The sequence below is a fragment of the Harpia harpyja genome, chromosome 13 (genome assembly GCF_026419915.1).
Source record: "Harpia harpyja isolate bHarHar1 chromosome 13, bHarHar1 primary haplotype, whole genome shotgun sequence".
NCBI classification, from domain to species: Eukaryota; Metazoa; Chordata; class Aves; order Accipitriformes; family Accipitridae; genus Harpia; species Harpia harpyja.
The window spans coordinates 40,059,605-40,131,693 of record NC_068952.1 but is presented as its reverse complement, the minus strand read 5'-3'; the positions used below and the strand labels follow the sequence as shown (position 1 = coordinate 40,131,693).

At 40.9% G+C, this 72,089-nt stretch overlaps 1 protein-coding gene across 1 annotated transcript; it reads left to right on the top strand.

Annotated features, from left to right (window-relative positions):
• Positions 1-12,027: 12,027 nt before the first annotated feature.
• On the top strand, positions 12,028-65,509 carry KCNU1 (potassium calcium-activated channel subfamily U member 1). Its single transcript, XM_052805455.1, has 28 exons — positions 12,028-12,192; positions 14,013-14,129; positions 15,035-15,096; positions 17,081-17,171; positions 17,954-18,065; positions 18,682-18,757; positions 19,210-19,285; positions 19,636-19,806; positions 20,243-20,334; positions 20,989-21,099; positions 22,612-22,717; positions 24,558-24,640; positions 25,504-25,573; positions 26,004-26,159; positions 28,106-28,218; positions 28,323-28,391; positions 30,258-30,347; positions 30,479-30,579; positions 34,517-34,613; positions 47,682-47,781; positions 50,230-50,454; positions 50,922-51,099; positions 56,039-56,116; positions 60,004-60,143; positions 63,445-63,642; positions 63,981-64,084; positions 64,764-64,899; positions 65,461-65,509. Exons 1-27 carry the CDS (start codon positions 12,028-12,030, stop codon positions 64,861-64,863), a joined length of 3,081 nt encoding a protein of 1,026 aa, XP_052661415.1. The 3' UTR covers positions 64,864-64,899; positions 65,461-65,509.
• The last annotated feature ends 6,580 nt before the right edge of the window (positions 65,510-72,089 follow it).

The window sequence follows — 72,089 nt, the reverse complement described above, 5'->3', positions numbered from 1 at the left end:
CTTCCTGCCTGGAGGCAAGGTGGGACAGAGTCTATTTTGCTCCTACTAGTTTAATGCAGAGGTTGCCCAAGGCTGCAGAGCACTGTACCAGTGAAGGATACTACTGCCTTTAGTGGAAAGCTGCCTCTTCCTCACAGCAGTGCTCTTTAGGCATTCTTGAACAAAAGAGCTGGTTTGTTTTAATAGTAGATCTGTCTGACCTGTTGCAATTGGAACAGAAACAGATCAGAATGTTCTGATAATACATCTGAAGAGATGGTAACCCCTAGCAAGAGAGAAGAGATGGGAAGTCAAGGAATGGTAGATAAAGTAACTTCTCCAGATGTGGTAGCTACCTGTCCAGACTGGGAAAGGAACGTATGTAGGCACCATGGGTAGCAAAGAATGTTATGTAGTGCATTGTGGGGTTTTTATCTTTCTAGATACAAAAAATTATGTCCTTCAGAGTGATTACTTGTCTTGGTGAAAGCTGCCAGTTGGGGGAAAGAGCCTTCTGCCTTTTACTAACTGACTGATTTCTGTGTCTGGGGCACAGTCGCAAAAGATGTGTTGCTTCTTTTATTCTGAATTACTGGTATTCATGCGCAAAAAGTATACATGCCATGTTACAGGGAAACCACAGCAGTGCAACCTGATGATGTTCAAACAGATTCTGAAAGTATTTCATATGAATTTCAAAGGGCTTTGGATCCAGTCTTCTGTGAACCGCATAAAAAATGAGTTTGGGCCAGTAATGTTTACATTTTTTCATAATGTTTATATTGAATTATTGCACATTCACTGTCACTTTGCTGTCAGTTAAGAGACGGGAGTTGGAGCTTGGGAATGCCCATGCACTTTTCATTTTGCTGTGCAGAGTTATCACACCAATTCTCTGAGTGATCAAAAGGGGAACAAAGTGCACGTGGTTAATAGTGTCCTAAAGTTATTTTGAGCCTCTAATTACTAAATATAGTCTGGACAATTTGATTCAGTTTTTACTCATGAGAAGGTCATTTGGCTCAAAATTGGGAACTTCTAGTTTCTAATCTTGCAAATAGCCAAATTTGTAGACTATAACTGCGTTTACAAATCTGTAAGACAGAGATCTAAAAACAAAGTTCCGTGGTAGAGTCAAGGATGTACAGGTCTTCAGCCCCTCCCTGTGTCGTATTCAAGTGGCAACAGACTTCCCCTCTCCTTTTTTTTTTTGGTTTTACAATATAAATGAAATAAAAAGATTAATTAGTAATTAGGGTTATTGAAAAGAAGATAAATGGTGAACAATAGGAAGCATACCCACTTGCTAATGTAAATCAATGCTATCAAATTAGGTTGAGGTGTGAGGGGCAGGTGTCAGCTGAGCTGCAACTAATAAGGGCCTGTAAAAGAGATTAGCTGGCTACCTGTGGGCCTCTCCTTGTTCTTGCCAGCGATGCTTTGTGTGGCAAAGTGAAGCAATTGTGGAAAGGATGCTGGAATCACTTTGGTGAGTCCTTGTGGGCTGCAACAGTTCCAGATGTTTTTTGTCTTCTTTAGAAACCTTTCTTTTCTTGATCTTTGCTGGGCTCCTACTGTTGGAGCACATTATATATGTTATGTATATTGTGTGTACACTGCATATGTAAAATTAATATATGTTTCTGTCTTATCTTTGTTCCTTAAGGGATAGATCACAAGTTTGATACCAGGATATCATTCAGATCAAATATATGCAAAGCATTCAAGAAACATTTGGTTGAAAACTTAAAGCTATAAAAATCCTACGAGAATAAGTTTGTAGTTTACTATTGTACTTTTTATGGCATATATTCTTGTCGTGCACTGAGGGTGTGAATCACGAAAGCAACTGGCACATCGAACCCCATTGGATGTTTTGGCTTTCAGTCCTGGCTGAAAACAGAAGAATAGATATGATTGCTGGTACTCTTAATGAAAATAGCCAGTTTCTTGATAGGACTGACAGACAACGATCCTTTTAGAAGGTTTGGGATGAAATGCAATAAGCAATAGAATTTACCAAAGTCTATTTTAATCAGTAAAACTCTTGATGAGAAGCCCAACAGAAGCAGATGTACAAAGAACTGTGACTCTCCTTTCTTTTCTGCTAAGTTCTCACATTCATGAGGTTAACTGGTTTTGTATCAATATGAGCTGTGATTCAGAGTTTTTCTTAACCACCATATTAAGAACAATGTGTTAGTTAAGCTTCCGTTCCAGCTTTGCTGATTCTGAAAGGCCATGTTTCTGAAAAGAACTCTGAACTAGTGATCCTTGAACTAACATACACTCTTGAGATTTTGGTTTTAGGGGCACACCAGCAAAATAATCATGGAGGGAGGCATGAGGTGCAATATCAGGGCATTATTTTGTAGAATTCTAAATAATTATGTCCAGAATATATATCTGGTAGGCAGCCATAGTAAGGACTCGTAATGTATTTTGAGAGAATTGCAGAGAAAAGGAAACGTTACCCTTTGTAGATGCATTCAGAAGAGTTACAGTCACTTTTAACAACTTGATGGAATCACACTGGTACAGAGCTCAAAGGTCTACATCTGTGTTTCCTTGTGGTAGCCACAAACCTCTGGCTGTGGGATCTCATCAGTATTCCTGCTGTAAGACTTGGTGCCGATATGGTCTTTGTTCCCTGAGCTTAAAAACCAGCCTGTTTTCACTGCTGACAGCTTTATGGAAGCAGCTATAAAGTTTTGCCAGTGCTCCCTCTGCTTGCACCAGTGAATCTACATTTCCCACTACAGAAGGATTGATAGTAGACTGTTTTTGTATTCTGAGCCAGATTTATGCATTCTGCGGAATCATATGAAGCTAACCACATAATACACGCACGTATCAGTGAATGTGCAAAAAGTTATGCCAACTCTTCCTGAATGTATCTCTGCATATCACTAATATTGCAAAAGAGGACTTTTGGAAGGCAAATAATGTGGCAATTTTAATTCTTTTTTTCTTAGAGGTGGTTGGTCTACATAGAGGGGAAAACTTGGATGTATGCAGAAAGGTGTGAGAAGAAACATTAAGCTAAATCAGAAGGACTGAGTTCCAGTTGTCAGGCAGCCCCGAGTCAGGGGCAATACTGCCCCTGAGGGCTCAGCGTCAAATGAAAATTCCCTTGGCTCTGACAATGCTGATACTTTGACAGATCCTATAGTTGAGTTGGAAATCTTCCAACAGAACAAAATGGATGAAGAAATAGAGGGAGAATGACAAAACATTTTTTGTTTTCTGAGCTACTTTCCCACAGTCTGATTTCCAAAGAGATCTGTTGACATAAGTGCAGCAGCTGGAGATGAGAGGTTTTTAAAACAACCTTCAGTGATATACAGTTTATACTGGTAAAATAATTATTCTTCAAAGATTTCTGAAAAATAGTGTTTAAGGTGTTTAATGATTAAAAAGCTGATGTCCTTGAATAGAAAAGTTAGATAAAAGAACTGCCAGAGACCTTAATGCAGCTGAAATGATAAACATAAAGGGAGCAATAATGATCAAGCCTGAGGTGATTACATGCTCTAATTAGAACACATGTATCATTTAGGCATGTTAATCTTTGTCTGTCTAATGTACTTTGGTTAGACTAACCTATATCCAGTGCAAACTACTTTGATTATAACATCAGCACATGTAGCAAGAAGAACCATTACATGTGTCCTCAGTCCTCTAAGAAAACATTGAAACTCCCCATAGCATTATGGTTCACCTTTGGAAATACACCTGAGTGGGCTAAGAGCCCAGTTCCCACTGACGTGTTATTGTGAGCATCTTGCTGTATTAGACCCCTCTGAATATCTGCACCAGTATCTCGGGAGCAGAGAAGAGATGTTTAAAATAAGGACTGACCCAAGCAGTAAGCTTGATGTCAAACACCTGCTCTTTAGCATTCTAGATGAAAAAAATCTATTAATGAAGTTATATAGCTGCAATCTCTGCTGCTGGGTCAGTTTGTCTCCATACCTGTGACTCTCAAAATTAACTGAATTATACATCTTTGTGCTTGCTGAGGATCTGGAACATGGATCTTGGTTCCCAGGCTGAAGTATTTAAGAAGCTTGACAAAAAAAATTAAAAAAAAATCAGTGCTATCTTAATGCCCCTTGGAGGTGTCCTCTGCAGTAATCAGCAGATGTGATTGTGCTCAAGCAAGTCTGTGTGAATGTGTATCACAGCCATTGTCTCTAAAAGCCTCTGTACTTTTCCTGATTCCTCTGCACAAGCAATAGAAGGGTATGCACAGGAAAAGCAGCGGGGCTGGCTGCTAAATCTGCAGTTACTGATGGATTTTGCAATCCCAAGACTTGTAGAGTATTGTTACTTAATAAGCTGCTTCTTGGCCAGGTGGGGTCAAAGAGGAACATGGGTGAAATAATAGGGGTTACAATATAATGTTTTGTGGCACTGTTTTTCAGACTTCCATGTACATGTGGATTGAGATCTGATTCTGAATGTGACTGCCCTTCTGCCCTTTCCCACTCCACTCCATCTTGGTGATGATGATGCTCATTCTGTTAACTTTGATTGCTGAGAGGTTTCAATGGGAGTAATTTACTCTAAACTGGAGATACTTAAACACAGAAGCATCTTAATCTGCAGGAGATTTTTTTAAACAGGAAGGAACTGATGGCTGTGCAGCCCTTGCCCTTCTTGTTGTGCTTGCAGCTACCCCTTCCTCCAACTTCTCCCTGAAGGGACAACTGGCCTATATTTGAAGAAGGGCTTGTCTGATTCCAGGTTATTGGTTGAATTGGAGCTTTCTTTACTAGAGCTGAAATGGAGGACAAGCAAGTACTGCATGGTGCCTGCTTTTGTGAGACATGAATCTCTCTGTGGGTCATAATCAGTATGTGATACTGAGGGCATGGTTTAGGGGGCATGGTTAATGGTTGGACTCCATGATCTCAAAGGTCTTTTCCAACCGAAATGATTCTATGATTCTATGTGTTACATTGGGTCTTTTATGGCCAGGAGGTGTCCTTGGTTTGTGTGATACAAAAGCATGTTTGCATCCAGCAATAGAGTCGGCTGTGACAAATCATGTGACTTATAATGAAGACAAGTCATTATGTTCTGACCCTTCCTGAATCTGCACATGTAGGTGGACCTTTATATGTGATGAGTGAACATGTACTTGCTTGGTCATGGTACCTGTCAGGAGCATTCCTTATTTTCAGGGCTTAGGATCCATAGCAGCAGGTTTCTAGTCACCCATGCTTACACCACCTCAGTAAATGCAGTTCTTGACAGTGAAGGAGTAAATGATGATGATGCTTACAAGGCAATGGGTGTCAGTAGTTCTGGCTTCCATTCCTGTATTTGCCAGTAGTGAATAGACGTAGAAGAATCTCCAGCTGCTTGCAGTTCAGTTTTTGTTCAATAAAACAGAAATACTGTCAGAATTCTTCATCAGTATAAATAGTGGGTTTTACTCCTGGCAGTAACAAAACTAGTATTTAATCAGAGAAATCTTGAGATGCTTGTTTTCTTTTATCTCTGTATTTGCTGGTGCTGTAAATATTGGAATGTTCTAAAACTTTTATATTTTAAATTAAGCTGGCAGTATTTGGTCTCCAAATGTGGGCTAGACGGTCATGAGGAGACACAGGAAGGGAGAGTACTCCATGGAGACCTCAGAGTTTTAATCTGCACCTACATCACCATTGAAATTAGCTTCAGTGGATGTGTGGAGTGTAATCATACCTCTTAGTGTACATTGGTACCTTGTAATGAAGTGAGCAAGGATCAGGCCTCAAACTGATACTAGAAGTAGGAACCCCCTAAAAAAAAGTCTTTGGTAAAAAGAGATACGTTGAGATGCCATCAGCCTAGCTGAGATTTCTGCAAGGCAAGTTTGATTGCAGAGCAGTTTGTCACTGCTAGTAAAGATGGCTGAAAGACCGGTAAGCTTAGGAGATAAGAGTTTCAATTCCATTCACTTGCAGACCTCCTGCCTGACTTTGGGGAGGAACAGAAAAATCACGTGCTACTCCTTTTGTTTCACCTCCCTGTTTGGAAAATGGGGATGTGCAGTTTCCCTCCCACACAGGCATGCTGTGAAGAGAACTCTGCAAATGACTGATATGCTCTTGTACTGTGGAGATAAGGACCAGACAAACAGCAAGGGCCCAATTTATCCCTGTACAACCCATTTCAGACTTCTCAGTTGCATCCTCCATCCTAACTCCCATATTATACATTAGATGATCAGTAGCCCCATGAGGTTTGTTAAATCTGGGAATTACCCTGGAGTAGATCCAGTCCTGCTATGTCCTTGATTTCTCTTGAATGCTTGTGTGTGTGGATACTCCCCCACAGAGGGAGAATTGTGAAGGACAGTTGATTCTGCTTTAAGCTGAGAGTAACTCACTGTAAAGCTTTTGTGCACAACTGCCAGAAAATAGTTGCAGCACAGTGGTGAATTTACCTCCGAACAGGAATCACAGAACAGCTCTGCACATGAAGGAGAGCTAGTGAAAGTGTCCTGTTTAGTACACAGATGAACTCTTGGTTGTGCTGCATGGTGCATGTTAGCAGCTTGGGGAGTAGAATCTGGGAATGGGCTGCCTTGAAAAGATAGTATCTGCTGAGGTGCTTCCTACACTGCAAGAACCATGTGGCTAGATACAGAGGTGTCTTGAAGGACATTTTGGGATTCCCTAGGGCATTCTGGCTACTAGCAAATAGGTAAGACTTTTCTGTGCACCTGCCTTTATAGAACAGCTTGTCCCAGGCTTTGAGAGGTGTCCCTCGGGGCATGGCCTGTGAAGTGCTCTGGTGCCAAACTGTCACTGTCCCCTTGGCACATGGTCTTTTCTCCCAGCATATTTTTTTGTACTCTGGTCAGACATGAGAGGCCCCATAAGGTACAACATGACTTCCAAGTCAGCATGATTGAGACACTCAAACTGGTTGCATAAGGTTGTTAAAAGAATTCTTCATTAACCTCAAGTATCCCTCAGTAATGAATGCTGTGGATGAGAAAGCTTTTGATGGCCAATAGCAAGCAGAACTTCGAGACTGATGGGCTGTATTTGAAAGCAGTGTGTGGGGAGGGAGAATGAGAGACAAACAGGTGCTTGAGACAGGCATCTGAGAATGCGGACAAAATGCAGAAGTCAAAGGGACGAACAAGTCCAAGAGCAAGCTCTTGTCCCCCGATGCTTGCTCCATCACCAATGGGTCTGAATTTTGTCATACTGAAGTTCATTTTCTGATTTCTTTTTTTAATTTTTTCTTCCCCTTATTGTGACCCTAAGGTGTGGCCATAACCACTCTGTGGATATGGAATGTGATTTCAACAAATAAAGGTGGAGTCCTATTTGAAGTTTGATAAGGCTCAAGTGACCTTACATGTACTAATGTAGAATTTTATGGCATGAGATACGTCTGGCTGTGTCAAAAACACTGCATGTACTGGCTGAGCTCAAAGACCATCCTTTAGAGACTGACAAATGGCAAATTCCATGCAAGGACTGTGATACTCCTTGAGTGCTTAACTGTCTCTGAAGACCAAGGAAGGCTGCACACAGCCCCTTGGGTATTCAGGCATGCAGAATTAGCTGGTGAGGGGTTCCATCTCACCCTGAAGTATATTTTTGTTTTTTGCTTGTATGCAAAGTTGTCATCCTGGGCCTTTGGAGAGCTCTACAGTTAAGTGTCAGAAGTCTCAATACTGTTGTGATCTTGCCACAACTAGACAAGGACATATAGGAGAGCAATTCTAATCCCTCCTAAAAGGGGACTTTAAAAACTTTCTAGGTCTCAGCAGTGTTAGCATACCCTGGCCTGAAAGCTCTGAGTTAGGAAAGCAGCTGCATTTCAGATGTAGATGCAGGCATGTCTGGTCATCCAGCCTGATGGTGCCTATAAAGCTGCTCAGGGTCTGGCTGTAGCAGAGGAAAGCACTGCAGGAGGCATGAGAGATTATTATCCTCATCATGAGAAAATGAGAAGTGATCTTACTAATAAAATACATGCATTATATAAATAAAGAGAATTCTTATGCCATTTATTCTCTTCATGGACATGTTTGATTCTATGTCACATGGAGTGTGTGTATGTGCATTCATATTAGGCAGAATAATGGCCTTTCTGAAAAGATGTTAGTGGATTATTTTACTCTTGCTGCAGGTGGCATTAAGATGAGAGGACTTGGCTATTTTGCTGTCAATTTGTTTAATGATTATTAGAGGAGCAGGTGATTTCTATTAAAGGGAAGTGACAGACTGTCCATTAGATATAGATGCATGTTTATTAAATTGGAAGCCTGGAGCAAGCAGCCTGGCTCATTTCCTTCCAAATTCCAGACCAATCTGTTTTATTTTGCACCTGGAAGGTTCAGAGCACAGTAAAAGAGGGAACTATTTACCAAGCAGGCATAAGAGGACACTTGCATTCATGCACATATATTCACTTCCATCCCAAATACAGATTGCAGTGGGAAGGAGGCTGGGAGAATGCAGGTTGTAATACATGTTTCTTAGTTTAATTTGTTAGCCTTCTCACCTAGATAGGTTTGGAAGCAGAGAGAAATGACATAAGGATTTAATCTTTAAGTGCAAACCCTTTGTCTCTTCAATCTGTGTGTGTGTGTCTCCACATAATAGAAAGATTGGCGATCTCCTCTAGCCCCATTTATCCCAGTGTTCTGGGTCTGCTGGTAGCCAGCTGCTTCAGTGGAGATGTAAGCTCTCTCCACAGTGAACAATTACAGAAGAATCTACCCAAAGGAGGCATTTATTTGTAGTCCCCACCAGCTATTGGTTTATGCTCTGAAGCAGCAGAATTTATCTTTCTCTTTAATCCGGTTTAATGTGACTGTGGATGTTCTCATTACCCAGACAGAAGTTTAATCCTTTCAGGAAATGTCTCCCCAATTCAATGCCTCTGTTATCCTTCTTTCCTCTGAGTCAAACTGGTGCACATTAAAATCAAATCTTTCTTTTCACAGATCTAGTGTAATAAGCTTACCACTCCATCCACCCCCATTTACCAGATCTTCACTGGGATAGTGATTCTGGGTCTGGTGTCTGCAGATCAAAGAAGATACTGAAAAATTGGAAGGGTTCATAAAAGAGCCATATAAATGATTCAGAGTCTGGGAAACATCTTTCTAGTGAAAGATGTAAGAAGCTTGATCTATTTAGGCTATCAAAGAGGAAATAAAGAGGAGACTCCATCACAATGTGCAAGCACAAATACAGGGAAGATGACTTCTTAGGATAGATGGCTCCACTAGCCAGCAGAAAAATATGCAGTGGAATTTGGCTGGAAGGTCAGGATTCAGCTTTCATTGGAAGCTGGAGCTAGCACAAGAGTTGGAAAAAAGTACATATGTTTTCAGGGTAAGATAATTAGCCATTGGAAGAATTTACCATCAGAGTAACAAATAGGAAAATCCAGAACACGAGCCTAATTTAGGAGATCCGTAATGCTCTCTGATGAAAAGCATTATTTTATTCTACTGATTAGAGACTAAACTATAAATGATGTGTCACAGTGGACACTTGAATGTTCTTCTTAGAGACAGCAGCTGAGCATTGTGCTGCCACCTTGCAGCAGTGTGGCTGCAGAAGGGGAGCAGCTTAAAACACAGACTTCTCTGCCAGGAAATTATGAAATCAGGTTCCTGGTATCCTCCTGAATTCCTCTGGGGCCTTAGTTTTTCTCATTCAGTTTTCCTACCTGTAAATATTGATAGCACTGAGCTATTTCCTGTCAGGAGACACGTGTGGACACCCTCATGTTCATAAAGCATTCCGAGTATATGTAATGCTATTTTTGCACCAGAAATGAGCAGTACGTGATGCCTCCTGGTGGATTTCCACTCTGTATTTAATTCCAAATGTATGCATCAGTGCAGCCTAAACTACAATTTACTCAAACTAAAGAAAACAGAAGTCTGCTCTGTTGCATGCTCCCTTTCCTGGTTTATGTATCTGTCACTGCAAAGACAGGGATGTGTGCTACTGCATGCTAATAAATCGCTTTCTTTTTGCAGCTCTGTACTCATGGTGAGTGGCTGTGATTTGTAAATGACCTGTTTCTGCTCTGGGGACAGCTGGACTGAGAAATCAACTGGGAGTTACAGTGAGCCGATTTGCTTCCAGTCTTGGCTCAACAACAATGAATGGGCAAAGACTGCCACCTTCAGTCAAAACCTCCTTACAGCAGCGGAGGGGAGAAATTCAGAGAAGAGCTTGCATCACAGGAAGATTTGAGATGGAGCAGGGACCAGGTGGAAGAAATGTGTTAAGGAAGCATGAGATGCGGAGCATAAATTGCACTGACTGGTGTCACATCCCTTTGTCATCTGGGTGAATTCCTGTCCCCAGACTAAGGTCCTGCAGGTAAACACTTCATTACTGAAATGGGGGTATTTGCAGAGTGAGGGAGATATTACCGCTGTCCTTAGTTCACAGGGGGAATGAACCTTCTTTTCTCCCCCCCCCCCCCCCCTCCCACCCCTTCTCCCTTTGGGAACTTACTTAAAATTCTTTCTGTCCTTGGCTCAGGCACCCTGGAGCCCTAGATGAGCTGATTGCAATTTTGTCATATTAGTCTCCATGAAAACAGAAGTAATGACTCTTGTCAGCTGACAGGCTGTCCCTGGTACCACCCTCACCATTCAAAACACCCTACTGGTTCCAATCGCTCATAGTCCCCTCTGATGCTCAGTAAGGGAGGAAAGGGGAGGGCAGACGTTAAATATTGCTGTATTTAAAGGCTACAATAACATATTCTTTGCCTCCCCTCCAACTATTTGCTGGGCTGTTACATCACCATTCTTTTTCTGTTTTTCTTCTTTTTTTTCCTGGGCACATGTTTTTCCCAATTCAGGCAAAATCACTACTTCTATACTCAGCTGTCCTGATTGCATGAAGAAGAGTCTGATTGCATTATTCATCTGCGATGCTCATAAAAGACTTCAAAACTCTTGACTAGACCTAAAGCTTTTGATGACATTCTGTTTCAATAGAAAGGGGAAAAAATACTGTGTGAACCGGTGGCATCTGATCACATTGCAACCCCACCAGCTGTGAATGGGACAGCTAGGCCTGCATGGTACAATATGAGCTGTTGCTTTTACTGGGCAGTTTCTGGGAGATGGCTTGCTGGGCTGTTCTGCTTTGTTTTTCTCTGTGTCCAAGGCTGCAGTGATGCTGGGGAGCAAATTGATTTTACATACTGGTATGCAAAGGTAGCCTAACTCCAAGGAAATGCTGCCACCTGTGGGCATGTGAGCACGTTTATCCCAGCTTGGTTATTTTCGTATCATTAGAAACTCTGACTTAGCTTGTTAAAATTCTTCTGATTGAAAAGTTTAGTAAACTAGAAAAAGAAAGAGGGTGATCCAGTGAAATGAAGACAGCAGGGGAAAGGTCACGCTGTATTTCACCACTGACAACTGAGTAATTACAGGGACAAAATACCAGGCTAAGTGTGTCTTTGGTCTGACTGATCTGACCAGTCTTATTTTACTTATTCTATTGTATCACTATTGCAGCTCTTATCATCACATCTACTCTTTCAGTGCCAGGGCATCTTGCTTGTGTTTGGTTTTGAGCAGTAGAAGGACTCAATCCAAAAGCTGAGTAGAGATTCCCAAGGGGGTACTGCAGTATGTGCCTGTTGCAGCTCTTGAAAGGAAGCATGAAATGGGATCTGAATGGATGAGTCTTGAGTATTGTGTGTGAGACTTCACAGGTCTGTATTAAGCAACTTAGGTTTATACAGTGACTCTGTATACAGTGAGAGCCAGCTTTATAAACTTAGGTATTCCAGAGAGAAAGTACCTTGGTAATGTCACTAAAAAGGTATAGTTCTAAATCAGAACCCCCATTCAAATCCTTCCATTGCAGAGGGAGTCCCTCTCAGTATCCCAGCCTGTCAGTCTGACTAGTGCTGACATGATGCATAGCACTGGCACTGAGGTCACTGCAATGTCACAAGAGCAATGAGTATTCTAGAAGGTCAGGACCAAGCAGTTAAGGAAGCTGAGGAGGAATAAGGCAGAACAAAGTGATTCCTAATATGGCAGGGAAATTTAACCTCACCTGTGCACTGTCTTTTCAGTTGGCTTTTATTATACCATCTTTGTTTGTTTTCTTGGGGGGCCTGTTTACCATATTGGCTTTCAGGCTGGCTAGGTATGCTTATGGTTTCAGCATAGAGAAGATCTGGATGAAAAAGGTAAGGGCAAAATCTTTCTGAAATGGCTCGTATTTTGCGTGTTGATGTGAGAATGCAAGAATTAGATTCAGTATGGAAGGAGTACTAAGAAAGTACCTTCTGTTGTAGCGCACTGAACATGGCATGTTCAGGGAAAGTTTGGTTTACTTTTATCTTTGAGTTGATTACTTTAGCAGGTTAGTGCTTTTGGATGTTCCTGTCTTTCCCTTTCTAAGAGGAGGGGACAAGATAGTTTTTACCCATGTAGATATTACTAGCTGCACAAACGCATGCATACTGAAACCTCAGCACCTACATATGCATGTAAACACAGATGCACGTAAGAGCACTGTAATGCTTGCTTTTCAAGCCACATTTGCATACAACCTCTGCTTCTTAAACATACAAGCTAATATGTGCAAACACACAGTATCTCATACACACAAATATTTAAACACCAAGGCAGAATTCATAACAGAAATGAGGAATACATGTACATGGTCAGGCTGTCTCTCAAGACCATAAGCTCCCCACTCTGTAAACTGCAACTATTGGAAAAATTGTCTTAGGTTGTTTTTCACTATTTTAGAATAGCCTTTTTCACATGGTCCGAACAGACTGGACAAGGGTGGGATTAAGCGTGCTGAAAACAAATCCACCACCAAAAGATCTATGATCTTTTGACTCTGGTCCTCCCTGTGTGCATTGTGGAATTTTTGAGAAGGTATTAGTAGCTCCCAAGGGTATCACGCAGGATGATTCTTATGACATATCCAGGTCACTTATGTACCTGGTTACAATGTCATTTGCAGGACTTAAGAGCTCTTTCCTTGTGTCGCTTCATGTTGCCTCCAACACCTGTTGCAGGCCGTTTCACTCTATCACTTCCGAGGGAGGGCTTGACATTCTTATCAGCTTACCTGGGTTGTGTGGTCAGAAAATGAAGGGAACACCTGTGCTGCTGGCAAACTGTAGGCATCTCTGTTTGCCAAAATGTTAAATTAATCTGATTGTCTGCTGTTCTTTTGACTGCTGAGTAGAGGTGGGGTTTTGTTCTTAAGTGTTACTCTTTACAGATTCTGGTGCTTGGGAAACTGAGTGTAAAAGAAGAGAGGCCAGCACAGTATCTCACATTACAAGCAGCATTGGTCTGGTTTTTGTTTGTTTTTTTTTTTTTCCTGGTAGGTGTTTACAGGTTTTCTGTCATTGAATAATCTGTGTTACTTATTTGTTACAGTTATTAATAACTGTAGCTGCAAGAAGGACAGAATCCTACCTCATTGCAAAAGCTAATCAGACTTAGCTGAAGCTGTACGGTAAATCTAAGTCTTACCTGGGGCTGTTACTGGCATACATTAAAAGAGGTAACAGGCCATGTTAAAACAGAACACTGGAACCGAGCTATTCCAGGGTATATGCTAGGGAAAGTTTTACATGGTCAAAACTAAGAAAATGAATTCACACCTGGCATAAGATGGGAAAGGGTGGGGAGACTAGTAGAGAGGTGTTATTAGCAACAGAACACACTCTTCCTTTCAGACTCAGGTTATGAGGCAATCACTTTAAGGTGATGTGAATCAACATTCATTGGTGTAACCAGTAGGGAAGAAATGAGACTGCATCTGTGTATCACACTATGTGTCTGCACAGCATGCCCTCAGCGAATTCCAGGAAGATAAGGCTTTCTGAAGCTTTTAGTAGCTTAGCTGAAGGAAAATATATTCCACCCCTCTCTTACTTTCAATCCCCATTCAGATTTGGTGGTGGCTGGATGTGTTGGCTTTAGCTGTCTTGGGAAACAGTGTCTGGCAAAGCCAAGGTTAACAATCTATTTGCTTCTCTGTCAGGACAAAGATGTCCAGTGGCCACCCAAAAGGAAACAAAGTTCAGTCTACTGGATAAGAGTCTTCTCTACGCAGGTAGAAATGATGCTATCAGCTCAAACATCTATGGGGTGTGTACTGGTAAGTAGATTGGTTAGCACAGGTTTCCTCTTCTAACGCAGGTGGTGAGGCGTATCTGTTCTTTTGAGGACATCAAGTGAAAACACAAGCATGTCTTACATATATAAAACAAGTATATATGAGTTTTGCAGTTGATACGATCTAGGTCATGCTTTTTCCTGATATAAATGTTTGGCCTCAGAAGATGATTTGGAAAGTTCCTAAGCAGGAAAAGTTATATAAAATGACTGAAACTTACCATCTGATGTTTCCCTAGATCTGGCTGTAGGCAGACTGCTGCATCTGGCTACACAATCTCTGTCTTCTGGGTAACTGAATCACTTCTGAGTGATTCAGCCCTGATGGCTTGCTTGGTGGCTTACTCTTTCAATGGGAACTGATTATAACAGTATTGGTGGTAATCATTTTTGCTATTTTAAATGCACGTCCAAAGGATTGAGAGAGCTGTCTTTATCTACCAAAAGGATATGCCAATGACACATCTCAATGGAACTTAACTGGCTTTTTTTTTTTAATCTGAGCATTCTTTTGTATATTAGATTTTGGTGGCTGGAAGTGAATGAACAACTAGTCACATGGGTTCGATTCCCTGGCCTTTCACAATGACAACCAGGGAACTGGAGTTATGTGGTCAGCTGCATCAAGCTCTCATCAGTAGTAAATAAACATGACAGCGTTGACTTACATTGGTTGTGATTTTGGTTCATTGTGCATATGCCTAACTAAAATCTCTATCTTGGGATTGCTGCAGAGCATAGGTAACTGAATTTTGTTCCTTCCGCCTCTCCTGTAAGTCATAGAAAAACAGAAAAAGTGATGTTTTAGATGTGTGCTTGTTATAGATGGAAGCTGTGTTACTACCACAGTAAACCTCATAACATCCTCTTTGATGCCTATGTTTTCAGGTGATACTCGTGTTTCTTCTGAATATTGGTGCTCTTATCATTTATTTTGTCAATCTTGCTGAGTAAGTAGATTACTGATGTTTATCCAAAAAGCTTGTTTAAACAAACTGTAGAAACAAATTGCCAAGCTGATGTGTTTTCTAAGAGCTATTTTGTGGCCACAGATATGAGCCAGAGGAGCCTATGGGCACTGATATGTGACAGGCCCCTTTGAGCTCCATGGGTTGTCGTCAGGTACATACTCCCCCCTTCCTTTAAGATGCCAATACTTTACAGGGACTACAGATGCCAGAAGAGCATACCTTGGGCATAACTGCATGATAGCAGCAGCCTGAGTAGTGCGTGGAACTACACAATGCAGCCAGAAAGGAAAAATTGTGGTTTCTATCTTTCTGTTATAGCTGTTGAAGTTTCACTGTATGTAAGGTTTTTGTGTGTATACCTTCAAGGGTGGATTTTCAGAAGAACTGAGGGACAGATGTCCAAATCCTACAGCTTTTGAAAAGGGTCTGGCACCCATTTTGGTACAGACATTTTCAAAAGCATTTAAAGCCCGGCTGTTGCTATTGCAATGTTTAGAGAATGCTAGACCACCCACTACCCAAAGCTCTTTTGAAAGTCTGGGCATTTATTTTTGGTACCTAAATGGGAATGGGGCTCTTCTATAAAATCCAGCTTTTGGTAAACAATTCGATGGGAATAAAATAATGAGACTGAGTAGGAAAGCACACTGTATCCTCTACCAGTCTTCACCTGAATACATATATTTTGTAGAATGTGCTTGGGGTAAAAAAGATATTAATATGTAAACCCCTTTGATTTAATCCACGAGAGAATTGTTCTCAGTTCTTTGCTTGGACTGGTGCACAGCACTGGAAAAATAAAATGGAATTATAAAATGAAATAAATAGAATATAAAAGCTGTTGGAACACTCTGAACTGAATTCAGTCAGCAGAAGTAAACCTGAGAAGCAGAATTACACATCAAGAGCAATCCAATATTATGTTTAATCCCAAGACATTTTAAATCTGACAGACATCTAGGAATAGCTTCAGAAGGGAAAGAGTAGTTTTTTTAAGGAATATACAGGCAGTTAATCCTATTTATACAGAGTTCTTTCCATGAATAGTGTTACACCTGTAGGTGAGAGTAGATGTTCACCTGGGCTGACCTATGGGACTAGTTCACTTTGTTGTGTTTCTGCTTTCAAAGTATCCCCTGCATGGGTGGGGGAAGAGGTGCCTTACATGGCTCATAATTGATGTACCTAACTTGCTGTCAGCCTGGTGTAGGCAATATGTCAGCAAGCAAGTGTGTGAATGTGGCCTATAATCTCTTCAGGTGCAGTCAAACATCTGTTGTTGGACCAGGTGGTACCAGTGGGAAAAGCTTATTCCCACAGCTTTCTGCTGCCAGATTTTACCACTTGCATCAGTCTGCACTGTTACACTTTGTTTGAGCGCTCTGTAAGCTTATTTCATGCAAGGTCAGTGAGGCTGGCCTAGAAAATTTAAATTGGTGTTGTAAGCTAACCTGGCAGACTTTGATGGAAACTACTCAGTGCTTCAACTACTCCCTTGGCAGTTAGAAGGCCATGTTCAGAAAGGGTTCAGTAAGAAACAGCTGCAGGAGCTCTCTCTTCTGCTGACTAAGCTGAATACAGAAGAGTATACTTACACTGGTCCACAAGAGAAGGGTGAAACCGTTTTCCTGAAGAAGTCAACAGAAAGATTTGCATAAGCACTCTATAAATATATGAAACCCAATCTTTCCAGTATATTTGCATGATAGATAAATAACATCATGTTTTAACATGCTTGCTAATGCTAATGATAACCTGCTATTAGCAGTGATTTATTCTGCCTAACTCACTGAGGAAGTAGAGATTTAAATTACACAAAATTGTGAATACATTTAAATTTTGGTTTAGTGATTATTTTATAATAAAAACCCAAACCAAATGTCACTTTATAGCCACTCTGTTGTTTTTTGTTTTCTTTTTTTGCCCTTCCCTCCACTGGCTGTGATGCCTATTTCCCATTTAGAGCAGAGGAATTCAAGATCTCCTTTCCAGACAGCATCCTCTATGTAGATACAGGCTTCAATGCTTTCTTCCTCCTTTACTTTGGATTACGGGTAAGGGCACTTTATGGGAAAGTTGAGTTAAAAATGAACTATATTTGGGAGTAGTTTACCTGTGTGGATAGCAGGTGCTCTGTAGTATAATGTTTGATTGCCTTAGCTTAACTCTGAGCCACTCTGGTTTTTCAACTTTTCTTGTAATTACCTTATTTTCTCCTTTTGGAATCTGGTTATTTCCAGCATTTCTGCAACATTTCCCAGCTCACACGTTAGCCTTGTCTGTCTTTCTCCATGTCTTTAAACCACTGAATGAATTAGTCAGGTCTCTCTTCAGCTTCTCTTGAACAAACTGTATAGCTGTGTGCCATCTGTTGTTAAAATGACATTAGTTGCACTGGTGTGAAATACATTTTGATTGTAGCTTTTGACATTAGAATTTTTGTCTAAGTAATTAGAAAACAGGATATTCCCTGTTACAGATTGATGGAATGAGGATGGGGTCTTGTCCGCCCTTTGGTTTTATAATTCATTATTACTGATACTGCAGTACCACAGAGAAAGACACCCTAGAAAAAAGATGAAAGGGGCAGGTGAGAAAGAGGGAGAGAAAAAGAGCATGGTTATACCTTTGGGTCCAGCCCATTTGGGGTTTTTTGGGGCTTCAGCCCAAGCCTTTCTGAAACAAACCAGGAATGTTAAGGGGGTGTCTGCAGAAGCCAAAGCAATAGAGAAGGAAGTAGACTGCAAAAATGGGTCTCCTCAGAGAGCTGCCTTCTTGCTCTGATGAGACCCGTGATCACACAGCACTGATACTTTTTGATGTTATTCATCTTTAGTTTGTGGCAGCAGATGACAAGCTGAGGTTCTGGCTTGAGCTGAATTCTCTTGTGGATTTCTTCACGATCCCTCCGGTTTTTGTTTCCTATTATTTAAAGAGGAATTGGCTTGGTAAGTAAGACTTGGAGATCTTGCTTTCCATCCATGTTGTCCTGCATCTTACATCAAGACTCCCTTCAAGTTTATTTTGATTTGCAGAGGCTTTGACCATCAGTATGAAAACCATTCTTTGGGAGCAAAATTATTTATTGTTGGCAAAAACTCCTTTAATTCTGAGGCGCTTGTAATTTACCCAGGTCTGTCTCCATTCTCTTTATCTGTCTGTCTGGCTTTTAGTATCTCAACAATCACTGTACTTGACCAACTGGATGAGGAGTTACCCAGCAGGGAAGCAAAGATGGTACCGTGTTTTTTGTGAATGGCTTTCTTGCATGCTCTGGGGTCTATAGTCTAGGGGACCTGTATGTCACTTAAGCCTTCAGGTTACGGCTCAAAGGAATTGCAGTTCTTATTTTGTCTCATAATTCAAGGCCTCCTTTGAGCACATAGGTGGAAATCCAGTGACATAAAGGCTCTGAATATTGAGCAGTGTCGCCAGGTTTGAGGTAGGATCCACTATAAATATGTGGAAAACAAAGCATGCATATTTAAACATACCTGAATATGTGGAAACACTCCACTTCTAGACAGACTTTTTCTTCTCCTCTGACTTCTCATGTTTCTGCAGGTTTGCGTTTTTTGAGAGCACTTAGGTTGTTAGAACTTCCACGAATACTGCAGTTCCTCAGGATCACAAAGAACAAGTAAGTTAATGCCTTGCTGAGTACACCTGGAAGCCTAACATTCTCCCTGATGTGTGTGTTTTGGCTGACTCAAGTAATAAAGGAAAATACTAGTGTTGCACATGGAAAAAAATTACTATCAATAATGTTGCGCTGGAAATTACAAAAAATTTTATAACTATCAGCTCAGTGAAACTCTGGTGGTGGGGAAATGAGTGGAAATCATAAATGCAAGAAATCTTAAAAGGTTTTAGAGATTAATAAATGTCAAAAATGGGATTATTTGACATGTTGCCTATGACAGAAAGGGCTGGATGTAGGAAGATTTTTCTAATCCTAAATCCTTTGTATGTAATCTTACACTCACTAGACAAGAGTTTTGTTGAGCGGAGTGGGGTCGTGTAGGAAATTTTAACTCTGGCAAAGAACGTTACGTTTTAAATGTCCTGCGAATTTTCCCTTTCTATCTCCAGTTACTCAATCAAGCTCTCCAAGCTCTTTGCTATATTTATCAGCACGTGGCTCACAGCTGCAGGATTTATTCACCTGGTATGTATCATCAGCTACACATCCTTCCTTGTCACCTTAAACCGGTATTGTCATGTGAGCTTTGGGTATATGTTTTTTCCTAACAAATGCAGCATTCTCTTGGGAGAGGATGAGTTTGTTGTACCAGGACAAAGCATGACTCAAGTCAGTGTATTTTACTTGTGTATGTTATCAGATGTGGTTGCATTGATGCAATACCTTCCTGCTCCGCCCTCCCCAGTAATGAATCACTTCTGCAATAAGTAAAATAGGGCTAATTTTTTAATGAAATAATTGTGAATTGGAGATGGACTGAAACCAAAACCAATTTAACCTTCTTTCTTCTTTTCTCTTTTCCTGCCCCTCGGCAGGTAGAAAACCATGGAGATCCTTGGGTTCAGCCTGCAAATTCCCAGTCCCTCAGCTATTTCAAATGCATGTACCTAGTAATGATGACTATGTCCACTGTTGGTTATGGTGATGTAGTGGTTCAAACAACGTTGGGTCGAACCTTCATTATTTTCTTCATTATTGGTGGTTTGGTAAGAAACCTATATTTCTTTTCTGAAAATGGCAGCTGGGGACGGACAGTGAACAGCAGTGTCACCAAAAATTTGATCTTAGCAGGGATGCAGTAGGGATTAAACATCTATGAGCAAAGAGAGTTTTGACATTAATTATTTACTGGCATTGCTATAGAGTAATTTTCTAAGAGCTGGCAGGGCTTCTAGTGTTTCTTCCTGCAGCTGCAAATACTGGCTAGAGCCAAAATACTGGACAAAATTAATCCAAGGTATCAATGGCATAAATCCATTGTCACTACATCATACAGTTGTACATTCCTGCCAATGATTTTAGGAATCGGAAGTAAATTTCTTATTGTTGTTCCACATAATTTAAATTCTCACAAATTAATTTTATCATGGTTAGGAGAGACAGAATTGGCTCTGAGAAAGATGATTTTTCTTGATGTCTTAGGTACTGTTTGCAAACTTTATCCCTGAAGTTGTGGAAATCGTTGAAAGCCATAAAAATTACAAATCCTCCTATGAAGTGGTGAGTGGGAAAAAGTAAGTATCGTTGCTGTTTGTCTTTGGAAAATAAAAATCAGGTCAGTGACTAGGCTGGGAACCAGCTCAGAAGAAATAAGAAGCTAAATAAAGCTTCCTGTAGTAATTTAAATGATACCCTGAAACTTACTCTTGTTTGATCCTTACCTCAAGACTGTCTGAATAAACCTTGTCGACAGCACTATTCAGCATGGGCTTTATTTTCAAAGGAAGAGAAGCTAGCTGACATGATAGCCTAACTTAGAGATTGAAGAGACCTATTTCATTGGTGGGGGGTGGTGTGGTTTTTTGTTTTTTGTAGGTGTGGTTTGGTTTTGTAGGGGTTTCGGGTTGGGGCGGGGGGGGTTGCCACTCACAGGACTGGGCAGGTACAGCTTTAACCAGGTCTTACAAAGTTCCTTCTATGACTCTGTTTTTGGAATGTCTACAATTCACTGCTTCTAACACTTACAGTTCCTCTTCCTTTCCAAAATAACTCCCGAAGTACATAGTCACGATGGATGAAATTTCCATCAGACCAAAGACACAAGCTATCTTCTGCATTATTGTGATTAATATACTACAAGCGGGTGTGTAGTTTCATACAATGTCAGCTTTGCAACAACCATTCTACTATTTTCAAAGTGATAAATCTTGCTTGATCTCTTCCTGTAGCTATATTGTTGTCTGTGGTAATATCACTCTGGAGAGTGTCACTACATTCCTACGAGACTTTTTGCTTCGGGACAAGGGAAATATTTGCACAGAAATCCTTTTTCTGGGAGAGTAAGTATCCTTATTTCTCTGAGATATTTGACTTTGATTCCCTGAACACTTAGGAGAAATGTAGGAGATTTGAAATTAAAGGAAAGCAATGCTGTGTAACTAATTAACAGGAGTTACAAACCAAATTGTGGCAATGAAGCTTTTATGCTGGAATGTTCATGATAAAATGTTCTCCGTTGTGATCAACTGGGGAAAAAAAAAAGTTTCCCTGTAAGTTCCATAGTAAGCTAGCTTTGCCAGATATACCTGACTTTAAGTCTTGCCACGTCTGGCAATCAAATAATTGTCAGCTGTCTCAATTTCTTATACATTTTTTCATGCTGGGGAGAAAACTTGTAACTTCCACTTGGTCATGCTGGCATATGGCAAAGGGAGGAAAGTGAAGCCACTTTAATGTGCCAAAAATAGGCATTTCAACTGTCCTGTCAGATCCCCTCCTTCTGCCTAGCTGAAGTTATTAGACATGTTTCTGAAAGCAGAACCTTCAGAGAGAGGTGATTGCTGGGAGCACAAACACGATTTTACCTTGGAATGCAGTGGAAGTGGGGCAAGAGGTGAGCAGAATATTATAAGCATCTCTTTTGAAATACCATGACATTTTGAGAGAGCTGTTCAATTGAGGATGAATGGAAATGAGGTACAGAAACGGTTCAAAGACAGGAAAAAGTGCTTTAGAGGAAGAGATGTAGAGTTCAGTCTGTTTAGCATAACATGAAGAGGATAGGGAGTTTGGCTCAATTAAAGTGCCTAAGTAGCTTCACAACCAGTTTAAAAATCTTCTTTAATCTGGAAAATATAGGCATAACAAAAGCTAATAACTAAAGCGTAAAGTCAAGCAAACTCAAGTAAGAAGTAAGGCATGCATTTTTTGAAAGTGAGAAGTGATTAATAATCACTGAAACAAACTGCTCAGGGAATGGGTGGATTTTCCAACTCCTGTCTTTAAATCAAGATTGGATACCTTCCTACAGGGCATGCTTCATTACTGGGATCAATGTAGGAATATCATGATAATGTATTGTACAGCTCATGTAGAAGAGAATGTTACAGAAGTTCCTGGGTAGATACAGTTTGCATAAATTGAATAGGAAAATAACACTTGAGTTGGAGAGAAAGTTGAAGTTCAGCAGTTTCATTTGAAAAGAGAATACAGAATCAAGCCCTAGGAAGTATCATTTCCTGACTCTTGTGGAGTAACAGTGAGCTGTAAAATTAGAGTTGCATGGATGGCTGTGGAATGATACTCATGAAAAATTAATGACAATAGCAGAAGACAGGAAAAATCCAGGAAACATTTCCATGACTGTTAAGTTTTATAAAAGCTTGTTTTCATTAAAATCTAAACTATGTACTTTAACTGAGCTGCCAAAATCCCTGTAGCTTTTTTTAAACAGCAAGTAGTTACGGCAAATAGCTTCTCTGAGAAATGGAGACTTGCAGAGAATGTAATTATGAGAGATTGATGGATTACCCCCCGCCCCCCCCCGCCCTGTTGTTGTTTGTATTGAATAGGTCTCTTCCTAGTCTGGAGCTGGAAGCTGTGTTCAAATGCTATTCAGCCTACACGACTTTCTTTTATGGCTCTGCACTAAACTCTGAAGATCTGAAGAGAGTTGGAGTAAGAACTTCATCATTTGCGCTTTCTTGTAGATAAGCCAACCTCATGAAAATCTTGTCCCTTATGAAAGGATGCTTGAGCTGCATTTACTCAATTCATGTTGAGATTTACACTTCAAGGAGCTCCACTTATTTTAGTGGTACCTTTTGCATGCCAACATATTGCTCATGGGAACTGAGAATGCAGGAGTCAGGCATAACAGAATTTTCAGGCTATAAATTTTTCAAGCATTGAAACAGGAAAAGTAAAGGGGAAAGCCAAACTGTGATCGTCTGGTTTTGAAAGAGGAATATTATGGAGTGCAGCATTTCTGGAAATTGTATTTAAATAATTGGAATAACCCTTAGTTAGCTCATCTTTAGAGTGTGCATCATATTTGGGTCTCATTCATGGATGTCCAGAAAAGAAGAGACCTTGTGTTTTGAAATATTGAAGACTCAGCAAAATATTCCAATAGAAGCAGAAGGAATGGACCTGGATTAAAGGAAAAAAAAACCAAACCAGCACTACCAACAAACAAAAAACCGCCACTGGCTTTAACTTTAGTGTGGTTTCTATTTGTTAGTATCCTATTTGAAATACAGTGGTAGATGTTCACCCAGTTCCCAGCAAATTATAAAACCTCCACCGTAAATGAAACATTTGGTTGTGGTTGTTAATGACTTTATTACACAGCCCTAATATTGATTAGATGACTGAGACAGAGGTCTTCTGACCTGCCCAAATTTTGACCCTTGAAGTGCTTTGGCTGGACTTCGCTGGGAAAGAATATAGCAATGTTGCGTATTTTGTAACCTCTTCTAGGAAGATGTTAGCACTAGAAACTTAAAAATTTCACATGTTCAGCACTTTTGAAAATAGAAATATGCATTGCATACTGTATGTTTGACTGGAGCTGCGTCACTGTTGAAACATTCAGGCATGTGCACAACTCCAAGTAATAGGATCATGGTGATCTTGAGGTTCAACAAGGCCAAGTGCCAGGTCCTGCACTTCGGTCACAACAACCCCATGCAGCGCTACAGGCTTGGAGAAGAGTGGCTGGAAAGCTGCCTGGCAGAAAAAGACCTGGGGGTGCTGGTCGACAGCCGGCTGAACATGAGCCAGCGGTGTGCCCAGGTGGCCAAGAAGGCCAACGGCATCCTGGCCTGTATCAGAAATAGTGTGGCCAGCAGGAGCAGGGAAGTGATTGTTCCCTTGTACTCGGCACTGGTGAGGCCGCACCTCAAGTACTGTGTTCGTTTTGGGCCCCTCACTACAGGAAAGGCATTGAGGTGCTGGAGCATGTCCAGAGAAGGGCAACCAAGCTGGTGATCGGCCTGGAGCACAAGTCTTATGAAAGCGGCTGAGGGAACTGGGGTTGTTTAGTCTGGAGAAAAGGAGGCTGAGGGAAGACCTTATTGCTCTCTACAACTACCTGAAAGGAGGTTGTAGTGGGGTGGGTGCTGGTCTCTTCTGTCAGGTGGCTGGAGATAGGACGAGAGGAAATGGCCTCAAGTTGTGGCAGGGGAGGTTTAGATTGGATATTAGGAAAAATTTCTTTACTGAAAGGGTTGTCAAGCATTGGAACAGGCTGCCCAGGAAAGTGATTGAGTCACCATCCCTGAAGGTATTCAAAAAGCGCATAGACAAGGCACATCAGGACATGGTTTAGTGAGCATGGTTGACAGTTGGACTCAATGATCTTGGAGGTCTTTTCCAACCTAAATGATTCTATGATTCTATGATCTTACACAATTTTTAACTAAAGACTTGTGCCACCAAATCATCTTGCTGTCGGAGATTGTTGTACTTCATATGGGGTTAAACCCTGATTTACCTTTTCTCTCCTGGGTTACAGATGGAATCTGCGAATGCTTGTCTCATTCTAGCAGATGTTTGCTCTCCACAACCTTATACTGAAGATACCTCCAATATCATGAGGTAGGATGAGATACTCCAGTGCTTTCATCTCTATCTGATTGATATTAACAGTGACACAGATAGTGCTGCTGGCAGGGGAACATATTTGTCCTGTCACGGTTTTTTTCTGCCTGAGAACTCTGAAAGCCAACTGACTGCTTTCTGCTATGATTTTGTCAGATGTGTTGAGGGATTGAGACAGCTGTGCAGCCTTGTAACCCCATACAGAATATAATGTTACTAAATATGGTGTAATTACCTTCTTCAATACCCTGAATATTAGCAGTTGAGGAGTCTGGATCCTTTACACTGGAGAGAGTTGCACACTACTGGCTGGTGCAGCTCTGCTGTCAGGTCTGCTAATTCTACACATCTTCGTACTGGGCAGACTTAAATTGGGGACTCCCTTAGTACTGCTGGGTTGTGTGAATCTGGTGGCATAATTAGCACATCCCCAAAACAGTCCAGAAGTCCAAGTTCCAAATTGGATTACCTTTATTTTCTACTTGTGAGTCATCTACTAAAGTGGAGATACTAGTTTATGAATGAAATCTACGGGTGGAATTGGCAAAGCAAATAATATTCATTATTGTTGCTTCTCTAAACTCTAGACTTCTAGTGGGATACAAGTATGATTCTTCACCCTGTGTCCAAGCCACGCACCAGTATCTTAAAATCTTTTGATGGTGATTACCTTCCTCTCCACATAGTGGACTTGGATATGCTTAAAGTGTAGAGGTCCCAGATACGGGTATTGGGTCATATGGTGTTCTTTGTCACGACTCTCCAATCACTGTCTGCTAGAGTAAACTAGTCTGACTTGAAAAATGAGAGACCCTAGCGAGAACCAAGCATATTAATCAGATATTATATCTTTTGTACAGAGTGCTGTCTATCAAGAATCACTACCCGAACACAAGAGTAATTTTACAGATAATTCAGTCTCATAACAAGGTATCACAATTGTCTTGTCTGTCATGAGAGTTGTCACGGTTGAAATTCTGGCCTTTATGAAATCAAAAATCTCTGCCTTTTATAAAAATAGGATCTTTGTCCAGTTCCTCTTACTCATCCAGTTACTAACCTATCTAGAATATCTTTTAACATTACCAAAAATAAAGAATAACTCTGTGTTTGTTTTTGTTGGTTTTGTCAAAGTTGTCAGCAAATCCACATTTAATGTTTAAAAAAAGAAAACTAAAAAAACAAACCCACCCAAAGAACCTCAGAAGTCCATTTAGCTATCTGCTAGCATATTCCAGCACAGATTTTAAAAAAATAATAATTTTGAAGGCAAGACAGACAAGAATTGTCATTTTACAGAAACATTGTGGCCTTGCCTATCTCTATGGTGATCTGTAATCACTTTTGTACTCTGAAACAGGTATACCTGCCAAACATCCCCAGCTGGGACTGGAGGACAGGTGACAGCATTATCTGTTTCGCTGAACTGAAGCTAGGCTTCATAGCACAAAGCTGCCTTGTTCCTGGTTTGTCTACCCTCCTAACCAATTTGTTCATTGTGAAAGAGGATACTGAGGTACGTCCTTCACTTGTCTAAGTAATGTGAATGCAGCCCAGTGGAATCTTCTCTGAAGTATGTGCCAGACTTCTGAGTAGAAGCTGCAGCCAGGTCTTTCGAAGCTTATCTTGGTCATGCTGGGATTAAGATTGGCACAGAAGACAGGAAAACCTAACAGACTATTTCTAATTTAATACTTGAATTCAGTGCAAGAGGTGAAAAGAGTGCTCTAGAGCATGCTGAAGCAAAAGAACCTGAGGATGCATTTTACAGTAGTGTGCAAGGAGGTACCAAAGCAAAGGATGGCCCATAGCAAGCTATGTTGCTGCATTTAGCTGATACATGGAAACACCTTGTCTGTTGCTGTAGGTTCAAAAGCAATAATGTGATGCTGGTGCTCCACTGCCTCTGAGAGAACACAGTAAATCAGTTTTGGTTACTGCACAGTATGGACCCTGTTAGCTTCTCTGCATCTGTGTTTGATTCCATTCTGTCTGGCATTCACAATTTGAATCTGTGCTTAAAGCACTTCAGTGGAACCACTCCTGCTTGACACCCCCAAAAACGGGCTGAAAATCAGTCCAATGTACCTTTTCCAGTTAATAGCATGCTTTCTTCAGTATCCTTTTAGGCTTATTTATTTCTTTGGTTGGGTCTTACAGGGTAATTTACACAAGAACAGTGGCAATTAGAAATCCTGTCATCTCTATGCAAGGAGGGTGATCCAAATTTATCCTCCTTTATCTGTCTTTCCTCATCGGTACCTGCTACAATGCAAAATTGATAAACTATGCATTAACTTCACAGTACACAAGTTACTCAGATATTTCCAAATCAATACCAGAAGATCTAATCAAATAATAAAAATACAGAACTTTTAGGCATGAAGTTGCCTGAACAAGCCTCAGGTTTGCTAGTCCTGCAGTGGACATGGTTTTGCTATCACCTAGTGGCTATATGTGATACTTCACATTAATCTCCTGCACAAAAGAATTTGACTGCTTTCTCTCTTCAGGGACTTTTAATTCACAAAATTAATTTAGACAAACTAAAGAGATATCAGGTGAAATAAATACAGAGTTTATCAATGCAGAAGTTGTATGTAGAATTGGGCTGCTTGTTAGAGTGTTTTTTCATTGACACGTGCTGTTTCATTCAAGTCCAAATATTTCACAGAGATGGCAAAGCTAGCAAAATTGATATTTTAAGGTTTTTTAAGCATACTATGAAAACTCAGCAAACTTTTTAAATTGAAAAAAGCCTTTTATGTCAAAATCCATTAAATAATTTTTATTTGGAAAGCAGCACTTTTTTACACATTTGTAGTAGCCTATTAAGTTTTATATAGAAGGCTAAGAGAATAGCATATACGGTGACACAGTGAGTGGTAGTCTAAAACCTGAAGGAGCTGTAAGCAGTAGAATGTTTTGCTGCTTTAACTACCTAGGTATAAACAACCCTTCCCTAGTCACACAACTACCAAAGGGAAAAAAAAGTGCTTATACTGGAGTAGAAGATCACAGTTCAGCAATAAATCACACCTCTAATAGCTGTATTTATGATTGGTAAAACTTAACACAAGACCAGTCCTCATCTGAATAACTAAGGAGGCAGGTTAATCTTATTGCAAAGTAAGGTGTAACTTTGCTCAAATAATGGGCTCCCAATACTTTGCAGTCATGAAATTTCCCTGTAACTTTATTTGTATGCAGTAATAACACCTGTTCTTCGATGATAATATGAATTGGAAGTGTCTAGAAGGGTTGAGACTTTCCCTGGTCTGTTGTTTATCAACTGTGATATTGTCTCTGACAACATATAGCTGATGTCATGCTGCTTCCAGTAACTAAGGGCCTTTGATCTAATACTGTGTGGTGTTAAGAGTATCGGCCCAGTGTTAGATTACATATCCTACTTGCTTTGCCTTTCAATAAATACATTCTGTTTATGGTTGATTCTTTTAGACAAAGAGAAAATATTTGAAGGACAAAATGCTTCTGGAAGACAAAGACTACAAAGTAATGACTTCTCAGCTCTCCAATGATTTTGCAGACATGACTTTTATAGAGGTTTGTCGGTATGTGGTACAGATGTGGTTGTTTTTCTGTTATTTCCTTCCAGATGTGTCTTTTCACAGTACAGAGATATTGTGACCAACTGTGGCTTGCTTTCTTTCCCCAGGTTGTGCTTTCTAAAACTGAACCTTGTCCTCTTGGGAATTGAACTCAAATTTGGCAGTCAAGGGGAGAGGTAATTGTATGGCAGACTTCTCTTCTAGTAAGAAGTCAACTAATTCCAAACTAACAATTTGCAAAGAACTCAGAAACATGGCCTAGGGTCTGCACAGGTTTTATACACCTCTTATCTTCCTATGCACAGCATTTAGGAGACAGGATCGAAATGTTGTTCCTGGTTACTTAAGTGCTGGTGTGAATTTTACCATATACAGCAATCTCTTCTGCCTCCTCTTTTCTCACAGATAATCAGGCGAGAGACAGGAGATGAAACACCATTCTTACCTTTATTCCATATGCAAACAGCATAGGTCTCACTGATTTGGGGTGACTCAAGCATATTTATTTTCATTGGTAAAGGAAACGCCTCCTCATTTTTTTTAGCCACATGAGTTTTACAGAGGCTCCTAAATGCTATAAAGCATTGTCATAAAGGGATAATTTGTCAATGCTGGCAGCACAGCTTTTGCTCTCTGAAGCTGATCTGGTCCTGGGCCAGATAACACTCTGTCTGTTCTAATGATGAAATATAAGACATCCTAATGGGGAAGCTGGAACTAGTTCAGAAAGGGGAATAAATAAGTGCCATAGATCTTTAAAAAGCTTGAGAAATCGCCCAGAAAATGCAGACTATTGAGTGCAATTATTTCTGTTTCCACTTTTATAAAGGAAATGGCTGTTTTGACGAAACTGTAGAATAGAAACTCTGAAAACAGAGGGTTGTAGGGAAACACTGGTGTGAGAAATACATTGGGGCTTTCTTCCAGAATTGTTGAATGAACTCTACACTGAAAGAAGTCAGTAGATGTAGTTGCTTAGCACTAATGGAAGACAGTCCACAACTCAATCTATTCTTCCTTGAGTTCATGTATTGTCTGGCTGAAAATAGAATGATGAAAAGAGAAAGCAAGAGGGAAAAGGAAGCTGCGTGCTCTTTGAGATGTAGAGACTATATTTTTGCTTTCTTTACACGACAGTTGGCACAGAACAGATACCTCTTCTAAAAGCAGGACGTCTAGATGTTGCTACAGTATCTGCAGTAATAATTATAGTTATTTGTATTTTGTTTGTCCTCTGAGCCATGAATCTGGAGGAGCTGAGTCCAGGCCTTCTGTTGTGTGGAAGGAAAATGTTAACAACCTTGTCATCTTTCCCTATGCCATTCGCACTACCAATATTCATTAAAACTGGGTTGAAAGCAGTAGGAATTTGGACTGAGCTGGTACCTTGAGTGGCCTTTGTAGGGGAAAGTGGTAAATTTAATGATGCTGCAGGGGATTCAACATAGATGTGCTTAAAACAGCCCAGCAGCTCAGCATTAGAGCAGATACCTCAAACCCTGCACATCCTTAGTATCTTCAGTTGCACAGAACTTTTAAGTGTGAGTATTTGGGATTCTCAGTGACCCCATGGAGTAATGACCCATCCAGGCTGCAGTAAACTATGAATTATTTTATTACATTAAACATGTTCAAAAATAATGCACTGGAAGTGAAAGCACCTGTTTCCTATGAAGTTTACAATTTAGCAAATTAATTACAAAAAAAAAAAGCTGCCAAATCCTCAGGAGCCTCAGAGTTGAATAAACTGCAGAAATCCTAACAAAAGCTGATTTGCATGCTTTGAGTCCCTGTTCTTCCATGGCTCCCCCAGGTTTCTGTGGACAGTAAATTCCCTTTATGCCATTGAAAAAGCATGTTAACATTTTCATGTCCCATGTGTCTCTCATAAGTCACAGAAGCTATAACAAAGAGGATTAATATAAGATTGCGAGGTGAGAGGAAACTGTTATGATCATATAGTCTGAATTCTCACAACAGAGGTGAAAAATGTCACCAGACAGACAAATTGTGATTACTCCTTTGATTGTTTCTCAATACAGCACCATCCTGATCAATCCATCTGCGCAGATAAAGCTTCATCAGAATACAATGGGCTTTTTTATTGCTCATTCCCTGGCAGAAGTCAAAAGGTAAGATTCCCTATTACTGTTTTGTTGAAAAAAGGTCTAGAACAGAAAATCCTTCGACAGCAGATGAGTGCATTTATTCTCTCATCAGTTAAACACAATTCAGTTCTGGCTAATTCACTTTTGTTTTCTAGGGCACAGTTCTATTGTAAAGCCTGTCACAGCGATATACAGGATCCAGAGCAGATTAAAAAATGTCAATGTAAAAGCAGACTCTACTCAAAACCTTTTTCAGGTAATTTTTTAAAAATCTGTTTCTCTAAAAAAAAAAAAAAAAAAGGAAAATATGGCTGAATGAATATTTCTTAATTGTATTTTTATTAACTATTTCTCTAGAAGGTTAAGTTGGAATACACAGCCCTTTACTTACCTGATAAAATAGGGGTTGTTCTGATGATACCAGTAAGTCTCAGAGATTATGATTATACTTCAAATGCTTCAAATTTATGCTTTTCTTTAGGAGTCAAAGCTTCTTGGCTAAAAAAGAGTAGGACAGAATATACCTTGTTCAAGATTTTCACTCATTAACAGGTTTATCGCAGAATACTGTTCTTTAACTTCAGAGACTGAAGCAAATGTGTCTTACTACTATAGCATGTGTATAATTGAAGCAAAAGCTACAGCTGGATAAAAACAGAATTTTGTGTCTGGTTTGTACTAGATTCTTGGTCAGGATTCCCTGAGGAAGTGTGTCTAGATCTTTGTCATCGTGAGAATATAAAACTTTAAACATGAAGTCAGATAAACGTTTTTGAGGTTGTACAAGTTGTATAGCAACACTTAATGGTCTTTGCTCCAAGGACTGCAAATCTTAGCTGGATGGAGAGAACAGATTAATCACGGGTAACATCTAACCCTAAGCAGAGCAACTTATCCCTTTTTCACCTCAAACTCCATTTTTGAAGATGTGGGGCTTTGTTAGGTGTTAGTTTTCCATCGAAATAGAGAACAGCCTCTCAGATCTGTGTGTAACTGCACGAAATTGAAGCTTGCTGCCTTTTCATTAAGCATTTAAGGCCAAAACGTACACCTCTTCTAGGCTCCTGTACACTTCTCTGCTAGTATCTCCCCTCCATTGAGATGGTGCTTTGCTTTAAAGAGTAGAGAAGGAGCTTTCCATTAAATGTGGATATACACGTGCATGCCTACTTGTATTTCAAACACTTGCAAATCCTTTAAGCAGCAGATGGCAGCCAAGCCACATTACAAAACATGCCTCTGAACTGCAGATGGTTTGAGATAAAGGCAATACTCATTCACACTGTGCTCAGTCAGACTGAGTGAACAAGCACAAACATGCTGACACCTGGAGGACTCCATGTAGTAATGTCATGTAGAAAGAGAAGCTGGAGCCCATTTTCAGTCCAACACACTTATCAGCATAGATGTAACTAAGGCCCTGAAAGCCAGTTACCTCCCAGAAAAGAGACTTCCATAAACTGCAAAGACATCTCAATAAAAGTCAATGGCAAATGAATAGAAAGACATTGACACCGTAGGAGCTCTCCACCTGGTTGGTTTTCTTCTTGTTTCCTAGGCAATCTTAGATTTTAAAAGGACAAGATGACATTTCAGTATAAATGTGTATTAATAAAAAGCAGTTGTTTGCAAACCTGCAGTTCTGCACCAGTTATACTGTAGAGAGAGTAGTTGCCTGAGGTGGATCAGGAGCTTTGCCAGGCAAAAGACCTTGCCATTGGTTTCCCCTAGGATTCTGGATGTATCAGAGCAAAACAGAGCTTAATTATAAGCACTTTGGTTCATTCCTCCACTCTCCATATGATTTAGTTTAAGTGGTACATGGTATTCTGGATTCCTCCAAACTCATTGTGATGGAAGTAAGGGGAAGGTTAGATGGAAAAGACCCCAACTAGTGTAGATGAGTATGCCTCCAGTACCTGCAAGAGAAATAAGGAAATATAGTTGGCAAAAAGCAAGTTCATTGTCATGAATCTAAAAACTAATACAGGAGCCTCACAGATTGCGAGCTTTAGTCAAAGGAGCTACTGTTGTCATTTTAACAGGAGTGTAAATGGTGTACCAGAGTGCAGTCAGAACAGAAAACAAAGGCTATTTTTTCCTTTATCATCCAGACTTAATCAAAACCTATTACTATTATTAGATTATTAATGATTTTTTTAATCATCAAATATGTATTAAGAGGCAATAGGGCTTCTTGAGACAATGACACCCTGCCCTTCTTCAGGACCTGATCAGGCAGTGGAAGTAAACGAGAGCTTTTCTCCCTGTTCTGCATCTGTGCAGCACCTCAGAGCTGCCCTGAGCAGTCAGGCCCTGCACAGGTTGTTCACAGGAACCCAGGAAGTCTGTGATAAAGGCTGGGACTGAGCCCAGCTCTGTGGAGTTAGCCAAGTATCTTGGTTTAGAAGACTGTAAGAGAATTCTCTCAGATACTTATTAGTTACTGCATAAGACAGGCTGTTCTGAATTTTCATTCTCTGACTTGACTTATTCCATTAAGCTTGACCTAGAGGAATCAAGTGGCATGTAGCCTTCTCACAGAACTATCTCTCTCCACATCCAACTCCCGCCTCATTGAACACAGGGCTGTGTAGAAACTGGTGTCCTGTTACTAAGGCTAAATGCACCTGCTTTTAGCACACCTGTGTAGCCCAATTACAGCTTAAGGTTGACAAATCACCTGTTTAGACGGATGTCTGTCCCTTTTTCTTCCAGGGGTATTTTTGGAATTGCTAGCTGTTTCATCTGGGTTAGTATGGTTTGGCAATAGTTACGCCATCATAAGAAAGTTAAAGGTGTGTGAGGGTTCATCTGTCAGTTTGTGAGATAAAAAGATACATGTGTCTGAATGTTCCTCCAGAGTCCAACCTTTCCTTTCCCATCTGTACGCGTTGGACATGTTTAGACACATGTGACATGGAGAGCTTTGCTGCACCTCTTGTCAAATGCTGACAAGGGGAGGAATGCAGACTAGCAACAAAGGTACGGACCAGGGGAGTGTGAGGAGTAACATCATGCATCCTGAACCAGCTACATCACCATGAAAAGCAGGAGATGTAGGTAGGCTCTGGTGCTCTTAAAAAAATCTCAGAGGGTGCTGCTGTACATTCTCAAATCACTGCCTGGTGTTATAACGCTGGGCTTAATTGCCCATGACCTCAGATTATGGCCCAGAAAGGACTAGATCAAGTGTCAGAGAAAAGATGTTCCAGCTGTTAAATAGCTACTTTAGGATTTTGGAAACTTGAGCTCATTTTCTTGATCTGCTTCCTCAGATTCAATCTAGGACTTTAGGCCACTTAGCCTTTCTGAATTTTGATATCCAGATGGGAAATTGAGGAAGATAAAAATGGTTTTACTCTCAGAGAATAGTGGTATGAATAATTGCACGTCACTTAGGACAGGTATAAGGGTGGTACAAGTACACAGTATGAACTCTTCCTACCCTTTTTTTTTTTTTTCTTTTTTTCTTTTTCTTGTATGGAGGACCATGTTTTCATGGAGCACTTAGAGCACGCCTTCTCCCCTGCAGGACCAGGATCCTCCTCCTCCACACTTTTAAGGACAGGCCCAGCCCCAGTACCCCCATGCACCTTGGACTTCCCCCTCCCTACAGAACCAGCCCAGAAACCCACTCACCCCCTTCAGGACCAGCTCTGGGACCCCCTCATTTTCAAATGTAAGTCGTGATTCTCTCTAGTCGAGAACACATCTTGTTCTTTCCCATGCAAAATGAGAGAACAAAGGTCTTACAGGTCACACAAGTGTGTGTTGGCTATGTGTTGACGGTATGCTTCCTTCATCTGTGCCTCCACCTGCAGAACTGACAAAGGTTTCCTTCATTTGGGGGGAAAAACTCTGCAGTTCTGTATGAGTTTTAGCTTCCGGATTCCAACACAAGAACCTCACAAAGAGAAGGAGCTCCCTTTGGAATGAAATGGTGTGTTAAGTTTGTAGTGCTCACCATATTTAAGACTGTTTTATGCATGCTAGGTGGAATTACTATAATGCTATGCTGTATTTCTGAGCAGTTGGTATGAATAACCAATTACTCAGAGCTCCTTTGTCTAGCATTTCTGAAGCCCCCACAGAATCCTCAAATGCCATGGTAGCCATTTGCTGACACAACCAAAATGCAACTGAAGGCTATATAAAAGGAACCCAATTCTGTTTCATTGCCTTTGTTTCAGAGAAACTGAAATTCTATAGAGAATCACATGTTTCAGATGGAGAGCCTGCAAAGTCAAGGTCCCTTGGTGTTCTCCCACCTCAGAGTTCTGTTACTGGGTAAGAAATGTAAAGCTGTGTGTATGCTGAGCAGACATTTCCTGGACTGACTTACTGCAAATTTGTGTGGAACGTGGGAACAGCAGGGTGTGCCTCTTTACTAATTCTGCTATTGTTGGTGGTTGTGGTTGAAGTGGATGTTTATGGATTCTCCCTATCTTGATCAATTGAACAGCATAGAAAACACAACGTATGCCTATGCATCCAAATCCTTAGCCTCTCATCCTCTCCTGCAAGCTCAAAGCCTGTGCTGTGAACTCCTGATAGCACTATGGAGGAACAAAGGGAAGGAGAAGGAAGGGATTGGTATATCTCCTGAAAGTGCTCACTGCCTTCCAGACAGAAGCCCAATGATACCAGCGCTGAACAGCTGAGTCATGAGCACATTTTATTTGGCTCCTTCTGAGAGAGCAGAGTGGAGGCAGGAGCAGCTAGGCGTAGGAGCATTAACAGCCAACACCAAGATTTGCTCTTTGCTCAGATATTTAATTGTAGTGTGACGCTGGCAGCAACCTGGAAGAGTAGCAAACTCTGGTATACTCTAAAAGAAGTTTGCTCTAAAGCAAATGGAGATCCAAGAGAAATCAAACGCTACAGCCTTTCTCTAACATCAGTAATGCATGCTAGAGTCCTTTCTAGGCCATCTAAATTCTTCCTAGCCAGAGGAATCTGATCTCCCAGCCGGGTTTACAAACTGGTGGCAGAGCATAGTCATCTGCTGTCTAAGGCAAGGTGTGAATTGCAGTATTCTTATCTACAGTGTACTTAGTTTGCCAGTCCAGTTGACTTGCACTGGGACTCCTCCTAACCTGAGCTGCTACATTCAGCATAAGGAAGCATATCAGCATATCAGACCAGTATCGTGGTCTTGATACTGAGCTGTCAGTAATAGCCAGCTGTTATGCTCTTCCAGAGCATCCTCTAGAGAAGGTAACAGGACATATTAGCAAACAGTGTCACACTAGAATTTGCAGGGAGTAAACAGGAACCTAGTAGGGGAAGAGATGCACAAACTGGTATTCCTTGCCTTGTTTCTGCTTGTGAGCAATTTGCAGCTCTATAGAACTGAAGAGGCTCAATAAATGATGTCTCCCCTCCCTTCAAAATCCTGTCTTGTGCTTCAGCAGCAAAGGCAAATGTCAGTATGGCAAGGACTCTAAGGTGTCCTCTGGAGAGCTTTGCATCTTAGCAGCTGTCCCCAGCGCATACATGGTATCGGGACAATAAAATGTTGCTCAGTGCTGCTGTCCTACAACTGATTAGGTCAGCTGTAAATATTGGGACTGCACAGTAAATACATATGCGCATACTACCAGATTGTGCTGACTTGTTAAATATAAACGAAAACATAATTAGATTTATAATGTGTCCCTCCCCCTCCTCATGCCCAATAACATAATTTACCAAAGGGGGTGGGGGGTAGGGAGAGAAGAACAAGCCCTCGCAACCTGCTGAAATATCATTATTAACATGCACATGAAAAGTCAATTATGCCAGAGGGAGGTATTTAAGTGAAGTGAGTTTCCATACTCCGGGATTACACCTTGGGGATTATATATTTCTTATTTATTTATTTATTTTCCCTGAGATCTCTACTGCTGCTTAGCAGTGAGGAACAAAAATGTTACTAAGAGATATTTTGAAATCCCCTAAAGAAATAGCCAAATATGCAGATAAATAATTGTTCCCATCCCCATCAAGATTCTCCCTCATCACCATATCATAAAGACTCTATATTCTATCCAGCCAGTGCAGGTATGTTTTCTGGTGTTTAGTTTTAAATGACACCAGGGACTGGTCTTCCAGCACTTCCCTGGGGAGGACATTTTACTGTACTGTTGTTATTAGTTGCAGTATTTATTATTTGTATTATAGCGGTGCCTTGAGGCTTCTACTGGGACTGGGATCCTGTTAGGCTGGATGCTGTGTATGTGCATGGTAAAAGGCAGTTTCTGCCTTAAAGAGCTCTCAGTCTAAATAGAAAGAACAGACAAAGAGTGGGAAGGCAAACGGAAGTAGGAAAGGGTGAAATGAGGTATTGAAAGTCGTAGAGGAAACTTCACAATGCAAAATACAGCTCTTTGGGGCTGACTCTTCATAACATTAGAGTTCTCAAATTAATCCTAAATATTTTTTATTATTATTTAAACCAAGAGTAGAATTGGATCCAATTGCCCATTTTCAGATTAAGGTGAGGTTTTCCCCCTGGGGTGTTCTGCTAATAGAAAAGCTAACACTGACCTTTTGCTTCCAAATTACGATAGTTAGGACAGTGACCAAGGGGAGCTCCATGTTCAAATCTCTGCTCCTTTTGATTTAGGATGGTAAACTGCAATCTGATCCAGAGAAGGTAGACATTTTAACGCAAGTCTCATTTCCAGGGTTCTCTGAATATGCAATAGAGATTACTTCCACTGTGTCCAGCAGGCAGTACTTTTAAAATTACTTGGATACTAACCCTCTTGCCCCTTTATAGGGTCCTTTGGAAAGATCTGTGTTTACTGGGACATTAGCCAACTAAATATTTAAATCCCAATTATTTTTTTTTAAACAGAAATTTGCATCTGAGATTGAGACAAGATTTGCATATGGGCTAATCAATGAAGAATGTAGTCAAACCATAATGCAGGGAAATTCAATAAAGTATAGTAGGATAAGACTCAGAACATACTTGGTTCAGGTCTTGTCAATATTGCTGGTGTCCTAGACTATTTTAATGAAAGATATCTTAAATTGTATTGCACGTATTAAGTCTTGTACATTTTTTCCTTTCTCTTTTTGTTTCCCCCACTGAAAATAAGCAGATCTTTATATCCAGGAGAACTTAATTAGCATCATTTAAAAAAAAAAAAAAAAAAGTCGTCACAAACCAATACAACAAAACCCTAATACCTATAAAGCTCATCCAGAAGTGAATACATAAAGACCTGTTAGGATTCCTCAAGCACTTCTGAGCCCCTGCACCGATACACTTGCTTTACTAGTCATGGTTTTTCCACGCATTCTTGCCTAAGGCATGACAAATTTAATGGTGTATGTTTTGCTGAATTGTTGACTCTTGTTTTTCATTCCTGCTAAGTTTCTAGTGAGGCATAAAAGAATGTTTGTGAGCAAGGCTCCATGTGTACACAACTCTGCAGTGTCTCCTTCCCTTTTGCCCTGGTGCAGTCACTTCAGCCAAGCAATGGATTAGTAGAAACTGAATTAGATTAAAAGGGAAACCAGGTTAAAGAACCAAGTTTTATCTCCCTGTTAATTGTAACTTATCTAGTGCCTGGATAATTGCTCGTAAATACCTGCTGAGTTGCCAAGCCTATGTTAAGGCTTGTCAGTCTTTAATAAATCTTAAAGACTTAAGATCCTACTCTTTGATGCTACCCATCACTTCCCAGTCCAAAGGTAGGGCAAAACAAGGCAGTAATGCTGAGCGCTCCAGCTCAGCTCATCTGGCAGAATGCATCACAGTCTTTATAAATGTGTGAGAAGGGCTGTGCAAGAGCTCCTGAAAAGGTCATTGGTATTTTTGGAGCGATAAATCATGGAGGGAAAGATTTGCATTTTGGCTGTATAAAATCCAGGGCTGGATTAGAGAGAGCATACTTTGCAGTAATATTTCTCTCCTGACTTGTTTTATTAGCTTCCTTTAAACATGTTACATTATTGCTTATAGAATTTCATTTACTTGGATTGGCAGCTTGATAAATATGTCTATTGGCGATGATTTGGATTGCTCTGGGCATTAATATTATTAAAACCTGTCACAAGGAAATGTCTGAAAGATGACTTACTGTAAAGATTACAGCATGAAATAAATCATACAATGGTATTTGTTACCGTTTATGGCCTCTTGGAGCCGAGTCAATCCCTTTTTATGTTGCATTATTTTTCAAGTTTTTATAGCCTTACATTATATATCGCTGTCAGAAATGAACAGATGGGGTGTCAAACACGAGCCTTCTGAATAATTCCCACCCTCGGGTTATTTGTATGAAGGACAAGTGTAAAACTGTGTTCTCAAGAAAAAGGAGATAGATAAAGGTGGAGAAAGTGTTGTTACAGTGAGCAAGATCCCTTTTGTCAGCAGGCACATTGTGCTTTTGATCACTACCTGGTATTTACGCTACAGGGTGGGGGCTCTGTGGAAAATGTAGCAGTCTGTTGGCATAGCAAAAAACCTCACAAGTTAGACAAGTTTCACGTTCCTTCAGCTTTAGTTTTATTGCTAGAATGGGAGAGAGACATGGAAGGGGTGTTTTATTGATAGCCAAACCTCAGAGGGTTTGCAGAAACATGGAAAAGTGTGGATGCCTATAGGTACCTCTCAAACACTTCAGGGGTGGAATTCTAAAAGGAGTCCCTCCTTAACTACACAAAAGGCATTTCTGGAGTTTGGGATGCCTAAGGAAGAAGATGAACAGGTATTTTGGACACTGGAAGTTTATGAACTGATGTTAGGCAGGGAGCTCCTCTAGGAAGAGGCAATAATATTTTGCATTCCACTTTTTGTTGTGTTGGTAAGTCCCATTTTTCTTGCTGTGTATTTTTGAGGACTACTTGTCAGAGTCACGGTGACAGGTTGGATGGAATGATATTTAAGCTGATAAATACACATGCAGATAACTAGGTTTATCTGACTTCTTAAAAAAATTCAGGTGGGAGACATCATCCATGCATACTTTCCCCCAAACTTTCTCTCTTCAAATCTCCAGCCCCGAGAATCTTGTGCAGGTACACAGAATATAAATCAGCATTATTTTTGGAACATGACTCTTCTTGGTATAAATGGATCTTTAAGCACCCCAATAAATTGTTATGTCAATGCGGGCTGGCTGAATCTTGCTCGTGGAACACCGAGGTCTTATCTTCACTGAAACTTGCACAACAAATAAGACTGACAAATCATTGTGATGGAGCAGATATTTTAGTGGATTTCTGACACAGAAAACCTAGCTTCCATGGTGTGCAAAATCTGCCCAAACTTGTTTTGTGCAGACTGCATTGTCTCTTTGCGTGAAAACCAAGTCTGTTTACTGGCATTGAAAAGAGGGAAGGAAGGGTTTCACTTTTTTCTTTTTTTTTTTTTTTTTTTTGAAACCCCATAATAAACAAAAGCATGCTCCATTTGGGCCTTTAAGTCACTGGAGGTGTTACTGGTAACTCGTAACAGGACTCTTCTTCCAAAAGTGATTTACTTCTTGGTTGAATTTTTGGATATAGGCCTCCAGTTATTTACTTGTTTTTTCCTTCCCTTCTGGAGAGTAAAAAATTCAGAATACTAGAAAGATAAAGTCTCAGCCCTTGCCTGCCTTTATATATAGAATGTTTTCTTAACTTGAGTTTGCGTTCACGCTCACTGTATTTGGCACCTAAACTCCCTGTGATTTTAGCCAGTCGCCATTCCTTACAAATTTAGTCAGCTAATGCAAAGTTTATTCCAGCTTCTTTCTAAAGCTCTCTTCCCTTGTGTTCACATGCCTCTCTTGTTTCTCTGAGACTTACCATTAGAGATCAGAGTGCCTTGTCCTTTGCAGCCTCTCCCTGTATTCCTCAGTCTTTTTTTCTATATTTCACATGAAAATACAGCACCTCTCTCTTCCCCAGGCCCTTGTCCCACATCTATCATCAAGCTTGCTTAAGAGTTTTAGGGATTCACATTCACCATGCAAAGTGCTGTTGTACTTCACATTGTAACTGGAGTTGCACCCACCTGTACGTACTAATCCGATTCCACATTATACAATAGTATAATCACTTAAAGAATTTGCATGACTGATGGTGTGACTTCTGAGTGCATAAGGATAAGTTTCATAATTAGCTTTCCCTGTGAACTTGTGCAAACCAGTCTATTTATAATTTGGTCAGCTCTTGATTTTTAATGAGGGTGCTGAGAGTGACTGAAGCCTCTGGCAGCATGCATTTCATATTTTAATTACCCACAGTAATTCTGACAATTACACCAATGTCATAAATCACATCATAATGACCCATTAAAAAAAAAAAACACCCGTATTTAATGATTGGATGGGGATTTAAGTTGAACAGATATGCAATGGCTTAACAAGAAGCCAAAATCTCCATGGAGTTTCGAAGTCTTCCAAATCTTTTCATTGAGCTATGGCTCCAGAAGGTGAAGAAACTTTGTGCAAAGTTTCTTCTACAGGCCAAGTCCTGATTTCCTCAGCAGGTGATTGCTTTTCATGGGATGAAATCCCATACCTATGTGCCAGGCTAGAATTGGACTTCTGCATGATTTGAGTCTTGGTAGCTAATTGGCCATTCTGGTCTCTGTCTTTGAGTCCAGGAGAATTTAGAATTACTCTTGGCAATGCCGATACAGTAGTCACAAGCATCGCTGGATGTCATGCAAGCATTATGGCATTGGTTTTTAGCCAGTTAACTTGAGTTTTAGTAGGGATAGTCTAGAGGTAGAGCTCACACGTTTTCATCTTCTGGCAGATGGCTTTTGTTACACTATCCGTGGTTTAATGAAGTGTAAATGTATCTATCTTGTGTGTGGTGCTTAACGCCCTTCTTACCATTAACAGTTGTTGAGGAGGGCAGTTAGTGAGGGATGGTCAACATCACACTGATAACATAGCATTTTCTTCTCTGGTGATTTTTTTGGGTGGTGTCACCATGTGCCACCTCTTACACAGACCTGAAACAACAGGGCTAGGCTAAGGTCTGCAGGTAAGTCTTCTGAGGAACAGAGTCTGCACAAAGTTACCACCAGCTCAGCCAAAAATAAGGCTGTGCTACCCAGCATAGTCTATTATTCAGCTGGGTCCTGGCTCCCTGGTTTTAGCCTTTAGTGAAAATCACTTCTATTATCTAAAATCTTGAGTAAGCCAAGTTCTGCTCTTTAGATTATTTTGCTATTAATAACGTCACAATAAGTGGGTGGAAGTAGCTAATGGCTCTAAGCCACAAATGATCCCAAATGTTCCCAGTCTCTACTCTCCTGTAAACCTTGACAGATTGGGAGTGCTTAGTAAAATATTGTAACACTCAACACGCATTTACAAGACAGAGATTTGTCCCATGACGGCTTCCAGATGTGTGAGTGTGTGCAATTTCATAATTCAAGAACAGATTCTATTGCCCTCTGCAGATCCCCCATCAGGCTGTTCATAAATGCTGCTCATAATTAAATTAACCCACTAACTATCCATGCAAATTTTGATAAGCAGTGACCAAAAAAAAAAAAAAAGAGAAACTGTTGAGATGCTCTCAAAAATGACAAGGTTGTCTTCAGAGATTATTTATCAGTATGAGAATATTTGGTTTTTCCCTTCCTGTTTGCCAAAATCTACTTTGTCCCTTCATACATGACAACTGTTTCAAGGGTTTAATCTAATAATTAGGAGCTGAATTTTGCCACCCTTACTCAAGCTGTCTGCTGTCTTACTCTCTGGAATCAAAGCAAGTCTCTATTCTGTGTGTGGGTAGCAGGATCAGGCTTTGGTTTTTAAAATATAGCCTGTGCCCAGCCCAAGTAGCAGTGGAAGAACAAAAATACGCATGTACACTTGTCCATGCCAAGGAGAAGAAGCTGCGTTTTATCTAGCCCTCCTGTGACCTTGGAAGGGGAGAAGGAGGCTTCAGCAAAGATTTCAAAAGGGATGTTATGAATAGTGAGATGTTGTTTTCTGTCAGAAACAATGGCTTATAGCTCTGACACATGAGATCTACCTGCAGAAGTAGTATCCAGCTTCCCCACGATAACCATGCTATATTAATTTGCAAAAGTGTTAGAGTTATTACACCTGGTTTCTATCTATGGCTGAACAACATGTCCTCATATAGTAAAAGTGTTAGCTGAGAGAGGTGATTTGGATGGAGGATGAATGCAGAAATGGAGAGCAGATAACAAAAGCAGAAGGTGTCTTTTCTTATATATCACTCTGAGGTTTCTTTAGTGAAGTAGGCCCTAATGCATCTAGATCAATCTTCAGACAGTTCAGTCCAGTTATCCAGTTACGCATTTTGAATTTCGCTAGTGCTGCCAACTCTTCAGACTTTGCCACACAGGTATCAGGAGTTCTTCTTAAGGCATCATCACGTGGAGTCCTGTTACTGGAGAATCTTGGCTCCATTTTAAAATGTGGTGTCAGGCAGTGCCTATTAGACTAGGAATCAGCCTTTCTATTTCTGTGTTGTGTAAGTCCCAGTGCTACATGTCTCATTCCATACTGTTTTCTCAGTTCAACTTAGTTTGCCTTTATTGTTCATGTTTACAACTCTAAGTAAAGCAGGAGTCCCTAAACTTAGTGGGGGACTGTAAGTATTGCAGCAATATAGATGATAACTACAGACTATTTTTATTTTAGTGTATTCTGTACAACCACACTGACTTCACTGGGATTACATGTGCATTGCTTAGGGGCAGATTTGGTTCAGTGGATGTAATTAAGAAAAATTTAACTACGCATTTTTAAGATTGGTTTTACTTGTTGCCTGATGTATTTGTTAATTATTGGATGGAATACTCTAAATTATAATATTTTGCAATGACACGTAATAACTCCGTGTCAATTAATTAAGCCTCATAGTTCCTTGTGAGGTAGGCAAAGCACTTTGATGCGTTGTGATTGGACTGATATAATCCATGACAATGAATAAGCCAAGTCCAGACAAGCACCGTATTCTCACAGTGTGGGCCTGGGAGTGAGAAAAGGGGCTTTGTAGCAGCCTTCACAGGCACAGGCAATTTTCATTGTGTGTGTGAAACTCCACTCCTCCCTAAAGGAAAAGGTTAACATATGTGCAGATCTGGGAGTGATTCAAAAAAACAATAAGAGGATTCCCAAATGGGATGTGAACTGAACAGTCCACATGCCAAGTGTTAAATCATCCGCAAGGCTGCGGTACAGAGGCAAGGGAAGGACGTCAGGGCGTTTGTGCTGTTGGGCCAGGGCTTTCCAGATCCAGCTGCTGGAGCAACCTGCTTGCGTTGCACAGATACCGATGGGTGTTTTCTCTCTGGAGATTTTTGTGCACAGATTTCTCATGTGTGTAGGTTTCTGGGGAACAATGGTGCAACTCTCCAGGCCTTGCTTTGTCCTGAGGTGCTTTGTGAGCCTGCTTCTACCCCTGTATCTCTCTCTGGGAAAAATTTAGGACACAGAAATAAGCTCCGATTCCTGAGGATTTGCCGCTATTCTGTATTTAGAGATCAGAAGGGAAAGCAAATGAGCACAGACCTCAACGTGTACATGTGACATTAAGACTCATTGTAGCCACATTTTCCCACGACAAGGAGTGGAAGAGCTGATGTCGGAAGACTGCAGGCAAGGGATTCAACAAAGCTTTTTAGGGCTTTGCAAAGGCATTATGAAGAATTTAAAGATAGCTTGTCAGCAGGAAGTTGTTGGCAGCTAACAATTTGATAAAAGGACTTCCACTCCCGGCCTTCTAATGCTATAGACAACTGTTGATCACTTATGTTAGTCCTCAAATGAAGTTTGAAACATCTTGGATGTGTCTGACCATCTTTCAGTGTAGCTGAGAGCTACGTTATCTACTTTGATTCATGGAAACATGGGTGACTGGTTTAGATTAGGTCATGGCTGTGGAAACAGGCAAAAAAGAAATGTTTTACCATGTTGTAGCACTCTCAGTTCAACTCTGGTACAGTGGACCAAACTGCCATTTTGGATGATATATAAGGTATTGAACTAGCGTTACTTGCGGTATAAAACCAAATTTTTCTCCAAGATTAATGGTGGGCTATTGTTGTAATAGCCTCAGTTCGTCTGTGGGTTGGGCACAGACTGATTATACCAGTGGCTTATGCACCTGACACTGTGGAACAGTATTTTCAAATGTTCAGCCACTAGGACTAAATTTTCAGAAATGCCCACAGTCCAAAGTACCTAGTGTGCTTAACTTTTGTAATTCAGCTCCACTTTTATGGTCTTTGGTAACATGGTCTGGTGATTTTTTTAATATTCTATTCAGTGCGATGTAAGTGGTAAGGACCTCAAATGAGAATGTGATAGAGAAGGAAGGGTAACACAGACATGGCAATGCACAGCATCATGCGAATGCAACTATTTTCTTTGCAGATTCATGCAGAGCCAACACGGATAACTGTGCACCCACAGCACAGTCAATTTGTGACCCAGATAACCTGCTGACAGTTGTAGTGACTGTAGCTCAATCAGAGACTATTTCTATCTCTCTCTTGGGGTACTACAGCATGTCAGTTCCAGTGCCTTCATCCTCAAGCTCCTCAGAGTCCAGTGCAGGATGATTTACGAGTCTCTCAGGAAAATCAGATTTCTCTAAGAATCAGGTAACTTGCAGAGTATATGGCAGAAGGAACCTTTAACTAAAGAATGGCTTGTTACATCAGAATGTGCTTGGCCTTGGCAAGGTGGATGCCGTTACGATGAAGTGAGTTTCCTGCTGTCTTTTGCCTCCATCTCCCACTTTAGGGATCCAACAAGTGTTTCCTCCAAGGCGTATATATTTCCCATAATATTAGAATGAGGAGTTGTCATTTCTGACAGGTTGTGTATATAGATGATGGCTTTATTATGATGGAGATGCATACATTGATTGATTGGTAAATCTGAGTCAAGTAAGAGAGCTTGTGAGAAGATAGTCTCTTACTTGCCAAAATACCATTTAATCACTGGCCTAATGATTCGTTATCTGAGGAGATGTGTGGCTAATAGATGCAATTGTTTGCAGTTAGCACAAGGCTGCATAGAGACACTGCAGAGATTTAAAGGAGTACATGCATCCCTTTCTCTCCAGTTTGGTACTAGCTTGCTAAATTCAGGAGAGTTAGTTTGAAGCCTCTTCCTGCCCCTTGTCAGAGATGCAAAACGACCTTTCATTTTGCTGAAGGCTGGGTAATTCAAAGCTGATCAAAAAATGTTTCATGCAACATGTTGTTCGCCTGTGAAACTTCTTGCTGCAAATGCTGCTGAGAGCAAGAACTGTGCAAGTGACAGAAGAGAGCAACAGGGATAGGTATTGTAGTGGTTTTGGCTATGCTTTGTGAACTTCTGGAGATTGACGGACTTCAGCTAAAGGGCCTGGAAAAAGATTGGAAGTCTCATGGCTTGGTACCACCAGTCTGTAAGAGGAGCAGAGCTGTTGTGAGCTGTTTGGCACCTGGAGCACACTGCTTTCTGTTTGCCCTTCCTTTCTTTCCCCCCAGGTTGCTTCCAGCTGCCAGTGCCTGCTGCTCTTGCCTCCTCTTGAGCTGCAGTAGTGCAGCAGCCAGTGCATACAGATTTGTTTCTACCTCTTTGCTGCCTTTCTTGCCTGAAGGAAAGATTTTTTTCTATGCTTTCCTCCATCAGGCATACCTTGCACCTTGCTTTGCATTATCTGCTACTTGTCCACATTAAAGGTTAGATGGTGCTTGAGTTGGATCTGCTGTAGGCCATCCCTTTCTCCCTTATCCTGCAGTAGTGTGGAAGGAACAGAGATAGGAGACACTGCAGAACTGGAAAGGACCAGCTTCCAGATTTGGCTTTACAATCAAGCCCAGCATGTCGCAAGTGTGTTACAGAGGAGACTGGCGAGCAACTAGGCAAAAGTCGGTCATTACAGTTTATGTCCATGCTATTAGTAGATCCTTTGTGGCTTTTACATCTTGTGTTGGTTTTAAGATAGGTGAACATTTATAAAACTTGGAAATATATTAATTTAGAAGAACAAGGTAACCTATTCTAATATGATCAGTCCTGGGATTTGTTATTAATCCCTTAGTCTAAGACCTGGGAAGCTAGCAGAAACTGCAAAAAAGTTCCAGCCTGGTCTTTGAATTCTCATGTGGAATGGGAAAGACTCTGTAGCTATGCTGCAGTTATTTAAATGACTGTGACTTTTAACTAGTTATCATGGGTATGGGTTAATTGTATAGCTATGGCATTGTGGAGTTTGGCACAAGCTGCAAACCCCCCAGCCCCATTTTCAAAAATGGCACAAATTCTCAGGTTCCTTACTGCTGTGCTAAGAAGTGCTAAACCCAGTACCAGCATAAGCTGGTCTGTACAGGGCACAGTTAGATCCACCTTGCAGGCGTCATACTGAATGACACCTTCTTCTAGCAAAATCCCCCCTCTCCTTTCTGTTAATCACACCTCACCCAATACTCCATGGACAAGATAAGGACAAATTGGACATGGAAAAGAATGTCAGGACCAAACACTTCTCTGGTCATACAGCTCTACTAAGGCTGTTGTGTTCAGTATGTATTATAATCCTAGATGGCAAGTTTCAGTTATCATTGTGATTTCAGTTACAGAGTGATTAAATAAACTTTGCTCTTGAGCCAACTGTTCAAGGCTGACTCTCGCTACAGTAAAGCTAGAGAGATGGTGCTGAGCAAATGGTTTATCCAATAGATTCCAGGTCTTTTTCTGTCCATGCCTGGGCCATGAGGAGACGTGTGAACAACCCTTTGTTGTTCGACATGACTTCCCTGACAATTCTGTTCTGTAGCAGTCCTTTGAAACAGGCTGATGTTCAGAGCAGCATCTGATTGAATGGCTGTTGTTTCACGTGGTCTTGTTGCTGCTTCTGAACTAACACAATGCTCGCAAACACAGGTACGTATCTGAAATTTGCCTCTAAGAATATCCTGCAATATGGGCCTAATTTAAAGTCCCTGAAGACAAGGGGAAAATTCCTGCTGACTTCTTTTTGCTCTTAATCAAGACCATGTTTATATAAATATTGCTTCAATGAATGTCCTCACTGAAGAACTTGTATAATCCTAGGGACCTAGTCCAAACAGCTATAAACATCACAACTAATACAATAATTCAAGGAAACACTTCACAGTGTATTTTTCCTTATGTTTGTCTCAGCTGACATTGACAGAGGAATTCCTGCACCACACAACCCTTTCCCCCCATACTGTCATGGTTAATGTGTGACTCATACATCCTAATTTTTCCTTGCTACTATGAGACATGAAAGCTATGATGTAGATAAAGAGGGCATCTCAGCAGCAGCTGGAGATGCGATCTCAACTTGGGTAAACTGTAGCTGCCGCTGCTGAGAGGTTGTTCTGTAGCTAAGAAGTTTCTCTCTCTGTTTTAGGGGTTTTGATGGCCAAGGAGAGGAGAACAGCAGAGTCATCCTAGATTTAACAGGAATGTTCCACTGGTGTGATGCTGTTCCACTGCAGGAGGCTCTTCTGGTAGGTGTAGGGTATTTGCTTTTGGGATCCTCACGTCTTCCTCCTTGTTCTCCTAGCAATAAGCTGGAGCTTCAGTGCATTGATCTGGGTGGAGGGCACAGCACTCTCTGATTTACTGCTGTTTACTTACCAATGTTATTTTAGCCAATTTCTAACTTTGATTTCATATGCAAAGGTAAGAGACAGACCCGGCCCTGGAGGGGAGAGACTGAGGGTTTACCATTACCCCCTTTTTCAGGAGTAAGCTGCAGATAAAGTGTCTTGACCAGGGTCGCATAGAGACTCTGTTGCAGTGGTGGGAGCTGAAGGCTCATTCCATGGCCATATTCCCTTTTAATTTAGGTGGTAACCTGGGAACAGAGAAAGATCTCCAAGGTAACAAGGGATCAGTAATGCCTTCCATGTTCATCTAAAGCAGGGCAGGCACCCTATCTCAGGAGTGGATCTCAACAGATGGACAAAGGAAGGTCTGATTGACGTCTATTTTATGTTAAAATTTTGTATGTTGTGTTTCCAGACCCCTGTGTCTGTGACATTATTGATCTGGATATCTGTAAGACAGTTTGGTTTATTTATTTAATGTGTCTAATCCGTAAAAGAACAAATCCCATCTAGAAATGGCAGGTTGTGCTCAGAGCTGCCAGAGAGCTGAGAGTAGGCAACCAAATCTTGCAATGAGGTGATCAAAGATTTCATCAAAAATACAGAATGTTCAAGCTGTTCTGCCAGCTGGGAGACTTGTAGCAGGCTGGAATTCATGCTGCTTGAAATGCTGCAGCTTCCTTCCAAGCAAATAAAAGGACCCTATTGCCCAGCAACCTCCAAAATAGGATTAGTCATTACAAATGGGCAAATATCCCAATAGGACTGGACGCTCAGCTCTGTGAATTGAAGAGTGATGTTTTGAAAAGATCTTACAGGCGGGTTTACATGAGGAAGAAGGCTTACAACTGCTAGTGTGTCCTAACTCCCCATGTGCCACTTCTGTTTTGTACTGAGTGTTTTTGTGTAGCTAAGCTAGACCGTGCAAGGGGCTCTTAATGAGGATTAAGAATGTCCACAAAGGAAGTTAGTGCATATTGAACTTCATGTTCATGCAGTATCTTCCTTTGCAATCATGTTTCTGGGACAGGCAAGCCCTCTAAGGCCTGGGAGTCTAAGATGCGTTTTTGGGAGTGAGTTGGGTGCTTGACAAAATCCCAGACTGTGCTTTGGGTTTTTAAAAGCTACATTTTTAAAGTTGTTTAGGTGCTTAAATGTGCAAGTATACTCCTATGGGATTTGTTGTAACACTTCAGCATTTCATTCTGTTTGGAAACCAAGGACAGCTAGATGGATATACTTCACAGAGTTTTCTCCTTGATGTCCATGCAAAACACAGGACATCTAAACACATATCAAAATATGGTCCTCTGGCTTTTACATAAGGTATACGTTATTAAATAATTTAAATGGTTTTTTGAAATTTTAACTGTCAGTCTGATACGGCATAAATGTTTGAGAATGTAATTTTTTTTTTTTTTTAACTTGACCTCAGTAATAAAGTAATAAATGTCAGATACGGCCAGCTTTTTGGCCCAAGGTTGGAAGGAAGGCCTAAGTCCATAGTGTCTTCAGAATGGCTTACCTGTCCCTGCTGCTCATTCACTATACTGACTGCTCCTGTTGGTCTTGTAATTGTGCATTTCCTCTGCAGATTTCAGCAGTAATAGTTTTTCCAATTGTTCCTATAAAATAAGCTATAAAATAGATTGTGTTTTTAATTGTTTAGCTTCATTCAGCAGACTAATCGTTGGACTTGAGGCATGTTACATTAAATACAGCTAAAGGTTTCATTATTCAATTTAAACTAATCTAATTAGTTAGAGACAATCATTTAATTTGGTTATGATTCTAATCTCTCATCAGGAAACTTCTCCCTGACAAAGTCCCTTGTTTCTCTTTGGAAAAAAACTGCCAAAGAGTGAACATCACAGGGATATACTGATCCCACAGTTTCTGGTTGGTTAAAATGGACATTAATGCAATGGCTCTGACAAGCCTGGTTGGCTGACTTGGCCATACTACCTACCAACTGTGAGGCACCACACTAAGCAATACCCACTCCCCAGTACATTTTCCCAGACTAATTAGCTCACTTGAGAAATATCATCAATTATCCAGAAAAAACCCACCAGTTCAAAGTTGTTATTAAGCTCCTGGTGTTAAACTAGTATTGTTGCCTTGTTCTACATTTTTGATGTTTTATGCCAACATATATGAATTTTTCACTGCTGTAGGATAGATTTGGAATCCAAATACTTAAGGGGACATACTTCTTTTTATATATAATCTCATTCTACCCATAGATGTTACATAGCTAAGAAGTGGTTTAAGTCTTTCTAACTGAAGAGAAAAATCTAAAATAAACCTAGTAGCTGGTTTAGCAAAATTCTGTTTTAAATTTAGAATTGCAAGGACCAAGCAGCACCAAACCTGAAGGATCATATTTTGGTCTGCATCTTTGGCGATGGAAACTCACCACTGATTGGGCTGCAGGACTTCGTGATGCCTTTAAGAGCTAGTAACTTCATTTACCATGAGTTGAAAGACATTGTTTTTCTCGGGTCTTTGGAATATCTGCAAAGAGAATGGAAATTTATTCAGAACTTTCCAAAGCTGTGGTTATTCTCAGTAAGAATTTTTTGCATATTCTCTTTTCTTCTTCCTTCCTTTCTCTAGCTCTCATGCACATTTCTAAATACATTTTAAAACTTCTTGATGATAGCACAATTCAGATTCAAAAAGGACCAAAATTATCCCAGGCTCTAGACTTGAGCTTGAATCCAAGATGTTTTTGAAAAACTTTCCCTTCTTAAATATTTATTTTCTTCTGGGGGAGTCTTGGTACTCTCTGGTTTCCTGCAGAAGCCCTGAGAAGCTAATCCTGATTGTCAGAGAAGAAAATTCACAGGTCTAGACTTGCAATTTATTGGACGCTTCCCCATTTCCAAAGTTGCTCAAATTTTGAAGATGTTTCCAAAATGCATTTGTGCCAGCTGAGTTTGAAACAAATTTAATGTTCACCTTTCATCCTTAAAGATCCTTCGTGTTCAACTTGCTCACATTTCTCCTGATCACTATTTCTTTCGTTTTATCAGGGTAGTGCGCTCTCCTGTGCAGATCTGAGGGCAGTTAATGTCCAGGATTGTGCTGCATGCGCCATTCTGTCTTCCAACATCACTGCTTCAAGCAGTCCTTCCCTGGTGGACACGGAAAGCATCCTCGCCACTCTGAACATTCGATCCATGCAGGGTAAGTCCAGCTCAGCACCCCGAGGTAAGCATGCTTCCTTTTGCCTGTGAGCATGCTGATGCAACAAAAATGGAAGCTGAAGGAGGGGAGAATGAAGGGGTCACTTGTCACTAGTCTGAGCCACAGCTTGTCTCTTCTGAATATAAATATATAAGTTAAAAGGGCCAGAAGTCCATTTTAGCATAGCCAGCTGTACAGCCTAGTCCAGTTTCTGTAGCTACAGGTATGCGAAGGAAGGAGTGATAAGCCAGCATTGCTCCTGGAAATATGCCAGTTCCTCCTGCAAATTCTGAGTGAAGCTTCAAGGTTTCCTGTAAAGAGACCATGGCTGGAGGGTAAATGGTAACCAGTGTTGGTAACTGCTGTATTATTTGCAAAAGCACGCGTGAGTGGAGGCCCCTTCCATCCTTCAAAAAGAGAAAAACAATATCTTTCCCTTGAGGCTTGATAGGGTGGGTGCTCTGTTCCCAGACAAACAGAGCTTGTAGCTCAGAAATGCAATGGAAGCAAAAACGACTTCAGCCCAGCAGAGTATTTATTGCGTCTCTTCCTCCCTTAATTTGGCGAAGGAGCTAAGATTTGTCTTCCTCTTGAGAATGTGGAGTATTAATTAACTGAAGGCGGGCTGAGAAATGGATGGCTCTCCTAAGTGTTTTCCCTATACTTTATTATCATTCTAGGCTTTTAAAACAATGGCTGTGCCAAAGAAAAGATTAGAGTGAGGCAGAGACAGGGTTTTTTTTAATAACTAGACTATATCAATATACAGTGTATACAATCAGAAGACAAATTATTTATAAGGTATATTTGAGTAAGAGGTAATTGTGACTTGAATAGATTACTCTTATCTAATGTATTTATTGCTACATAAATATAAGGATGTATGGAACTATTGATTGTATGTAGAGAGGAAGTAAATAGTATGTACTTTTATATATATAATTTACGTATCTCTATAGTGACAGATATAGGTACTGTACCTACTGCATCTTTATACCTATATATGGAAAAGAGAGAGACTCAGAGCAAAAAGGATATTTCATCCTATCAATCACTGTCCTACTGCCCTCCAGCATTTTTTGTTTTATCACTCAAAAATGTAGTACATGGAGTGCAGAACTCTGAACTACAATGTGCGGATGGAAAATAGAAATGTGAGCATCTGTTCATCAAAACCTTCCCCAGCTGCCTTGCAGAGTTCATAGTGTTTCTCTTTGGGCTGGTAGCTTTTAGCTTGCTTTGTCTCCTTCCAGCAGAAGACCTCAGAGACCTAATGCTGACATAGGTGTGATCAGTTGGGTAAGCTGAGGCATGGCTTGTTAGGCAATTTACCAGGCGTATCATTGTCAGAACCATCACCACCTGCATACTCAAAGTTTGTTTTGTTGTTTTTTTTTTTTAATCCACAAGCATATATTTTTCCCCCATTTCCCTTGCGAAGATGGGTACGTGTTGACTTGCATCAGAAAAATGGGTCTTGCAGATTTAAGCATCCTTGCTATCATGAGAGATAGGAGAAAACTTTATTCAATCGTACTGAAACAAACACAATCAAGTTCTGTAGTTACAAGGTCCCCGAGAACAGTATCAAAAGGATTTCTGAATACAGAATGCAGAAAGAGGCTAATAGAACAGTTAGAGCAGAGACATGCAGGCACAAGGGTTTTTGTGTATTACAGCTAACACTGTGTTTCAGCACATCAGAACCAGACCAAATACACAACACCTTCTCTCAGGTATGAGCAGAAATCAGGATAGCTTGGTCCTCTGTCAAGAACCTGGGTAAAGTATGGTGTAGACATTAGAACAGGGGAATGGAAATCAGTGCTTCTGGGTTTCTTTTCTGGCTTTGAGAAGGGGCAGGATCAAGCAAGGGTCATGGTGTCAAACCTGCTTCTTTTCACTTAACTCCTTTGCTGTGCATCCCTGGCAGCTACTAGAGGCATGCTGTACCTCAGCATAGAGCCCCATAACAACATTTATTTCCCAGGCTTGTTTAAAGCCAGATAAATTCAAGCTCACAATGTAGCAATACACAAATGTAAATTATTCTTGTTATTACCCATTACTGTGATCAGTTATTTCTGAAAGATTGATTCAAACTAGAGATGATAGATTCTATCACCATTTACTATAATAGCATTGTCTTACACTAGTTGACAAAATACTGTGTTTCTAAACCCACCCTTATTTATCCATTTTAGGTATTTCACTTTGCATATTTATAAGGCACCTATTGCCTAGCTCAGATGTTAGTGAATTGTCGCTCCATAAGCTGACTACAATTCCAGTCTAATAAATCTTTGGCTACTCAGTTAAGGCTATTCCTCAGATTTACGGTGTTTTCTGCAAACAGAAAAGCAGTGTTCAGTTACAGGATGTCATCATCAATGAATAAAGATATATTTGCAAAATAAGGCTAAGACACAAGTTTCACTTCTTCTTCAAGTCAGCCATTAAATCTGCTAGTGTAAAAATAAGCTCTCTCTCCTTATAGTTTCATTAGATGCGTTGCAAAAAAAGCCAGCCCGTTCTCTTCTTTGCTGCCATAGTTATTTATAATTATAGGACCAAAATCTTAAGTTAGGATTCTCATACCAGAGGCTCCTTCAGATTCAACTGCAAGATTAAGGCTATGTCTTACAATCTTTGTCTTTGCTTCTGAAGGTCTCTAGATACATTACAGATGTGTGTTCCTGTAGGATAGTAAATTACTCATAGGTTGTTGCCACCAAGTTTTGGATCAAGGTGCCCAGAGTGGAAACAGAATGTACATGTCCCCACTCCCACTGTTTCAGTCTCTGCTCTCCCTCCTGCCATTGTTATTTTATAGGAATTCATCTCTGAGAAAACAAAGTTTTCACTGATAAAAAAGTACGGCAGTCCTCTGGGTCACAGCCTAGTTTTTTGAAGGAGAAGGGTAAAGTTACATTCAAAACTTGCATCCAAGAAACCTAGCCTCAATTAATGTTAGTAGTCAGGAGAGAAAGCAGGTAGGAAAAGATAGAAGAATAGTTGGGAGAGCTTTCTAAAGCAAGATGATTATGCAACTATTACCTGATTTAAAAAGGAAAGGCAGAGGCTGATGCTTCTCATTTAGTAGTTGCCATTGCTGATGGGACAGCAGATGACTCTGCTGGATATCCAGCTACCCTGCCCATCCAAATGCTTTCTCAACCCAAGCTTTGCTGTACACAAAGCTATAGCATTTTGCATCCTAACCATAGTGGAAAACAATTATTTGGATGGAAGGCCCTGAGTTCCCTTAACAGTTCAGGTCCTTTGGTAAGCATTGCAGCAGGCATAGTCTCAGTTTGGAGATTGTAACAAAGCCCAAATCAATTGCATTTCCTGTGGTTTTAGATTTTGCTGTGAGCATTTCACACCCAACAAACGCAGGCCTGTTCTGCACATTACCTCTCTCGTGGGGTAGAGAATTAGACAGGTCTTAGAGAACCAGACCCACACAGAGGTAAACATTACTTACACTTGCAAGAATGAGCATTTACTAGGGTCACTGCTGATGCCAAGGACTACTAGTCTTTCCCATGGAAAAATTTAGGTTTTCCAGTAATGCTGTAATTATCACCCTGTCATGTCACAAAGCAAACAGGTTGGCAAACCTAGGTACCGAACTAAATAATCTGTGGCATAATCTAAACATATAATGGTAATTAAATCTGACAACTTAATAAGATACTGAAATTCAAATGTACAGTAGTAATCTACAATTAAGTAATCTTTTGTAATAGCACCCTGCCAGTTTGTAAAATTCCAGGTAGAGCGCTGTGTACTGTTTCATAGCAAAAATATTGACATAAGGAAAAGGTATCCAGGCAATGATCAGACATATATTCATATCAACCAGTACAGTACATGGAAGGGTACAATAAAGGCAGTGATTCATTTCAGGTATTCAGTTGCTGCCACTAGCATGCATTCAGAGATGCCTTGCTATATTTGAGAAGGACTTTTTCTACTGTTCTGAGGGATCGTGGTGCCTGGCATCTCTAATGACGTTTTTGGCAGTCCATTGCCTAACCTCAGAGATGGCTGATTAGAGCAACGGTCCATCTAGGACTCTTTTAGGGTCTCTGATCTCCAATGTTCACATGCTCCTCTGAGCAGAGAGGATCCGTTATACAGTATCTGAACTGGAAGAAGTTCCACATCTAGCAAAATCTTCAGTGGAGTTTAGATTCCATCATTTTGGCTTTGATACTATCTTGTGCAATAAGTAGTAGTATTCATACTCAGTTACCCAGATACTGTGCTAGGTAGCAAAGGAAGAATTTAGACATGATGGTAAGGGAGACAAGATTGGATGTGATCAAAACACAGAAAGCAGACTTCACATTGGGACTGATTCTACTAAATCAGCTAGCTGGTGAGGACTGGGAAGAAATAAGGACACATGCTTCTAGGAACTTCTGGATTTCTCTTTTAAGTCTTTTTGGTTGCCAGGTTTTTAAAAAATTATGGTATATGCTTTTGCCTTCATTCCTACAGCACGTCCCATCTATTTATGTACAGCCTTCTCAAAGGGGAAGGAAAAAACACAACCCCCTCCCTCAAAAGACCTCTGAGTGCAAATTGGCTTAGTGGGGGCTTTGCGCCAAACAACACTGTAACCAGCACTGCTGTTCCACAGAGGGTAATTATATTTTAGTTATGATGTCAATAAGCAGCTCCCAGGAGAGCTTTTCTTTTTTAATCCTTTGAAGCTCTGAGTGAATAAAGTGAGCCTTGGAAAAGCAAACCAAGGCAAGAAACTTTCTAAATATAGGAAATGCTTTGGGATTTTTGCATGACAATGACATTTTTAGGCATAGGTATGAGATTTCCTGCATTTGTCAGTCTGAGCCATTGTGCCTTGGTTTCTTTCTTCTTTGGGTTTTTTTTTTCCCTTTCTGCTTCTGCTAACTTCCCTCTCTCCTCATGTTGTTATTGACTGTTTCTACAGATGCTGTTTTCAGAGCAAGAGCATTGGGGAATCAATCACAGCCATGTTATAAAAGGATCCCCATCACTACAGAGCTGAGTAAGTTATTCTTTAGGAACAAATTTCACAGAAGCAATATGCATGCTGCATTATTTATTTACCCCAGGCCCTTTTTAGAATTCACAGGCAGAAAGCGACAAGCACTACATGTCCAAGGAACATTAAAAGGTTTGACTTAGATGTTAATTCACTGGCTTTGAAGGAGTCAGGATGGTTTATCAGGAGAATAAATATAACAAAGTGTTACAAAGGTCTCTGTGCGTAGCAAAACTCCAAAGCATCCATTTAGGAGAAAGATAATGTCCTTGGGTTTTTTTCTGCTGGAGTGGATCTCAGGAGATCTGAGTTCTAGTCACACGGCCTGCATTCATCCCACCTATCCTAACATACTTCACTAAGGTAGATAAATCAGAAGTGTATTTCCCTGGTTTACCCTTATTTTCAGTGGAGGAAGAGGCACTGCCAAAGGCAATTCTGCCCGGATGAAATCTAACTTACCCTTTAGCCCTGCTTTCCTCTCTCTGATGATTTTAGAATACACTGAGACTGTATGCCCAGTTTTCATCCCACAACAAAATGGGGTGAATCAAGGCCTAATTCTCTCCGTTTCAACCCTCCCCTTTCTGAAACACTCGTGATGGTTCCCTCCTCCTCTTCTGGATTGTGGGGGTAGCTGCAGGCTTCCTCATTTGTACAAGTGGCTGTGAAAGAACAGAGCCTGTTCCAAACAATCTGCAGTACAAGGCATTGTGCAATGACTGTTTGGGGTACAGTACTTGGATGGGTCCGTGCACCTGCCAAAGTGGACAGAGTGCAGGCATTTTACTCCAGAGCCCAAACACCTTTGTCTTTATTCCACAAGGCTCAGCCTCTCTAGCCTACGTTCATAACTGAAGTAACTCAGGGGGTTCTTTCATGCTGCTCTTGGCTATCTTTGTCTTCATCTCCTGATGGTTACAAACTGGATCTTTTAATTAGGAACATGTGCACTGATTAAGTGATTACTAGTAACATAGCAGTCAGTGTCACACCAGAGTGGTGTGGCTGGGAGGCCAGTCCCGAGGGACATGGACGTTTAGCTCCATTTAAAGTGCTGACACAAGAATGTACCCATCAAATCAGCATAGCATGTTGCTAGGCATCATGACTGGCCCCTGACTCACTCAGGCTTTTATTTTTTTTTTCTTTATTTCTTTTTGATGCAATGCTTGTAAATGCTATGTGGGCTCAGCATATGTGGGGTCCTTGCTTTCCAGTCCTCACAAGGTTTGCAGCTGGAACAGGGCTAGTGAGCAGCCTTGGCCTGTAGCAGGCACTAGCAATATTTTATTTATATGAAGCTCTGGTGTACTGCTTAGTCAAAACTTGCACCTGATGAGCTGTGTCCCAGAAGCAGTTAAGCACCTGAATAGGCTATTCAGTCCTGTGTGCTCCTTAGACTAAAACACTGAGGAGCTACTCCAAAAAAAAAAAAGCACAAAATAATGATAAGATAATGATGCCTCCTCCTGAGTAATTTCAGAACTCTTGAATTGCCCAGAGTGATATTTGGCTATCTTGTGCTGTGGTTTAGGCTTTTATTTCTGCTGTGTCCAAAAGTCTCAGAAATGTTTTGAGCTGGCTACTGAGGCCCAGCTCCTCTGAGAAGATATTGTGCAGTCAAGCTAACATCTTCAGACAGGCATTGCACCCCTGTGATTTCCCTCCAGGATGTGGTGTGTCAGTGGAGGGGAAAACATCTGCAATCTGTTGACATGACTTGGATTTTAGTCATGTCAGATCTTTGACAAAATAATGAATCGAGCCCAGTCCCTAAGCACATGGATGCCTGCCCCTGCTGTAGTCTTGAACAGCATAGAAATATGTTCAGAGTTACAGAGATGGCTGGGAAGCAAAATAAACCCAAGAATTTAAAACCTGGAAGCACAAAACAGCTAATCAAAAACAGCTGGAGCTTTCTTGTGATTGAATAAGCTTCCTGTAAGTTGCTCTGGTAGACCTTGATCTAGACAAATGCTCACTTTTGTGCCTGTCTCTAGAAACAACCTGAGAGGGGTAATACTCATGTGCCTTAAGTTGTAAGGGCTTTGCTCATTCCAGGCAATTTCTTATTTCACAGCAGACTGAGTGTTGACCAAGGGTCATCTGTATCATTTAGTGTGTATGACATGCCAAAGCCAGCAATACAATACACTGTTGCTGCTCAAAACCTGCTGTAAGAGAAGCTAAGATCCTTCGTACCTTTGGTTGAAGTTCTGTCACCACTGAAGTCAGTAGGAGTTTTGCAATTAATCTTGACAGGCACAGGAAGCAATGTGCTATCTCAGTAGAGCCAGAACTGCCAAGCTTGACTTGCCTCTGCCATAGTTTCTTTGTGACCAGGATGGCATGCCAGAGCCCCCTGAGTCCCAGAGGTGTGCTGTGGTCCCAGAGGTGTGCTGTGGTCCCAGAGGTGTGCTGTCCTCTTGCACCTACATAGCTATGGGCACATAGTCAGGGACAGAGTTGACAGAATTAGCTGAGGGCTTGCACTCTAAAGGGGGCTGGATATGAATTTTGCCTTGAGGAGCAGGGGAGTTGTGTGTCGACATCATGCTCTGACATGCTGCTGCTTCTCCTTGCCCAATGGTGAGAAACACAGAAAAATAAGAAAAGCTAAACTGACCACTTCACATCAGGCTGATGCAAGGCCTGTTAAATGGGCTTTGCATGGGGTTTCTGCGGGCACAGATCCACCAAGCTGAGCACAGTTCAATGTGTCGAGCATCTTCTGAATTTGTGAGTTGGTCAGTGGGCTCAGAGGCGTATTATAAATGGTTATTCCTCAGAAACGTTGGATTCTAGAAACCCTTGCCATAAGGAGACAGAGATCTGGGAGAGAAATAGCAAAGTGATCTGTAAAGAAATAAGAATTCTGCAAATATGTAAAGGAGAAAGGGAATGGTGTGGAGAAATAAAGTGGATCCCTTATTGTGGCTGCGAGACCATGCTTTTCATACCCAGACTGTATAAGCTAGTCAGTGGAGTCATACTGATTAATGCCAGATGCAGGGCCAACTCTAAAATACAGGGTGGGTGAAATATCTGTATTGAGAATACATGGCTGAAGGATGACACCAACACTGCAAGACAACAGGAGACATTAATAGTATTGTGATTCTGGCTAGTTTTAGTCATCTTTAAAAATGATGCACTCAAATGCTTCCTGACCCAAGGGGACATAATAGAAATCAGTCATTACTCACATGGAGTTAGTTGTGCTTGCTCTCTATTTTTTAATGGGAAGATACGGGTTCTTGATCTCAATTCCTCTCAGTCTCCTGCTGTGCTGCTGTCATTCATCAGCATTCTTACTGGTAGTGCTAGAGTGGCAGGACATACCTAGCATGTTCAGTAGCATAGCAGCGGCCTTCTGCCTGGGTGTACTTAGGCAGTTCCCTGAAAATAGAAAAGAAAGTTAAGGAGGAATCACTTTCAGAGTAGGGGGAATTCTGCAAGACTATCTCAGCCAGCAAGAATAAGGTTGAGAAACTAGTGAGGATCTCTGTAACAGTAGCACAGCTGTGAAAGGGACCCTGTAACCCCAATTTAAGCCAATAGATATAGTAATTGTATTTCTGTTAATTCAGGAAAATGAGGGGAAGAAATGAAATAAGATTTTTTCCTTTCTTTTTCCAAGCAGGTAAATTAAGTATAATCTGATATCTTAAAACTTAAGTTTTAGGATTCTCTTGTCTTTTGTCTGCTATTGCACAATCAGTTAGCAGCACTGAATTTTTTTTTTTTCTTTTCTTTACGAATGCTGCATGCTCTGGCTGGTGCTGGACACGGAATGGCAAACTGGATTATTAACTTTTGTTTCTGATTCTAGATGGCTCCTCTCTTTTGCTAAGATGTTTTCTCTTTCTTCCTTGCTTTTCCAATAGAGTCTTCACCAAATGCCCAGTTCATTAATCAGGCTCCCAGCGGGAGTTCTGAGATTCCAGAGCAAGATCAGCTTTTCACCACTGGTGCCGCCACAGGAACTATTTTCTCAGATAGCTTCTTGAATTCTCTTTTGTCTATGGTAAGTAGATGTATCATGTCCTGTCAAATTTAGTGGCATCGGTGTGTAACAAAGTGATTACCAGCCAGGGTAAACCCACTTAACCTAGCCTTAACAATGGTCAAGGCCATGTGTGTCAGAGAAAGGCACAAGAAACGTTGCAGAGATCAGTGATGTGATTAGTTACACAGTGCCCTGAGAATTATACATGTCTATTCCTATTTGAGCAATTTGCTAATCAGTGGGCCTCTGTGATTTCTTGGGGTGGTGGGTTCCATACACTAAAAGGCAGCTATCGGCTCCAAAATATATGTGTCTCAATACGTGCTATTAGCAGGAACTCTCCCTGTTGTTGATACACACACAGAATTATTTGGAGAAACTTTTAGACTGCTTTTCTAAGTTCCTCCCATTCCCAGCTCCAAAATATTGACAGGCTACAAAAGGTATTTAAAGCCAGCCTGATTTATTTACTTTTTGACAACACGATGTTACAATCAGTCCCTCTAAGGGAGCTGCAGTCACTGAAGCCAAAATTGCATTTGACACCAGCTGGCCCCTTGGTCGAAGCTCCAGCACTGATGCCAAAGGCTGAGAAGATTATGTGGACTCTGAATTCTTACCTGTTCATGTAGAAAGGAGTTTTACAAGCCTGGCTGGAGGTGCATTAGTGAGCTAGGGAACAGGGAGCTTGCACTACCACCACTTTACCATTGCAGGCGATGGGGAAAAATGGAACATTTAACTCTTCTCATCTGTCCATCTGGCACCTAGGCAGAAATTCACTGGAATTTTGGATGGAAGAATCTATCGAACTCAATGGGAATCTCCCAGTGGCTGTTTTCTGAAAAGGTATAAAACAAATTCCACATATGTGGGCCACTGCTGATCCGCAAGACCACATCAGATTTTAAAAGAAGTGCATATTTTGATTCTCTGTAGGCAGTGTGTTCTTTTAAAGATGGGATACATTGCACCAAAACTGCAAGAATGGAGGGAATGTGGTGATCCCACCCTGGTGACATAATCATTTTAAGTTGCTGTCAAAACTGAGTGATACTGTCAGTGGTGACACACATGTGGGTCACCCTTTGGTGGAGTTAAGCCAGCATTTTGGCAGAAAAACAGCAGTTCAGCTCATGAGCTGGCATTTCCAAAACTGCCTTCTCTTTTTTCTGAAAGCCTCTTTCTTCCTCTTCAACCCGATTCCCCATGCTACAGTCAAGTTCCATATGCCTTGCTCTCAGCTCATGTCCAAGGGGATAGTGCTTGGGTGGCAGTTTCACAGAAACAGAATAAATACAAAACAAATCTCTCCAAGGGATAAGCAGTCCAAAAGAAGTGTGTCAAGTCCAGTTATGCCTTTTTGAGAAGGCTTCAGTGTTAGGGAAAGTATTATATTGCTGCTACTCACTGATATGTCAATCAGCCAGACGGTAATTAATGACTGCTAGTGTCAAGTGTAGAAGTAACTCAAGACATAGCATGACCTGTCTTAAAGGATAAAATTTCACTCAAGCGTAAGATTCCAAGTCTGTCCAGGAATGATCAGCACTCAACTCTGCTTTAAAGTAGAGGGGCACCTTAGGTTGGATTCAGTCATCCTGTAAATACAGTAAAGACTGAGAGAAACACGATATTGCTTAGCAATTGCAGTTTGCAGGAAAAGATGTGTGAACTGGAGAAGAAAAGGAAAGGAGCCTTCAGCAGTCCAATATCACCTCCTTTTGCTATCACTGTGAATATAAGTTGAAATTTCTCAAGACACTCAGAGCAGGAGTGGTGTATTCTTTTAGCTTGAAAGGAGACTGGCAGAAGAATCTGAAAGGCAGAATGTGGCCTGTAAAGTGAAATGTTACCCTTTGGAAGCCTGAAGCAGACCTGGCATTTGCTTCAACATGACCCTTGGGGTCTCAATAGGGAGAAAACAATTCAATGAGCATGATCATTATGGCTCAGGTGCTCTAATGAGCCCTGAATTCCCTTCCTGATCTAGCTGTGGGTTCCTGGCTTAGTAGCAACATGGAGTCAGTGGGACAAGGCAACTACTTGGTAATGGGAGAAGGTTTCTAGTCTTGCCTTTGTATGCAGAGGTGTTCCCAGGAAATCTGCTTGTCTGAAGCTGTAACCAAACATCAACTGGCGAAGAAGGTAACATCTCACAGGCACATTACAGAAACGTTGCTCCTTTAAAGTCAGCTTCAAGACCTATTCTAAATGCAGTGTGTGTTATTTCCTGAGTACGCACACACACACGCACACCTCTATAGTTTCCCCGCCTTTCAAATTCCTGCAGTGTAACTCGGCAAAGAAAGTACAGAATGAGGGTGACATGCAAATCCTATTAATTCATCCAAGTATGGAAATGCAATCCTTTTGATGTCAAAAAGTACAGCAATGATATGTTAAAGAGCTCAGCACGCTTCTGTTAAATATGTAAAGTGCAGATTCCCCCGAAGCTGTATCACTCCTGGATAACCCTGGACTATAGCTCCTTACTTTAAAAGACTGAGAATTACTCTAACAGCATTATACCCGTTTGCCCGACAATATGGTCAGATGTTCTTAAGCGGATTTGAGTTTAGCGTGGATTTAGTAACACCATTCCTTCTCTGCAGCCTATTTAGTTTCTTTACTCAGGCAAATGCAGGTGGCAGATTCCATAAAGTGGCTCTATGTAAGAAATGAGCTTCTTGAGAAAGGGTGGAAAATAAGTTATCTGATGCACTGCAGGCAGAGGAAACACTTTTAGATTAAAAAAAAAAAAAGAGACTCTAGGCCTTTTTTTGCCTTAGATCTGAGTTTGAACCATGGTAATTTTCTCCCAAAAAATACTGACTGAGATAAGGGCACAGAGAGAGGTTTTCAAAACAATGTGACAACTACAAGGACAGAGTTTCCTGCTGCACCTGCACTCTGTAGTGCTGGGCAGGGCAGTTGTGCTCCCCAGCCTTACCTTACACAGCGTGCTCCTACTCAGGTGACATCAGAGTTGCTGCCCAGTTTTCTTACACGCACACACACGTGCACGCTCACACCCACTCCATTTGTGCCATTGAAAATCTTCCATTCAGACACAGCTTAGTGCATTCTAAGAGCAGAGGTGGAATCTTCTGACTGCTCTTCGAAGCCGAAATGGGCTAAGTAGGTGGTGATGCATAAATATTGTCAGAAAACTTTAAACATAATTAAGGACTACTTTAAGTATACAGAAAAACTCCAAACTCTCTGCCTGATCACTTTCTCTAGGTTTTCACTGGAAAACTTGGTTTTCCTTTCCAAGGCATGCTCTTTTGTCTTTGATTCGTCTCTTCCTTTCCAGACGTACTACAACCATCACATCTTGGCTCTGCTGCAGACTTTGGTGACTAGTGGGACAAGCCCAGCATTGGGGGAACAGCTGTTGGAAGAGGGCAGCAGACTGCACAGAAATCCTGACAACATGATCCACAATGCCTCCCAAGTTAGATGCAAACTTGCACTCCTGCCACTGTCCAAGAGGTTGTTAACAGATGTCGTGGTGAGTTACATCACTGAGTGGTGCTTCATGGGCTACGCTTTGATCCTTGCTGCTAGTACTGTTTGTCATTACCTAAAGTTTAGTTTCATTCAGTTGAATCTCACTACGTAGCTTGAGCTATATTTTGAAGAGGCAAAGGCATCAGATAGCCTTATTTTATACTAGATTCTAATCTTGGGGGGCACCAGTCATTTCTTTTCCTTTTTTCTTGCCAAATATTAGGATACTAAAGGTAGTGAATAGTGATGATAGCTGGCTAAATACGTGATTTAGTATTGGGCTGGATTGTCCACTTTCGTTCCTTAGAGATAAGAGTGGTTTTGCTTCTTTTATAGCAGGAGGAATGCTTTGGAGACATTTACTGCAGAGCTCTAGACTTGTTTGGGATACTCTGCTTTGGGCTCTACCGCCTGATGGAAGAACCCAATCCATACAAGAATAGGCAAGTATACTTTATCTCAAATTGTACCATAGTCAAAAGACAGCAGTCATGACTTTGAAGTTAGGCATCTGTTATAGGCAACCTGATTTACTTATTTTTGTCTTGGATTCAGACATTCTTGTAGGTAGCTAGGGCCATTTGAGGCAAACTGGTGTGTGGTCTGAACACGGCGCTTACTGGCACTTGTATGAGATTCCCTTATGTTCACTTAAGATGTGATTTATCTTTACAAGTGAGCCTTCTGCATTAGAGAGCTGCTGGAGCATGAAGTTAGTAGTGTTGCTGAGGGCAGGGATTTCAGAGAGTTTGCAGGCAGAGGGAACCTTCTCATCTAACCTGTTCTACTCACTGATTCTTTCAATTTCAAGATTTCAGTGATTGCTTGAGCTTCAGATCTCCTAGAGAGACATTTAGTCTTGATTTAAAGATTTTTGAGGAATCAAAAAATTTATCACATCTTTCAGCAGCTGTTCCAGAGACTAATTAGCTTCATTTAAAATATATGTATCCCATTCCTAGGTAAAATTGAAGCCTCTGTATATTGTCTCATCATTCCGAAGAATTCTGCACATGCAGTCAGTCGTTGCAAAAAAAATCCTACAGCTTTCTGGCTGTCCCAGACACTCAGTTCAAAGGCCTCACAAAGTAGCCTGAATCTCATGTGCTACTGCTTTTTCAGGTTTGTGATTGCTCGGCCTGCCAGTGATTTGAAGATGCTGTCTACGGATCTGCTGTTCTGTGTTGTTCCATTCAACATTGCAACAGCTGATGACCTGTGATGTGGGATGGAAGCTGGTTACCAAGGAAGAAAACAGGTAGTACAGACACCTTCATGCCAAAGTTATGAGAGATTGTGAAATGCCCTGCAAATAAAAAATTGTACAAGTTATTAAGACCGCTACAATAAATTGTCTGTGTTCTTATTTCTTAGGGGTGGCAGTTTGAATTTGGCTAAACATTAATGTGAGGTTATTACTGAAAATTATATTGTTAAGCTTTAACAGCAAACATATCAGAGAGTAAAATGCTTTCTCTGCGAGGAAAAGGGCAAAAACTTCACTTTCTGCTGAGCACTGCACAGAACATACCCAGCTATATACTAACACGATGACTCTGTTGAGTTTAGAGATTCTCTGCTGAAATTCTCAACCTTCAAAGACTCCAGCACACTAAAATTCAGTTTTCTTGCAGCCAGAACTGAAGATGCTGGATTGATAGGCATGAAAAGAAACAAAAACTCAGGCAAAAAATCCCAATAAATGTGTACCATAAATCAGGTCCTGCCTGTAAGTTACAAAGTCAGTTGAGGGAATGAGAAGAGTGGTGGTGTTGGTTTGTGTTCCCCCCCCCCCTCTCTTTCCCCTAACACTAATTAGGTTTGAAAGACTGCAGCTTGAGTCCAGATACCACATGCCGAGAAGAAAGGAACCCAAACAGCTGACGCAGAGTTCAGACTAAACTAACTGCAAGCTCCCCTGGGACATCACAAGGTAAACCTGATAGTCTCTGTCATTTACAATCATTATCAGGCAGCTGAGTCTCTGTAATTTTACTAGGGAGCCAATTAACAGATCCCTGAAGCTCGGGAATAAGGTCTTGGTCCTTTTTCTATTTTAGACAGGAAAAGGGGGAAAGTAAGTCTTTGTTTCAAATAGATACTCCAGAAGCTTTCCTACCCAGGGGAATGGTCAGATCTGGGCTTGCTCTTTTCCTCTTCAGGAATAAGATAGAGCACTGAGCTTAACAGTCAAGCAACTGGCTTTAGTACCCAGCTCTGGAAAGAGCTGGCTGTGTAACCTTGGGCGAGCTATTTAACTGTATCCTAATGCTCCTTGCTGCACACAGGGAATATAATAACATACTTGTTAATTTAGATAATGAGAGCTTTGGGGAAAGGACTGTCTCTTGTGATTCATTTGGCCTAACATAAATAGGTACTGATTTAGGATGGGACATTCAGGAACTCACTCAAACAACATGAGTAAGAAGCAAGAGAAAAGCTTGGACCAAAACTCCAGGTGGAAACATATCTGCTCTTGGGAAGGTTTGGAGTTTGGATTCAAGTCTGAGCCTTAATGTGTTGGACTCATCTTCCCTGGAACAAACTAATCGTACATTTTCAATTCAGGACAGATTACAAGTAGGAATCAGTGAACCATGCTTAGAGCAAACGAAATACATAGGAAGCATGCTTTCCCTTTGCCAGCCCTTTGCAGACCTGAACTTGAGCCAAGACGGTCAGCTGATCTCTCAGTAGGAGTTTTTTGGCCTAAAATCACCCACTGTATATACAAACTTAGATAAGAATTTGTGCACTGGATTCTGTTTACCCTCTGGCAGAACAAGGCTTCAATAATAGTGTCTCAGTCCATTCCCTAGCATGCATTATTTTAAACAGACAAGACAGTTAAAAGGTGGAAGGAAAAGCCTGGGCAAGCTTTGCAGTCCTTTGACTACAAAGGATACCTCATACTAAGATTCTGTAAGCTTTCTGTATTGTCATCATCTGAACCTTCCTTTATTTTCAGCTGTAATTCAGTCTAAGCAGGGCACAGAGGAGGTAACATCCCTTTTTCTTCCTAATTGTTCTATTGCTTTTAGATAACTACACATGCCTGGACCTCTGTGTTGTGATATTAAGCACGTCTTGTGCAACATTAAGGCATTTTTATTAAGAAAACTGCAAGAAACACCAAAGCCTGTTTACTCATAACTTCCCTGAGTGGGTGAGAAACTCAGACTATCTTGCCAGCAAACTCTGCTATCTGAAATCATCTGCTTTTCCTAGAAAATGGAGGGAAATGTTGAAAGTGCTCCTTCATGATTGAGATCCAGGACATACTAGTTTCAGCTTTAAGGCACAAAACATTGGGTATACTACTGTGTTAGTCCAGAGCTACACTACTTGGTGTAAAACTGCTGCAACCACTGGTGTATCTTTCTTCTTTCCATTAGAAAGAGAGGTTTGCAGCAAGTGCATTTTTTTTTAAATGTTCCTTCTCTCCAAGGTGTCTTACGTGCAGGACTGCCAGTGATGACACATGCCATGCTTTTCCATCCTGCATTCACAGCATCTCTGTGATGGGGGAATATGCCCATGTCCAGTCATACAGCTTTTCCAGTACAGCATATTTCCGGTTGCTTAACCTGCAGCTGCTAGAGCATGTAATCTACTGGGGTAAAGTGGAGTGGGGAGAAATGGCAAGGTGGAGAAGGGACCTCTTCCACTTTGCTTATTCCACCTTTTTGTTCAGTTGCTGTACCTGAGCAAGCAGTTCTGCTTCTCAGGAAAGAAGGAAGAGGGAGAGAAATCCTAAGAAAGGTAAAAGCATTAATGGGTCAAGGCCTCTTTTGCATAATTCTATTATCACCAGGAAGATTCTGCAATAATCATGTTAGGCATGTGCTCTGGAGCATCAAAGTGACTTGTCTTACTTTACTTTTTGATGTTAGACAGGTTTAAATGCTTTGTACAGATGAGGCACCTCAGACAGCTGATCAAGAAAGCCTGTGCTGTTCAAGCAAAGCAAAGGCCTGTTTTGCTTTTTTTTTAAATGTCAACAATGCCACATTCTTCCAGAAAGGAATAATCTCTGTTGTCACAAATTGTGAAAAGCAAAGGTGTAGGAGAGAATCTGTGTGTGGGTGCATGCAAACATGCTTTCTGAAGCTACCACCTTTGAATCTTCAGCAACAGTATCTTCTTGTGTATTGTTTGGGTCATACGTTTGTATAAATTCAGCTTCTGCAGTGAAATCCACAGCGTGGTACACAAAGCTGTTACAGGATCTCTGCACTGTAGTTTGCTAATCTGTACCCATTCTAAGCTGTAAAGGTCACCTTAGTGTGTGGGTGGTGATTAATATTAGTAGGTTTTACTTTATAGCAGTGCTACGGGAGTCTCTGATAGAGTTCTGAAACTTTTTGTGTCAGATACAATCAGAAGTAGTCCCTGACCCTAGTGAGCTTAGGTGGTATATACAAAAAAGAGTTATAAGGGAAGCAGAGGAGTTGTAGTTTGCTCAAAAGCGTATATCAGATTGGTGGAAAAGATAAAAACAGAACCCAGATCTCCTGATTTCTAGGCTAGCAGCTTTCACACTATTCCCACTAGGCCATTTTGCATTTCCACTCTCAGATCTCAGCTCCTGCTAACATGATCATTCCCTTGCCTGTCTGTCTAGGATTTAACAGTCTCTTCCAGAGGTGGCTCAAATAGTCTTCATGGGGTACTACCTGATGAATTATTTGTTATAAGATGGTCAGCCTCTTTACAGAAGCAGACAAGTATCATCATACTTTCAAACAGGAAAGTAAGTTACTGGACATTACCCAGTAGGTCAGCTGTCTTGCCGTTATGTGTCTTGTCTGTCTTGTCAGCTGGGTCACACTGTCATTTCAGGCTGGTATGTGACGAATGGAGCCAGAAACCTCTCCAAAGATGCATGCAAGGATATGTAGACTCTGTGGAGACTCAAATATGCTAAAGCACTTACCCTAACACATCCATCCACCTGGATCTGAGCACTGATAAGGGCATACACACAGAGGGAAACACAGGCCTCTCCAAAGAGCACTTGTCCCTAAGGAGATGAATATATACATGCAGGCCAGGGTTGTTTTCTCTGTCCTCCTTCCTGTAGTCAGATACAATCCAGCAGAATGAGTAGTGAAGGATGTCACTGCTGTGAGCTGGGCTGGGTTTTGCAGTACAGCATGCTGCGGGTGGTGACTGACACATAGTCAATGAGATCTGAGGAGAATCCAGACTCTATAAATGTTAGATGAGGCCGGCTGGGCATTGACAAAAACAAGAGGTGGCTGCAAACACCAAGTGTCATTATTCTCTGAGCAGGGATGGCGAGAGGCCTAGGAACTTCCCATGGAGATTAACTACTTCACAGCAGGATGAGGAGCTGTCTCCTGATGCGAAGGGACATCCTGTTGTCCTGAGAACACTTGGGAGGAAGGATGCATGACAGCAGGAGTAGCTTTTGAGAGCGTACACACAGTTTCCTGCAAAGCACATATCTTGTCTGAAAGATGATTTTTGCTCTGCTGAGATAAACTCCAAACACCTAATGGTTTAAATTAATGCCAGAACAGAAGGAGGTCTCCCTTAGTCATTAATTGGCAGTGGGTTCTCTGGCCTCTTCCTACTGAAGGAAGGGCTCTTCGCTACTTTCCCATCCATCTACTTCAGCTTACTCTATTGACCTGCCACCAATGTACCATAAAGCCATAGTCTTATTCCCCACTGTCTCTCTAGTGGCCAGTTATAAAGGGACTAGAGCTGTTTAACTGCTGATTGCTTCTCTACTTGCAGCAGGAGGCCATGCAGAGTGAATTTGGTGAGCTAACTGTATTAAGCAATCTGGAAGTGCATCATTAATGCTTCTGACACTTTTTCTGTAGTACACATGTGCCAACTAATAAGCATTAGTGACTGAAGTTTCTCCATTTCCCAGAAAATGGATGTAGCTAGAGCAGTGAAAGTAGACACAGCCCACTGGGCTTTATCTCCCCACAAGTTGAGATGCGTTTCCGAACTCCTCTATCCTGCATATGGGTGAGAGTTGCGTGGGGATGACAGTTAGAGTTGGCTGACGTTTCTAACTTCCGCTAAAACTTTAATGCAGAAGTTGGGGTTTTGGGGATTGGCTTTTTTTTTCAGTGACACAACAGGATTTTTGTTTCCAGCCAGGAGGAGGAGCCAGATCAGACACAGTGGCTTGGAATTTGGTTGTCTTGTAAGGTTTTCTGCTAAAAAAAAAAAAAAAAAAAAAAAGCAACCCCACTGAGATTCATTCTTCCCCCTTTGGGGCAAGGGGGAAGGAATATTATTTTTTTGTAAAAGAGAAATGCATTTTTTTGAAGTCCACCTTTTTTTTCAGAAGGTTTCCAGGGTTGAGGTTAAAGGTTTAGTTCTATTTTCCTCTCGTTTTCATTCTTGAATAAGCCCATACCTTAAAGAAAACTTTAAAGAAAAGAAGTACTGCTATGACTTGATATTGTGACTCTGTAAAATATAACGAGTAGTAGGCATTTCTTTCTCCCTTTCTCTCATCTTAGTCCTGTTGAGTATTCTACCAGCAGTGGAGAAGCAAATGTACCCAGTTCCTTCACTCTTCTATGAGTGCAAGGACTGGTGCTTGCCAGCAATGAGCCTTTTGTTTCCATCAGTGTGGCTGGTCTTATATACTTGCTTACCCAGGCAACTACCAAAAAGAAGCAGAAGTCCTAAATGCCAGACTAATGCATCAATCATAATTCCTGAGCTGCCAGCAGTCATGTAACTGCTTAAAGACTTCAACAGCCCTCTGGCACTTAAAGGAAAAAATCATCTAATTAATCACAGGTGAAACAGCTTGGACCTGCTCCAAAAGCCCCTGAATTTACTGCCAAGCTTTGATGCTAATTTTCCTTCTAAGTAACCCCCTAAAGAAATTTATGATTAGGTAATTAAAGTGATGAATAAAGAGATACTTAGAAGAAGGAGGGAGAAGAAAAAGGGGGAAAAAACCCAACCTTGAGTCAAAAGCCTTAAATCTCCTCCCCTCCTCAAAGAGAAATGTTAGTCATTTTTGTACATTCATTGTCTCTGAAAATTGGGTTGGATTCCCACAGGAGGCTTGAGAAATACTTCTTAAATTAATGTTTGCATAACCAAATAAAACAAAAAGGAAGGAACTCCTAAACAGATTGTAATGTCAAGATTGTTGAGGGAAAAAAGGACTTGTGGCTTCTCTCTGAGAATCACATACTGTACAATGTTTGTCAGAAACTGCCTCATGCCTTTTCCCCTAGGTACCTGAGGTCCATTTTTTTTTAAAGGTAATTAGATACCTAGGAATGCTATCTAATTAAAAATGTAGTGATATCTAATTAAGAACTTTGGAGCATCTGAACAACTTCTAAAGGTCTGACCGTAAGTTCTTAGTAGGTCGCAAGTCCTGTATAATGCTTTTCAATGTCCTCTTACATTCTTTCTCTCTTTTTTTCAGTGGAGAAGGAACTAAGTAGCCTTTGATTTGCATTTTTTCTTCATGCAAATGTACCACACGAAGCTCAATGTAAGGAGTGTGAGTTTAAACATAGGGACACATGCTGCAAGATTTTGATGGTGCCTAGATTGTTTCCACAGAAGACGCAGATGTGGCCCCAAAATGGAGAAAAGAATTAGGGTCTACTTTCAGTTCCAGATTGCTTTTTTATTTTTTAATTAAAAAAAAAAAAGAAGCAATCCACAAAACAAGCATGTCACTATCCAGGGGTTTGCTACTGGCTCTTTGGCACAGTCTTTGGCTAATTCTTTCCTTGTGGCTAAAAGCAAGTCTTAGAATCCAGGAAACTTCCTTACTGGCCCATAAAATGAAAAGTAATGGTGGGGGGTGTTGTTGTAAGGTTCGTTTGTGTTGGTGGGAATATTTTCCCTCCAGGACTACATCTCACTTTGCTTTCTACATTTTGATCCCAGGCCTTGAAGTGGCAGAAGGCTGCCATGCACTCACCTTTGCTCTGTTCTGGGAGTGTGCCCAAGACTCTGCTTCACACTACATGATACACCCGACCTTTCTCTGTTAATAAATGCCTGCTGACCCCATCACACGGCCCCCTTCTGCTCTGCCTGGCACTGAAGAAAGAGTTGCTGAATGATTTTTGAGGGGACTAGAGAGGATAAAAAATGAGAAAATGGCAGATTAGATCTGAGGTGACAGAGATGAGAAATAAAAGCCATTAGAGCCCATTTGCAATGTGCCCTCATTGAGTCAAGTTTCAAGGTGTTTTTCCAGATTATTAATAGCCTGACAGCAGTTTTTGTACAGGAATCTGATACAGGAAATAACACTCATGTATACACACTGCAGTGTAGAGGGGAAAGTAGAGTCCCCTCATTTATTTACTTGAAGAGATTTGAAATACAGCAAACCAGCCAGCTGGGTTACAGACAAAATAAACATTCTCCATTATAATTGTGGCATCTTCAGACACACATCTCTATAAT

What these genes read in the sequence shown, in the direction of transcription:
- KCNU1 (XM_052805455.1), top strand. Translation starts at nt 12,028, where the DNA reads ATGGCAGGGAAATTTAACCTCACCTGTGCACTGTCTTTTCAGTTGGCT. An exon ending in TCCTTTACTTTGGATTACGG is followed by an intron (nt 17,172 to 17,953) that starts GTAAGGGCACTT and finishes ATTCATCTTTAG; the next exon opens with TTTGTGGCAGCAGATGACAA. An exon ending in TGAATTCTCTTTTGTCTATG is followed by an intron (nt 60,144 to 63,444) that starts GTAAGTAGATGT and finishes CTTCCTTTCCAG; the next exon opens with ACGTACTACAACCATCACAT.